This window comes from Adiantum capillus-veneris, chromosome 30 (genome assembly GCF_014529385.1).
Source record: "Adiantum capillus-veneris isolate H3 chromosome 30, ASM1452938v2, whole genome shotgun sequence".
In the NCBI taxonomy this organism is placed as follows: domain Eukaryota; kingdom Viridiplantae; phylum Streptophyta; class Polypodiopsida; order Polypodiales; family Pteridaceae; genus Adiantum; species Adiantum capillus-veneris.
In genome coordinates this window covers 44,793,496-44,865,584 of record NC_140960.1, presented here as the reverse complement: position 1 = coordinate 44,865,584, position 72,089 = coordinate 44,793,496, and positions in this window count along the sequence as shown.

Sequence of the window (72,089 nt, the reverse complement as noted above, 5' to 3'; positions counted from 1 at the left end):
GACCACATTAATGAATGTACATTATAATCCTCCAAGCCGTTAATCATTTGTGTATCATGCTCCTAAGTTTCAACAAGAAGTACAACATCGGCTTTGCTTGTTAGTTCATCAATGCCAACCCCCACATTCCATGGGTATACATTACAATTCCAAAATCATATTTTCAATTGTAACTCCGTCTCATAGGTCACGTATCCCTATTTGCTCAAGGAACTTGCCTCCTCCTTGGGCACATTTTCTTCATGAGAGATCTCCTATTCTTTTCCTTATATGCCTTGCCACGCATATTTTGTTGCTTAATAGTGTGATCTTCACATACAAAACATTTTGTATCCCTCAAATAGATCCATCTATTATCAAGGATAATCTTTCACTTGGTCTCATCCGGCATGGTGCATACAATTGGCCGTTCTCTCGAGCGAGGAGCTCCTTGCTTCCCCACTCTATGTGCTCCATAGACCATAATTCCGGACATGCCAAAGTGGGTTTTGAAAAAATCTTTGATAAAAATGGCAAGAGAAGGAGGTGTCTCTAATTTCTCTTTGGGAATTCCATGAATAACAATGTTCTTGGAATGTCCTTCCCGTTCCTTCAACTCCTCCACATCCACATTCTCAGCATTTATTTTTTGAACCATAGCTTGCATGAGTGAGGAATTAGAAACCACATTGCTACCACATCCATCAGCCTAAGACTTTTTTGTGCATACATTTTTCATGGCCCATAAATCCCGGCTCATGGTGTCAAAATTATCCTCTTTTTATAAATGGTCATGCTCTACTTTGCTCATCTACTCCTTCAAAGCATTCAAGTCCACAAGAGAGCGTTTACATTCCTTGACTTCTTCTTCAAGTTGCATCAAATGTTTTGTTTGCATCTCAAGTGTCCTCTTGAGATTCTCATTCTCAACCACAAGTACTCTTAGTGTGACATTCTACATTGCAAGTGCTCATAAGTCTTCACCTTGTTTGTTTACGATCTCTTGCAATGATACCAAGTATGCCATGATCATGGTTTCTGATGTCGTTGGTTGGGTGGTTGTGTTGCTATCTCCACACTAAGGAGAATCTTGATTATTTTACACAATGGTTCTGGACCTTCTTGAAGAAGAAGAACCCTTGCGAGTGCCAGAAGACATTGTATGTAAAATAAGTGATGACAGTCAAATTTTTTTACCTGTTCACTTCAAAAATTCTGCTACAGAAACACCATCCATAAATTTGAAAATTTCTACCTTTACATCAATGTGTAGAAGGCTTTGTGCTCTTGAAATGAGGCTATAGATCACCCAAATCGGAGTTCAAATGAAGAAGTTATGATCAAAAGAGTGAACTGTTGTCTACTAGATCAAAAAATGGCTGCGTTTTTTGTTGGGGAGAGAGAGAGAGAGAGAGAGAGAGAGAGAGAGAGAGAGAGGATGCAATCTTTGATCAACTACTAAAGAAGGGTAGTAGGAGCGATTCCTATCCATGGATACTCTTTTGTATCTGTTTCTCCTCTCATAGAATCTTCTTGACATACTCCAATGAGATGCTCTCTAACTATTAGAGTTTAATTAATGGAGGCAACCAAAGAAACTAGCTCCATTCTATTGATGGGAAAAAAGCGAACCCCAAACCCCGACGGCCTCTAAAACAACGGGGGCCGAATGGCGCGCCTCGATCCTGTCACGGTAAAGCGAACAGGGGGCACCACCTAGCTTTGAGCGGCTAGGACGCAGACCACGATGATATGAACACCGCGAACTTACACACACACACACACACACACACACACACACACACACACACACACACACACATAGAGATATTGACAAATGATGAAAACCCTCGGGGGTGTGAGGGAGAATTATTTTTGTAGTATTTACAAATGACCTTCTTTCCAGCGAGGCGGCACACCGTGGTGATAGAGAGGTAGGGAGAAAAGATGGTGCAAACTACTTGGTGCATTCTCTAAGATGACTCAATGGTTGTGAAGCTTGCTACCAAGGCGTGTATACGTGTGTGCATCGATCATTGGAGTCGAGAGGTGGACGTGGCTCCCTTCACATGGTGCAATTCCCAAGGCAAACCAACACACAAGCCCCCTCCACGTGATGCCAATAGTGTCAACTCTTCCCACTACACTCTACCAAGTGCTGATCTCTCATGAACTGTCCCCCCCCCCCCGATAGTGACCTCTCAGTGCCAATGTATAGGTGTTGGCTACTTGGATTATGGTAATCCCGGTGTGATTAGGGTAAGATAATCGCGAAGACAAAGCAAGCGGTGGGCCCGGTGTGGTTGACCCTTGCTTTGTTTTGGGAGGTTATTAAAAATGAGAATCTCTAGGTGGGCCTTAATGACCATCACCTAGAGAGAGGGAATTTACAAATTGGGAATTTTACAAGGCTTGGGTGAAAATTGAAGAAATGATGAACATAACCTACAAATTATTGAAAATGGCATCGTGGTTGCGTGATGTTGGCGAATGGTGTGTTGCCGGTGTGCCGGTGTAGCACGTACTTCTTTTCGGGGACGGCCGGGGCATGCCTTCGACGCATTTCTCCTTTTTGTTATTGACGGGACGTGCTTTGGGTGTTCTCCTTCTTTTGTCAGGTTCGTCAGTGTCATAGGATCCTCTTTTTTTGTATTTTTTTTAGTGCGTGCATATACACGTGTCGTGTGTATGTATGGGTCAGTGCATGAGTGAGTATGTGTGTATATATATAGATGTGGGTGCGCATGCGTGAGTGTGTGTGTATTTGTATATGTGTGTGTACGCGAGCGTGCATGTGTGTGTGTGTGTTGTGTGTGTCAAGCGATGTAGCATGGCTGTGTGTGCAGAGAGCGTGCGTGGGAATGAGGGGTAATATTATTATGTATATAATATATATATTATATATTTTTTATTATTTTTTCTATTGGTTGGCGGCCTGCTCCCTGCTACAGCTACGCGATGCCGATGGGGGGGGGAGAGATGGGGTCAGAGAGAGGGTGTGAGTGTGTGTGGTGTGTGTGTAGAAAGAGAGAGAGAGAGAGAGAGAGAGAGAGAGAGAGAGAGAGAGAGAGAGAGAGAGAGAGAGAGAGAGAGAGAGAGAGAGAGAGAGAGAGAGACAAGTCTCTGCCTTCACAGGCCGAGAGAAGGAGAGAGAGAGAGAGGGACCTGCGGGCGGGCTCGTGCACAGCGCCAGAGAGTGAAGGAGATGAGTGGGGGGAGAGAGAGAGAGAGAGAGAGAGAGAGAGAGAGAGAGAGAGAGAGAGAGAGAGAGAGAGAGAGAGAGAGTGAGGGAGGGAGAGGATGAGGCGGGTGTGTGTGTGTGTGTGTCATTAGGAGAAAGTTGGACTCACTTTTGGGCCCTGTAAGAAGTGCCACGTCGGTTTAGAGAGAGAAAATGAAAATGTTAACTTGTGCATTTTATCTGATACTTTTCTGCGCAACAAAAAGCCAAAATGACATTCTTTGGTAGGTAGCCGCCATCTTTATCATTCTTATCCTCCGTTCTCTTGTCAGGAATCGAACTAACTGTATGAATAATGATTTGAAATGCCAACTTACAAGCGTTCCCTCCAGAAACATAAGCCACACAAACTCTATCAACTCTAAACTTGAGAATATGGCTTTCCCTCCCAAAACCTAAGACATTTCTCCGTCTTCTTCTCTATCAACTCTAGGAATGGAGAACACATCTTTTCCTGATGAAAACACTAATTTGAACTTACAATCCTCGGCCCCTTCATCTTTAACACTTACCCAAAGAAAGAACACACATCATCTTCATGTTGATGTATTGCAAGAGTACGCACCGTTGCAGAAACGTAGGAGGGAGTCTTTCTTATCTCAACGGGAGAAAGAACTTAGAAGGACAAACAAGGAACATCATTTGGATTTGTGGACTGATGGGTCTATTTATCCAAAGGATCCTACGACAAATGTGCCACCTCCCTTTGCTAATATCACTAACCTCTTACATTTCACAGGCGATGGTAAGGATGGGCTATTGGGATACACCGAACATTTGGAAATGAGAGGATTGAATGCGGAAAGGCAAAGAAACTTCTGGTAGTCGGAAAAGAAAACGAGATCTGTGCAACCTTGAGAACATGAAGGTTGGTAGTGGTGGCCTGAAAAAACGAATACGAGCTTTAAGGTAACTCGAAGTTTGTTTCTTCAATATGCTTCATTAAGAAGTGGATACACTTACTTTCCTATACATGATCATAACGCATTGTGCTTTTTTGGCAGGTCTTTACTGCATCCAAACTCGAACGGTGTAGGCTTCAATGCCGGAGTGCATTACAGCCGTTGTCAGGATTTTTTTGGAGCAAGGGATTGCGCATATGTACATACACATGCATGGTGCATCAAATAAAGAATTGCCCATTCTCCAGAGCCAGGTGGTTACGTGGGGCCCACATGTGTACAGGTAGGACAAGGTGTACATAGTGCATCGATTTTCACTATTACCAGTACCACTATGTTTTTTCTACAATAAGGAGGAGTTGGTAGCGCGTAAAAATTCTCGAGGAAGCTATCCGCGGGCCGACGACATGAGGTAAGCGAGTGCGTCAGATGGCATCTAGTGGCGTCAGGAGGGCGAACGAGGTCAATATTTGCACGCGGATGAGGACGGACACAACGTGGGTGTTTGCTTGTGAGAATTATGCAGAAAGGTCATCATGAGGACCTTTTTTTGGGGCCACTTCACGTGGTGGCGAGATGCATTATTGAAAATAAATAAGTGCCAGGTGTGCGGATGATGCAAAAAGGTGACAACTATGCACTGCGAGGTCAGTTTTTGGCCTGTTCGGGGTCCGTTTGAGGTCATCTAAAAGACCAAGGGTGCCCAGCTAAAAAATCTAAGTGTGGGAACTGAAAAAATAGAGAGAAGACCAGAAAAAACGTGGAGAAGAGAGGATCAGCAGCCGCAACTGTGTTTTTGCTCATTTTGGAGCCTATTTTGGCCATAAACTGCTCATCCGAGGTCGGATTTGAGCACTTTGACATTGTAGACTGGGGTTTTGGGCCGTTTCGAACGCGATGGCGCTGTCCATTTTGCCAAATTCCTCATTGTTTTTCTGTTGTTTTGGCTGTGTAAGTTTCTCCTATGAATGAAGCTTCTTCTCCAATTTGTGATTGTATCTGGCATATTTTACCCATATTGTGTGAGCTGTTTGCCCCATTGGTGTTGGCCCAAGCTCATTTGTATCTAAACATCAGAATTTCTCCTCTTTTGAGCTGAGTTTTTTGGGTGTGTGTGTGTGTGTGTGTCTCTGTGTGGAGTGGGCAAGTGGATAGTTTCTCTCCTCTCACTCCATAGGTGTGTTTCCTGTCTCGGCCAGGTGTGTTGTGTAAGCCGAGTGGTGCCCCCTAGTGTATGTGTGTATCTTCCCAAGAGTGTGTGTCGGGTCGTTATAGAGGCGCTGTGTGTGTTTTCATCCCGCTCACATTCTTTTGGCGCCCCCACGGAGGATCTTCTTCGAGTACCTTCTGCTTCGAGCTTCGAGATTCGAGATTCGGGATTACAGGTTGCAGGTTGCAGATTACATGTTACAGGTTATAGGTTACAGGAATAGGTACAGGTACAGGTGATTCACACAGGTACAGGTAGCTGGAGTATAGTGATATACTAGCAGTGATGTCACTTGCAGTTGTTGTGGGTATGCATCACTTGGCGCCTATTTGAGCGCATTTTCTGTTGAATTGTACGTTACTTGTGGAAACTGCCATTGTACGCATTTGTGGAGCCATACTTGGTTTTATTTGGCAGTCCCAGACATTTCTGAGACTTGGTCTGGAAGATAGTCATTTCTGAGACTTGACTATACGCGATTTGCATTAGCCTTCGTGTGAGGGTCGATAGCGTGAGGTTTTTATTGAGCTGGGGGATTCTCAAATGTAGAGATCCTTTCGGTGATACAGGTAGATGGAGCACCCTTTTTGTGACCTCGCCATAGGCTATGTACTAGTGAGTCCTACTTGATGCTCAGGTTCTATTGTTGACAGTTTATGCATACATATACAGTCTATATTTTGGGTTCCTATTGCTCTATTTCTTGGGAAACTCTGCCAAAATTTTTCCAAGTTATGATGGCTGGTTTTTTGGTCTTTTGAGCCATTTATACTGTTATGCTGCTAAAATTTTGGCAAAATCAGAGGTTAAGTCAGGTGTGCCTTCTTGGGAGCTTCATGGTTGGCTTTAATGGATGATCAAAATGGCCCTCAATTCACTCCATTTCATTTAACTCAAAGAATCTAGATAAATGTTCATGTGTCCAGGAATATTTTTTTCCAGCAGCGCATAGTCTTTATGTTTGGGCCAAGAAGATTACGAGAGATCTTGGAATGTCCTTTGCCTATTGTAATTCCGATGATCAACTATGAAAACTCATTTGATGTGCATGTGTTTGTCCTTATCTAAAGTTGAGCTCCATTGAAGTTTCTGGGGATTGGGTAGTCAAAAGTTTTGGGTTCTTGCACGTGTGTTCAAAGGGGTTCTCAAAGCATTGAAACTTGGGTAGCCATGGCTTTCTCTTATCCGGAGTTTCATGGAAGAAGTGATGAAGATGTGGAAGAATTTTTGGAAAAGATGGAGGTTGCCTGCATTAGCAACCAGATTCATGACCCTACGCAAATGTTACGCCTTCTCCAAATTTGTTTCAAGAGTCATGCATGAGTTTGGTCCAAGGCATTTGAAGAGGAGTTGCGTGCAGCGGATCCACCTGTAAGATTGAGTTGGGAAAATCTAAGGCATGGATTGGAAGTGGAGTTTGTGAAGATAGAAGATCTTGATGACGGGAGCAAAGCGAACCCCGAACCCCCGACAGCCTCTAAAACACCGGGGACCGAATGGCGCGCCTCAAGCCTGTCATGGTAAAGCAAACAGGGGGCACCACCTAGCTTCAGCGGCTAGGATGCAAACAACACACCACCATAACAACGTTTTCACCCAAGAGAGATGGATGCTTGGGAGTAATGATGAAGAGGAAAGGGAATGAGATCAAGTGAGAGAGAGAGAGAGAGAGGGTGAGGGAGGGGGTATAGCGGCTTAGTACTTAGGCACCACAAAAGGATTGCGAATCCGCACACCCTTCACACATACACAAGCTCACTCCAAACACAAGACTAGGTGGCGATTCCGCACACCTCACATGGGCAAAACATTGCAAGAAAACATACTCACAAAACCTCAAGCTTTATTTAGAGAATAAGGCGATGAAATGGGGAGCATAGGGTAGGGAAATGAGAAGGGAGAGCGTGGTAGAGCACATGGCGGATAGGTGGGAGTTGGTGGCGAAGACTCGCACGAGGGTTATGGCCATCATACTTCATTTAGTTTCCCTTCATCTTCCATAGCCCAAGGGTGTAGAGGTCATGCTCAAGACGAGCATGGTGATTGCGGTGATGGTGATGGTGTGGGTGTGTGTGTGTACACTAGGCACACATAGTGCATAGTGTACTCTTTGGTGATGGTGTGTGTGTGTTTAGTGTGATAGTGACCCCTCTTTATATAGGGGAGGAGGGGGGAGAAATTCTAGAATTTAGAAATGAAGAAATCATTATCTACATAGGCCATGTGACTGTGGGACTCACTTGTCTGGCTGTGTGTATATGTGCCAAAACAGCAGTCTCATGAGAGAGAGACTAAGAGAGAGAGATGGGTTGATGAAAAAAAGTGAGAGGTGAAATGGAGAATAAAGTAATTACAAGAGGGGAGAGAGGGGAGTGTGTTCAGAGGTAAATCTGTGTGCAGATGTGTGTGAACACAAGAAAAATCAGGTAACCACCGGGTGGGGATGGGTCTGTGTGCACCTTTTTCGGTGAAACTGAGTGTGTGTGAGTGTGGGGGAGGTTATTTAGCTACAAGACAAGAGACATGGCGTCCTTTAGAGAGAGAGGGGGGTATTTGGGTCATGGGATATGATAGGAGAGAGAAAAGGGGGGTGGGGTATACTGTTTTGGAAGATAGGATAAGCTGCATGTGAGTTAGGGTGCATTATTGGTGAGTTAGAATGTATTATTGGTGAGGGGTGGGGTAGCTTGAGGGGAGAGAGAAAGGAGAAAGGACAAGGGGAAGAGAGAGGGGGTTGACCTTTTGAGTGGAGGAGAGGAAAAGGGACACACGGCGGGGCAACAGTGAAGAAAAAGGAGGCAAGGTGGGGATGGGCTGCCCCGCAGGCATGAGGTGGCCTATTTTACCTTTCTTATATATTTACATAATCATACTTTATTTTTTTCTTACTTTTTCCAATGCCTTTTATCACTCCTTCCCTAAGAGGAGGTTTTCATGGGGTGGGGACGAGATAAGAGGGGTATGGGAGCTTGGCTTGTGAAAAGCCCCCATCATTAGCCCCCCCCTTTTGGCTAGAGGCATTCATGCTTCTAGCTCTGACTCTGATTCTTCTTCCGCTTAGCTGTAGGAGCCGATATCGAGTTGCCTTCTGAACTAGCCATTCCATTTGGCCATTGTTGAGATGTCTGGGATATTCATGAATCTGTAACAGGTCGGGGTGATAGCATGTTCCTTGGAATAGTGTGAGTTGATTAAACGGGAAGCCCATGGCTTCCAAAACTCTGCGGCAGTGTCCTCCTGGATCCCAAGTGAAAAATAGGATCATTGTCTGTAGTGTCCGGACAATAAAATTTTCATGCCAAATTGGACCAAATTTGTAATCACCAGTAGCGAGAGGGGAAATGAGCATCTTGGCTCCTACAAAGACAGAACTGAAAATTATGATTCCCAAGAGTGTACCAAGAATCCACCATATATGGCCGCCTTGTTGGTGTGGTGAGCTCAAGTTGTCTTCAGAATCCTGCTTACTCCCATGACTAGAAAAAATTGCAAGCATATCATGCTTCTTTTGGGTGTGCTCAAACATGTCAGCTTCCTTTATTGATGCTAATAGCAAGCCACCTACCTTGCGGCTTAAATACAAGCGTAATCCACTTACCTTTCTCCAAAGAGAGGATGCACTATTTGTAAAAAATTGTACCAAATTGCGAATGAGGTCTTCATTCTTGCATTCTATCAGGCTTTTGTCTATCCATGGCTCCTTTGCTCTTATCTCCATGTTAATCTTCTCTCTATATGTTATAGCGGCTAGCCATAGCCATAGGTCTGATGCATCCCATGCAAACACAATGCTGTGTTGTGGAGGAGTTTGGAACATCCCTAAAAGGTTGGCAACATATTGATCATCACACTTACTTTGAACACCCTCACATAAACTGGAGGCATTACCCATCTCCAAGGATATAACATCTTTCAGTAGACTAGAGGCATTACCCATCTCCAAGTCTATAACACTACACAATAAAGTCTTGCTCGACTGCCAAGCCTCTGGAGCAATATCCAACTCCAAACCTTCAGTCATACTTACCTCTTCATTATGGTCCTCTAGTGAAACTGCCTTGATGCAAGATTCCTTTAGCTTGCTACACTGCCCTGGGTCCATGCTGGTGCACAGGCTTCCGTTTTCAAAGCCCTCCCCTTTGCTTGATATGTTGTCCATCTTCTGCAAAGCCTTGCTAACAGGCTGGTTTTCCTCTTCTCTTGTATCTTTCATGACCTTTGCATTCCTCTTACTCTGACAAGGCCTAATCAACACTTTACACCTTCTTATCCTTACTGCCCAATGTTGTCGATTCATTGCTTTGGTGCCTATTTCATTCAAGGTTAAAGATGTACTCACATTTGTAACACAATTTTCTTGACTTACCTCCCCCACCTGGGTAGCATCTTTTGATTCTTTAACCTCTTGTTCCACTGCTTTAGTTCTTTGAATAGTCTTCTTACTTGATCCTTCTTCTGTTACACTCATCTTGACCTCTTCTGCAAGACCAATGATACTTGGTGTGCGGGTACCAATTGGTGGTGGGCGTAGGATTATTGTAAGTGGTGATTGTGGTGGACGTAGAATTTGTGTTGGTGGGCCTGGTGCTCGGGGTGGGGGTGTTCTTTCTCTAGGGGGTGACAATTGGTTCCTCCTACCTCCTCTATTATAGTTTTGTCATGGTTTGGGACAGTAGTACATACCGTGACCGTCTTCTCCGCAATTGTAGCAATGATACTCCCTGTTTTGTCGTCGTGCTCTTCCAGGGTCTTGATCTCTTTCTTGACTCCTCCCTTGCTGTATTAAGTGGACAGACAAATTCTGCAGTTGGTCAGTAATATGGGCCAACATATCTTGTTGGTCATCTCTTACCCCAAGAGCCGGGGGTGGTGGTAGAATGGTGGTTGTCGTAGTTGCTGGTCGACCCGATGTTCCTGCTTCTGTTGACTCGGTTTCTTTGGCTTTCATTCGCAGCTTCTTGTCCTTAAGGCGAGCAATCTCAACGGCTAACTTGTACGTAGCCGGGAATCTACCTTTCACCTTCTCCTTGAGAAGCGGCCATAAGCCATGCATGAACCAATCTTTTTTTAGGAAATCGGGTGCAGCTTCCCCCCTTGCCAGTGACTCAACCCACCGTTCCCACAAATCCACAAATTTGGACTCATAGGTGGCATATTCTAAAAGACCCTCCTGCTTCAAGTCTCTCAACTTGTCCCACAACTTTTCTGAAGTGGTACCTCCCCCAAAGCGCCTCTTAAAAGCCATTTTTAAGGGTTCCTAGTCATCCTTGGTTGCTTGTGGAAGTGCATTGTACCATGATCTAGCTTCTAGCTTCATGAGATGCTTAAAGATTCTAACCCGGGATTCATCCGTATCTTTGTTGCTCACTACACATGCTACTTCAAAGTCATCTAGGAAGTCAGTTACCAAATCCTCCCCCTTCTTTCCTTTAAATGTTGGAAATGCTACACTTGCCATGATTACTGAGAGAGAGCTAGAAAAACACACTGCTTAGCTTGCAAAAGTTTTTTTCTATTTTACAAGGAGGCTTGTATACCCTCTTATACTAGGACATAGATTAAAACTTCAAAGGGTACATTGCCTTGTACCAAAGGTAAGACAAATGGTTGATCTGATGCCAGAACCTCAAAAAACTACTCCCCACCCAGCATGGTGTCAATGACGTGCTGGTAGTGAGCCTTCAAGTCCAGTATTACCTTGATTGAGCGTACACGTGTTGGTATGTGTGATCTGTCTTGAGGTAGGTTGTACTGATTCATGTGAAGCTTAGAGGTGCTTAGTCACTGTCCAAGCTTGTGGGAGAGGGTGGTGTTCTTTCCTGAAACAAACTCAGTAGATCCCTAGTTTCTCTAGTGAGAGTGTGAGCCAATGCTTCTGTTATCTGTGCTGCAGCATCAGGTGCGACTTGAAAACTGATTGTGATAATTACCTCGGTGACTTGAGTTACCCGATTCTCAAAGTAGAATAGTGTTGATTCTCTATTGTGCAGAGCTCCTTCCATTTTGTTGTTGTTGTGGGTTGGTTGTAGAATGCGGACATGGTTTCGACCTTCTCCTTCTTCTTCTTGGCACTCGGCCTATGTATATCCACTGGGTTTGGCGTGTTGGTTGACTCTCCTACTGCAAATCGATTACCGTTATGCCTGGCACTCGAGCTTCGATGGAGATGCGGAGTTCGTCTATTTGTGCTTGGAGCTCTTCTTCTTCTGTCCTCCAATTAGCAAATCCTGCTAGCCATTCATCCATTCACAATAGTTTAGGGGTTTCAGTCTTGTAAACTGAAGGGTTTCATGAAAAGATCCTCAGTGGGGGCACCAAATGACGGGAGCAAAGCGAACCCCGAACCCCCGACGGCCTCTAAAACACCAGGGACCGAATGGCGCGCCTCGAGCCTGTCACGATAAAGCGAACAGGGGGCACCACCTAGCTTTAGCGGCTAGGACGCAAACAACACACCACCATAACAAAGTTTTCATCCAAGAGAGATGGATGCTTGGGAGTAATGATAAAGAGGAAAGGGAATGAGATCAAGTGAGAGAGAGAGAGAGAGACAGAGAGAGTGAGGGAGGGGGTATAGCGTCTTAGTACTTAGGCACCACAAAAGGATTGCGAATCCGCACACCCTTCACACATACACAAGCTCACTCCAAACACAAGACTAGGTGGCGATTCCGCACACCTCACATGGGCAAAACATTGCAAGAAAACATACTCACAAAACCTCAAGCTTTATTTAGAGAATAAGGCGATGAAATGGGGAGCATAGGGTAGGGGAATGAGAAGGGAAAGCGTGGTAGAGCACATGGCGGATAGGTGGGAGTTGATGGCGAAGACTCGCACGAGGGTTATGGCCATTATCCTTCATTTAGTTGCCCTTCATCTTCCATAGCCCAAGGGTGTAGAGGTCATTCTCAAGACGAGCATGGTGATTGCGGTGATGGTGATGGTGATGGTGTGGGTGTGTGTGTGTGCACTAGGCACACACAGTGCATAGTGTACTCTTTGGTGATGGTGTGTGTGTGTTTAGTGTGATGGTGACCCCTCTTTATATAGGGGAGGAGGGGGGAGAAATTCTAGAATTTAGAAATGAAGAAATCATTATCTACATAGGCCATGTGACTCTGGGCCCCACTTGTCTGGCTGTGTGTATATGTGCCAGAACAGTAGTCTCATGTGAGAGAGACTAAGAGAGAGAGATGGGTTGATGAAAAAAAGTGAGAGGTGAAATGGAGAATAAAGTAATTACAAGAGGGGAGAGAGGGGAGTGTGTTCAGAGGTGAATCTGTGTGCAGATGTGTGTGAACACAAGAAAAATCAGGTAACCACCGGGTGGGGATGGGTCTGTGTGCACCTTTTTCGGTGAAACTGAGTGTGTGTGAGTGTGGGGGAGGTTATTTAGCTACAAGACAAGAGACATGGCGCCCTTTAGAGAGAGAGGGGGGTATTTGGGTCATGGGATATGATAGGAGAGAGAAAAGGGGGGTGGGGTATACTATTTTGGAAGATAGGATAAGTTGCATGTGAGTTAGGGTGCATTATTGGTAAGTTAGAATGTATTATTGGTGAGGGGTGGGGTAGCTTGAGGGGAGAGAGAAAGGAGAAAGGACAAGGGGAAGAGAGAGGGGGTTGACCTTTTGAGTGGAGGAGAGGAAAAGGGACACACGGCGGGGCAACAATGAAGAAAAAAGGAGGCAAGGTGGGGATGGGCTGCCCCGCAAGCATGAGGTGGCCTATTTTACCTTTCTTATATATTTACATAATCATACTTTATTTTTTTCTTACTTTTTCCAATGCCTTTTATGACTCCCTCCCTAAGAGGAGGTTTTCATGGGGTGGGGACGAGATAAGAGGGGTATGGGAGCTTGGCTTGTGAAAAGCCCCCATCACTGACAAAGTGTGGCAAGAAGTACAAGGTTTGGTGTAGAAGGAAGGTGATCCAGTAGATGCGTACATACGTAAGTTTTCATTGGCATGGGAGCGAATGTGCAAGGCCTTAGCACCACAGGTACCCCCGCCTGACATGATGAAGAAGGACAGGTTCTTGGCTGGTCTTTGGGAGAATATACGTTGGAGAGTGGAGCTAAAGAAGCCTAGGACATATGAAGATGCACTAGAGGTAGCAAGGAACAAAGAGTGGAAGTTGAGGAAAATGAGCCAGTTAGGGGTGGAGTCTTTGCCAATGAGGTCTGAATTTCAGCCTATAGAATCTTTACAAGGTCGCATGTCAGGGGTTCATCACGAACCAGTGGTTCCTGTTACTACTCAGGTTATGCCAGCAGTGGTCACTACAGCAGTGCAAGATGATGGGCTAAGGCAAGACATGAGGCAAATGGTAGATTTGATGAAGAATCTCAGCCTAAACATGCTAGGTCAAGTGGGAAATAATCGAGGTCGAGGGAGGTATGCAAATCAGCCAGGAGGTGAAGAAAGACCTATGAATGGTGTTGGACAAAGCAATGGTAGGTTTTGGAGGCAGACGCCCACCTGTTACAATTGTGGAGAGTTGGGTCACATCAGCCCGCAATGTGATAAGCCACCAAGGATGGGGGGAGACATGTATCCATTGCCAAGACAGGTGTTAACTAGGTCAAATGATTATGGCATCAAAATTAAGGAAGACGAAGGAACCAGTGGACTGACCCAGGAGGAAAAGGGAAAGACAAAAGTGCTAAGTGTAGTCACCTTGGAGAAGGCATCAAAGCTAGAGGATACATTAGTGATGCCTATTGGGAAGAGGACCACAGAGGATAAGGAAGGAAGAAGTGCCCCAAGTCCTAGTAAGAATAAAGGAAAGAGCCATGAAGGTGAGGATGTCAAGGCCAAGAGGAAAAGGAGAGCTCGTCGAAAGTTTCATGTTTCAGATTTTCCACTAGGGGATGGGCAATTAAGCTATGACTTGAAGGAGGAACTGACGAGCAGGAAGGCAGATGTTACTTTTGGGCAGCTTATAGAGATGGTGCCTAAGCTAAAGCGACAGTGGAAGAGGATGGTTAACCCAATGGAGAAAGAGCCAGAGAGAGGTTCAGTAAAGGTGTTGGCAATGGATGAGCTACCAGACATTTGTCCAATAGTAGATGTGTGGCATAAAAGGAAAAATTTGGGACAAGGTTATGTGGATGGCGGAGCCCAAATATGTGTCATAACACACTCATGCGTTGAGAAGATGGGTCTCACAATGGCTGGGGTGTCAGGTTTTCGGATCAGATTGGAAAACCATCAAAAAGTAAAATGCTTGGGTGTTGTAAAGAGCTTAGAAGTGGAGGCATATGATGCAAAGGCAGTGGTTGATTTTCATGTGATGCCAGCAGGGTTGGGAGCATATCCTATTATACTGGGCAGACCATGGTTACGTGCAGTGGGAGCTGTTCAAGATTGGCGACATGGTACGATTAGCCTCTATGGAAAGACAGGTACCAAGAAGCTTTATAATATGGACACAAGGAAACAATTAGAGGAGCTTTATGAAGATGAGGATGATTCTAGTGATGAAGACTCTTCCACAGTGACAGATGAGGACAGTGATAGCACTACCAGCAGTGATGAGGATGTTGATGTTGCATTTCTTTTGATGGACAAAGAAATACAGGAGTTTGGTTTAGTTGCATTTGCGAATGAGGTTGAAGATGAAAGTGAAGGGCCTTATGAAGTGATTGAAGGGCTGATGCAAAACAAGGTTGAGTTGTCAAAGAAGCAGGAATTGATGACACAAATGATCAGTGGAGACCTCTCAGCTATGGAGAAGGATATATATTTGCATATGCTGGCTAGTTTTCCTGATTTGTTCATTACTTCATATGAAGAGATCAGAGGGTTCAAGGGTGAAGAGATGCATATAGAGATGAAAGAAGGTGCTAAGCCAGTGCGGCAAAGGCTAAGAAGGATGGGTCAAGAGCAAATGGAAGCCTTGCGAGAAGAGGTGGACAAGTTGTTGAAGGCAGGGTTCATAGTCCCTGTGGAGACCACAGAATGGGTGAGTCCAGTAGTAGTCAGTCCAAAGAAGGATGGGAAGTGGAGGATTTGTGTAGATTTTAAGCCCTTAAATGCAGTCACTAAGAAGAACCCATATCCTCTTCCATTCATCGATCAGATCTTGGATTCAGTGGCAGGTTATGAGAGGTACAGTGTGTGTGATGGTTTTTCAGGCTATTTTCAATTGAAGATTGCTCTTAAAGACCGCACAAAGACAACTTTCATTACGCCATGGGGCTGCTATTGCTACACAGTGCTGCCGTTTGGGTTGTCAAATGGACCATCTTTCTATCAAGAAAGAGAAAATTGGGTGCTGGAACCATTCATTGGTAGTTGTGTTAAGGCTTTTATGGACGACTTCTGTGTTTATAGCAGTAGGGCTGAACACCATGAGAAGCTGCAGATGGTATTGGCTCGATATGATGAATGTGGAGGACAACTAAATCCAAAGAAATGTCATCTAGCACAACCAAGGGTGAAGTTATTGGGCCACATGGTGTCAGAAAATGGCATTGAGGCTGATCCAGACAAGGTTAAGTCTATTATTCTTCTTCCATCACCTACGAGTACGAAGCAATTGGCAACCTTTATACACAAAGTGAAGTACATGGCAAGGTTTATTCCATTGTCTTCTCAAATTCTTTATCCATTACAACAAGTGGCAAAGCATGATCCATTGCAATGGGATGACAAGTGTGAAGAAGCGTTTCAAGAGGTGAAAGAGGTGTTAGGGGGTTTGTCAGCCATGCAGGCTCCAGATTGGGAGAAAGTGTTTTATGTAAATCCATCAGTAGGGGATGATGCCATTGGATCCATGCTATTGCAAAAGGGGGTGGGCAGCCATTATATGAGGCCAGTTTATTGTGCAAGTCGAGTGAAGTTGGTAGCAGAGAGAAAGTTCTCGGAAGTAGAGCTAGTGATGGCCAGTGTAATATTTGCTTGTCGACGATTTCGTCATTACTTGCTACCACGGCCTTTTGTTTTCTTGACGAGTTATGCCTTTTTGCCACAGTTAATTAATGGTACTAACATGTCAAATGTGATGAAGAAATGGGTAATTGAGCTGCAAGAGTTTGAGTTCTCTTTTCTAGTGGAAGATAGTACAAGGGCTACCCTAGCTGATTTGTTGACCTACAAGGAGAATCCCCTTATTGTTAAGGAAGAGGTGGTGAGAAAGGTAGTTGAAGAAGTGCCATAGATCAGCAATGCACATGTGTTGTTCTTTGATGGTTCATACAGAAAGAGCCATGATGCAGCTTCAGGGGATATAGCACTTTATGATCTAGAGGGGAAGCTAGTATGCAAGAGAGGGTTCAAATTGGATGCTCATAGTAACAATGAGGCTGAATATGCTACTCTGGAAGCCGGATTACACATTTGTTTGAAGCATGGGGTTCGAAGGTTGAGCATAAAAGGTGATGCCTTGTTAGTGGTGAAGCAAGTGCTGTGTGTGTGGAAGAGCAAGAACACCTCATTGAAGGAAATGTGCTTCAGAATTAAAGGCCTGTTAAAAAAGTTCGAAGCATGGATCATCAGACACATTGAACGTGCTCTAAATGCAGAGGCACATGAAGCAGCTCAAGGCATGATTGGGGAGCTATTTGTGTTGAGGACCACTTTACCTCTTTATCATGGCCGGGAAAGTTTGGATCAAGAAGAGGAGTTTTTGCTAACAGGAATCATTCCAAAGGAGATTCAGAAGTCTAAGAAGTATGGCTTTGTGCGTAGAGCATACAGGTACAAATTGATTGGTGATGTCTTATACATGAAAGGGGTTGATCTCGTGTTGAGACATGTACCTTGGCGGGAGGAGCTTTACAGAGTGTTGGAAGAGAATCATGAAGGCGCATGTGGTGGCCATTTTGCTCTAAAGATCACCTTGCATAAGATTTTGCAAGAGGGGTATGTATGGCCTAGTTTGCACAAGGATGTTCACCATTGGTGTAGGTCTTGCAATAGGTGTCAAGCATTTGGGAAGAGAGTGCTGAAGCCAGAGCTACGAAAAACCATTATGGTGTTTGATGTGTTTGAAAAGTGGGGGATTGATGCAATAGGCCCGTTACCTATCACAAGCAGGGGCAAAAGCTATATCTTGACGGCAGTGGACTATCTCTCTAGATGGGCAGAGGCTATAGCAGTAAAATAGATCAGTGCAAAGGATGTGGCAAAATTTGTGTATGGTGAAATATGTTGCAAGTTTGGGGTGCCACTGGAGCTACTTTCAGATAAGGGGCCTGGCTTTAGAGCTAAACTTCTAGATTTTTTATGTGCAAAGATGAAGATTAGGCACCAGCATACCACTCCTTATTACCCACAGTGTAATGGCTTAAATGAAAGATTCAATGGTGAGTTGGTACAGATTCTTTCGAAAGTGACAGAGCACCAAGGAAAGAATTGGGATTTGGAATTGCCTAGTGCATTATGGGCTTACCATACTTCGGTGAAGACAGGTACAGGGTTTACTCCATGTCATTTGGTGTATGGAAAGGAAGCACTATTGCCTGTGGAGGTAGAGTTGCCTGCGGTCAAGATGTTAGAGAAGTTTCTTGGGCCGCCTAGTGATGCATTCAAAGAGAGGCTCTTGCAGTTACAAGAGGTCCAGTTGGATAGGATGAGCGCATTGGAGCATTATGGGCAGATGAAGGATAAGGCTTTGGCAAAGATAAATGAAAAGATCAAAAGTAAGGGTATCAAGAAACATAACTTGGTTTTGCGCTACAACAGTAAGCTGGACAACACCTTCCAAAAGAAGTTTCAAATTAAGTGAGAAGGCCCTTTCAAGGTAGTGGAGTGTTTTCCAAATGGCACATATCAGCTGGCTAACCTGGATGGTGTTCTACATAAGTCAAGGGTAAATGGATTGCGTCTTAAATTGTATCATGCTAGATTGATGATGGTGGAGCAAGATGAGATGTCTGTGGATCAAGCAATGTTGGTGAGGGATGAGGAGACCTGTGATGCGGCGAGTCTCATATCTCTCTTTGCTGCTGCTGATCATGAATGATCTAGCACGCTAGGGGGTGGGCAAATTATGTCAGGAGTTTTTTGGAGCAAGGGATTGCGCATATGTACATACACATGCATGGTACATCAAATAAAGAATTGCCCATTCTCCAGAGCCAGGTGGTTACGTGGGGCCCACATGTGTACAGGTAGGACAGGGTGTACATAGTGCATCGATTTTCACTATTACCAGTACCACTGTGTTTTTTCTACAATAAGGAGGAGTTGGTAGCGTGTAAAAATTCTTGAGGAAGCTATCCGCGGGCCGACGACATGAGGTAAGCGAGTGCGTCAGATGGCATCTAGTGGCGTCAGGAGGGCGAACGAGGTCAATATTTGCACGCAGATGAGGACGGACACAACGTGGGTGTTTGCTTATGAGAATTATGCAGAAAGGTCATCATGAGGACCTTTTTTTGGGGCCACTTCACGTGGTGACGAGATGCATTATTGAAAATAAATAAGTGCCAGGTGTGCGGATGATGCAAAAAGGTGACAACTATGTACTGCGAGGTCAGTTTTTGGCCTGTTCGGGGTCCGTTTGAGGTCATCTAAAAGGCCAAGGGTGCCCAACTAAAAAATCTAAGTGTGGGAACTGAAAAAATAGAGAGAAGACCAGAAAAAACGTGGAGAGGAGAGGATGAGCAGCCGCAACTGTGTTTTTGCTCATTTTGGAGCCTATTTTGGCCGTAAACTACTCATCCGAGGTCGGATTTGAGCACTTTGACATTGTAGACTGGGGTTTTGGGCCGTTCCGCACGCAATGGCGCTGTCTATTTTGCCAAATTACTCATTGTTTTTCTGTTGTTTTGGCTGTGTAAGTTTCTCCTATGAATGAAGCTTCTTCTCCAATTTGTGATTGTATCTGGCATATTTTACCCATATTGTGTGAGCTGTTTGCCCCATTGGTGTTGGCCCAAGCTCATTTGTATCTAAACATCAGAATTTCTCCTCTTTTGAGCTGAGTTTTTTGGGTGTGTGTGTGTGTGTGTGTGTCTCTGTGTGGAGTGGGCAAGTGGATAGTTTCTCTCCTCTCACTCCATAGGTGTGTTTCCTGTCTTGGCCAGGTGTGTTGTGTAAGCCGAGTGGTGCCCCCTAGTGTATGTGTGTATCTTCCCAAGAGTGTGTGTCGGGTCGTTATAGAGGCGCTGTGTGTGTTTTCATCCCGCTCACACCGTCTAGTTCCAAAAGAAGTAGTTGAAGAGATGATAACTCAGAAAAAAAATCGTAAGTTGAAAGGGAGGCTACTTACCTCCTTCATGAACGAGAATCAGCTGGAACCAATGGAAGTGCAAGAAATATTTGATGAGAGTGGCATCTCGCGGATGGGATACAGGGCACTCTTCAAAGCATTAGCTAAAAAATCTTACAATAAACTACAGAGAGGATCATTGCTGCCAAATCCATCACATGTAAAGGCTGCTCGCCGGCACGTAAACGATGAGGTGTTTGAGAAACTTGGGTCACCATTCCATATTGAAGCAACATTCTCAGGCAAGGGTGGCAGAGAGGTACAGTTTAACGAGCACAACAACCTCTTCATTGATCTTGAAGCATTGCAAAGGTATACAGTTCACTTCTTTGACATCAGTCGAGACGAGTGCGGTGGGGTTCGCAAGTTTTTTTTGAAGCTCGATGAGTGCAAGGTCTTGAAGAACAAGAAGTTGGAGAGAGTCACCATTACCCTCATGAACAGAGCTCTGGATCCATCAATAACAAAAGAGGATCCACGATACTTCAGCATGCAATCAAAAAACAACATTCTATCTCTAGGATCATTTCAGGTTTACTTCGTTCAATCTCTGATAACAAAAATATTGATTATTTGGTTGTTGATTTTGTGTTTTCATTTTTCACTGCAGGTTGATAAGGAAAATTTTGAAATCCTCGATTGGGTTTTTAGTCAAACCCAAATTCCTTCTATCATCAGTGAACAAAGAAACGGAGCCGTTCTTTCAGTGGAAGGATTTGGCGAGTACACAGTGGAATGGCACATGGCAGGTGACTTAAAGACTCTTAAGTGTATGTACAACATAACACACGGAGAAGCTGTGGCAAATCTATGCTTATATTGCATGGCTGATGCACAATCACTTGAGAGTGTGCAATGGATTAGAGCTCCCAACAGACATCTTCAAGATAAAAATTTTAAACCAGTGCTTGATATTCCTCTAAGTAGAGTTCACGTCTGTACACTTCATGCACTCTGTCGAATAATTGAAAAGGTGGTTCATTTGTACATATGTTTTTCATGGACATTAAAGCTAGAGAGTGAGTCGAAAAGAGTGATCAAATCATTAGAGGGAGTGCTCTCAGACATTGGTTTGCATGGAGGCAATGTCAAAATTGAAGAGGACCCTAAGATGTCTCAAAGTCGGTACAAGGTACCGAGGAAAGCATCGATAGGCGGAGTGAAGGCAAGAAGGTTTCTTGGGTTTAGCCTCAAAGATTCAGATAGAGAAGAAAGGAGAATCCTGTTCAACAAATGGAAACAGTTACATAAAGTGGTTAAAGACAATGTTGGTGGTGGGGCAATCCAGAATCACAAGGCGAACGTGTGGAGATCACTAGATAAAATTTTCCACTACCTTGAGCAACATTCTTGGGACCAAAGTAAGCTCACATCATTTCAAGCAGCGTTGCTGGATTGGAAAAAGGCTTACCTTACAAGGTGGGGTTGGCAACATATCACACATTACATGGTAGGTTGGCATTCTACGTATACAAAACAAAATTTTAAATTGTACTCAACTGACCATTTTGTTTTATTTCAATGCAGCACATACTGTTCAACCATGGTCCATATTGTGCCAAGACATACGGCTCACTATCAATATGGTCCACACAAGGCATGGAAAAAACCCACTACATGGCAAGAACAGGTTATTTTAAGCACACTCGACATGGGGGAGGAAAAGAAAAGGCCAATAGCCTATTAGAGTTACACCAATGGACTTATAGACGACTAATTCATAGAGCAAGGCAGAAGGAACTTCTTAAGAGTTCAGAAATGACACGGTCTTTACAACACATCCGCAAAGAGAAGAAACAGATGGCTTGGGGAGCTTCAAATGCGGCGGAGCGCCATGCGAGGTGGCGCCAGTCACGAGTCAGGAGCGGGAGAAGATGGACCTGAGCCCGTTGTTTTTATCCTCTTCGATGCACCTCCTTCCTCCTCACTTTGTACCTCTTCAATGTGCAAGCTCTGTAGACGAGCTCGTTCCTCTATTGATGGCAGCATCCCCACGGGCATCATGCGTCTTCTTTCCCTCAGAAACAGCCGCTTATTGTACGGATCTAAGCTTTCCGGGTCTTCAACCCCTGCAGCCAGAGCCTGAGCTGTGTAGGACATGAAATAGGGGGCTTTGAGTGCCTGGCACCCATACCCAATGCCAAATACACATAGAGAAAACTGTTTTTCAATCAGAATTACTCTTTTTGCATTTAGTGGGAGGGGGAACCCACCACACAATCTTGTAATAGCTTTCATTGCAAACAGTGGGAACTTTGCATTGTCATCGGAGTATTCCTTGTGGTATATTATGATCTACATAATAATTGCAATGAATTTATGGGCCGTAAGTGAGATGAGTACAATTGTCAAGTACTTGAATTGTTTCTACAAACCTTTTTGTGGTTGAAACGCCCGATGTAGTGAGACAACACTGCATCCTTGCCTTGGACTCCAGTGACAAGCCCTTGCCGTGAGCCTCCCGCTCTTCTAAGGAAACTATCGTCATACACTAGCACCTGGCAGCCAAAAAAAAAATGTTCATGATATTTTATCACTCGGCCATCTCTAATACCATCTGAATGCACGACAAAAGTTACCATCTAATTCTCGTCCATTTCCAGCATCGACCTCCCCCACAAGTGAATAGACTGACTATTCATTACATGATCTTCGGGTGCCACATGTCTACCCATGTTTTCCAAGCCGAGTTGTTTTGTTGTCAATTCAAACTGCTCATTTGTTGGCAAATTGGCCTCTTCGGACTTCGCCTCATTGAACGTATCTTTAATCAGTTGCGGCCTTGAAGTGAACTGTGAGTCGCGAATAGCTGTGTCAGCAATAAATATTGGTCCACTCCATCATCGTCCACAAACCCCATGTCTGCCTCACAAAAATTTGCAATTTCCGCTAGGCAGTAGTCCTCCCGTATATTGAGCTCATGCATGATATCTGTGAGCAGAACATAGTGGGTGTCGCATGCCATAGCAAAGCTGGGAGCACAATTCAGAGACAAAGTCGCTTCCATACTTGGGCTTTCTTGCTTGCACCCTATTACTACATCCGCAAGAGAAACAAGAGTTAAGCCCGCATCAAATGTTTCCTTTAGGACCTCTTCCCGCTCTTCTTCTAGGTTGAATTGCACCTCCACATCCTCTACCTCTTCCTCCGGCGCCAATGGACAACTACCGAAAGTTGTTGACTGCGAAGTCTCTGACTCGCCATCCGTCTGCAAGTATAAGTAACAGAAAAACCCATGGTATAATTCCAATAAGCGATATTTTTTTAAGTGCTTCATACACCTATCTTGTACAAGCAGTGCATTGGAGGGACACTTTTCAAGACAGCGATTCAGTCTCCTTGAAGCACTCTTGTTAGGGTCAAGGTTGGCAAGGTGCACATGTCTCATGCCATCAACTGTCATGGAATTTTCACAAGTGACTGCCTCATACTGCTACAAATGGTTTTGTAGGTACTCAAAGAAGCAATCTATAATCCTCTGTATAGAAAACTTTGCATTGAACATTCCTGATAAATCTGGTGCACGGTGATGAGCACCGGCGTTATATAAGAATGTGAATAGTTTTTCTTCACATGTATCCTCGCTCACGTCTGTCTCCAGGACTATGATCCCCATGACTAAAAGAAAAAGCAAGCCAAAACTATTTGGTGTCATAACAAAGCGAATGTTGGGCCTTGAGTACCCCTCAATGTCCCATTTTCCTTGGTTCGGCCCCATGCGCTAATGTCATAAGAGGTGACATTAGTTGAGCCAAAACCAATCGAGTAGGTTCCCCAAGAATATCTGAAGGACCCTGTTTGCTTGGTTCTGTCCCGTGTGCTAATGTCATAAGAGTTGACGTTAGTTGAGTCAGAACCAAGCGAGTAGGGCCCCAAAGAATTTCCAAAGGACTCTATTCGCTTGGTTCTGTCCCGTGTGCTAATGTCATAAGAGTTGACGTTAGTTGAGTCAGAACCAAGCGAATAGGCCCCCCAAGAATTTCCGAATGACTCTATTCGCTTGGTTCTGTACCGTGTGCTAACGTCATAAGAGTTGACGTTAGTTGAGTCAGAACCAATGGAGTTGGGGCCCCAAGAATCACCGAATGTCCCTATCGACGAGTTATGTCCCGTGCGCTAATGTCATAAGTGGTGACGTTAGTTGAGTCGGTACCAAGCGAGTAGAGCCCCCAAGAATCTCCGAAGGGCCCTATTCGCTTGGTTCTGTCTTGTGGCATTCGGAACAGGTGGATAAGAACAGAGCATATTATGTTATCAGTGAGAGATTTATAGGCCTACTCACTCACTATGCCCAAACTCAGGCACGGTCACATAAGGAGTAATTATTCCAACCATGAATGCGATACGGTCACCACATAAGGAGTAATTATTCCAACCATGAATGCGATACGATCACATAATGAGTAATTATTTCAACCATGCATGCGTTTTTACCCTAACGCAGTGGCTTCGGTGCGCACACAGTTAACAACACACAGGAAGGGGAGAGGCAGGGAGAAAGAACCTGTCTCTGCAATATCCAATGGCGTCGAGTTGGATGGTGATGTCGCAGGCCACCGACAACAAGAACCAGAGGGGGGCAATGGCGATGGTGACGTGGCAGCAAAGGACTCGACCCAATGGAGGTCACTCAATGCAGGATCACGAGAGCTGGCCAAGGGGAAGAGCGCAGAAAATGCAAAGGCGATGGCAATGGCGATGGCGAATGCAAGAGCGATCGGCGTCTGACTCTAAATGCAGGATCACGAGAGCTGGCCAAGGGGAGGGGCGTAGAAAAGGCAAAGGCACGAGAGCTGGCCAAGCAGAAGGTGCGAGATGGAGATGGAGATGGCGACTGCAAGGGCGATTGGCGTCTGTCTGACCCATAACAGTTACTCAAAAAGGCACGTGGGCTGCCCTCTCAAGGACAACCAGTATTAAATGGTCTCAGATTCCAATGCAGTACGATTTACCAACCGCAATCTCGCACATAAGTGAAGTTGTCACCCTCCCCGAGGTAAGCATTCTAAGTTAAGGCATTACCCCTGCCAAACATCTCAAGTTTCAACTATTGTGCCTCTTTTCGCGTCCTCTATTGCGCATCATTCTAATTAACTCTACCCCCATCGACGCTACGCGATAAGCAAACTCCATCACCTCTTACTCTCGCGCATCCTCCTTCTCTTACTCTTGTTCTGCAGTGCTTCAACGACGCGGAACTCTACACACAGTGAAGAGGTATGCTACTTACTACCCTTCTATGCACTTGTATTTTGTGTAGTTGGTCAGTACCAAGCGAATAAGGTAAGGTCACTTAGTCCGAAGGGCCCTATTCGCTTGGTACTGACCAAAAGAAAAGTTAAGTGATGTCTGCTAGTACAGAGGTCAATACTAAGCAAATAAGGGAAAGGTAACCCCTGCTTGTTACGGATTTAGGGTTTTCTTTTGCCAAATACGCCTTTTGATTTCGGTCCCGTGCGCTTGTATTTTGTGTAGTTGGTCAGTACCAAGCGAATAAGGTAAGGCCACTTAGTCCAAAGGGTCTTATTCGCTTGGTACTGACCAAAAGAAAAGTTAAGTGATGTCTACTAGTACAGAGGTCAATACTAAGCAAATAAGGGGAAGGTAACCCCTGCTTGTTGCGGATTTAGGGCGTTCTTTTGTCAAATACGCGTTTTGATTTCGGTCCAGTGCGCTTGTATTTTGTGTAGTTGGTCAGTACCAAGCGAATAAGGTAAGGTCACTTAGTCCGAAGGGCCCTATTCGCTTGGTACTGACCAAAAGAAAAGTTAAGTGATGTCTGCTAGTACAGACGTCAATACTAAGAAAATAAGGGGAAGGTAACCCCTGCTTGTTGAGGATTTAGGGTTTTCTTTTGCCAAATACGCCTTTTGATTTTATAAGAAAGAAACAAAATTACAATTGAACACCGGGTTTGAGTTAGAAAACACTTCAGACTTTACAAAGAGTGGCCTATTAATTTCCGGGGGTTTCTTCATAGCCAGGCTATCTCTTCGCAAAGCCTGTTTGCAAAGTTAATGGATTCCTCATATTTACTGGCTAGCTCAAGCACTCCATCCTTCATTTCCTGAAGCCAATTTAATGATTTCCTTCATAGAGCCATTCTCGGCAAGCAATCGCTACATGTCTTCACGCCTTCTTGCTTCCAGAGAGTTTTTAAGGATTGAGACCCTCTGCCTGACAATCAGCATTTGCTGCAGCTTCAGACTAGCATCTTGCATAGAGCATTTAGCAAGTAAGCTCTTCAAACTAGGAGCTTGGAAATTGGGAGTAGAAAGCAAAGAATTACCAGCGGCTTACCTCGAGAATTGACTCCCGTGTTGACAGCAGCCACTCTCGAGCTGTGTCGGTCGAGAACATTAAAGGTAACATTGGGGGAGGGCCAAGGGGGGACCTCATGAGGAGGGCCCGGATGTGGTGTTGCTGGCGCTGTGGGAGTATACCTTGGAAAGGCATCGCCACTATCCTAACATTCTTTTAGTTGTTCTACGAAACCCTGAGGGAGGTTCTGAAACAACTGCTTCTTAAATAGACTTTCAGACATGCCTAAAAAGAAGAGCCTGGGCTCTGGCTTATGAGTGAGTGGTCTGTGAGGGGTGGTACTGCCATGAGGTTTCATGAGAGGTGGACGTGGGAGAGAGAATCAATGGTACCATCCCCCCGATATTAGGGGAGGTGATGGGAGGGAACGACATGACAGTTAGAACCGCATCGATTTAAGATCTCCTTCACATTGGTATTTTGTATCAGCGGATGCAAACCTATTCGCTTGCTTGTACACTTTTCTGAGGTCACCACCCAGCGAATAAGGTATTTTGTTGTAGGGGTTGCAAATCTGTTCGCTTGGTAGTGATCTCGGAAAATGTAAGTGATCTGCTATTACTATTTTTGAAGTCACTAACGAGCAAATAAGGCAAGGCAAACTCTTTCCTATGTACCTATTCGCTCGGTAGTGACCTCAGAAAATATAAGTCATGTCTACCATTACTATTTTCTGAGGTCACTACCGAGCGAATAAGGCAAGGCAAACTCTTTCCTATGCACCTATTCACTCGGTAGTGACCTCAGAAAATATAAGTCATGTCTACCATTACTATTTTCTGAGGTCACTACCGAGCGAATAAGGCAAGGCAACTCTTTCCTATCCATCTTTTCGCTTGGTACTGACCTTCTCTTAAATCTGAAGTCCCTTGTGCTGACAAATGAATTGTCTTTTGGTGTTATTGTATTTGTAGAGATGCCTCGTGTAAAGGCCTGCGCTATGAGGGCAACAGGTGAATCTTTGAATGCTCAAGCAAGAAGACGTTGATATGAGACGCACAGAGGTGTACTACAAGAGCTGTGCAGGATAGAACGACACGTTCAACCTGCTATTCCACGTCTCCCTTTCCAACGAGTAGTGCGGGAGATTTGCGAGCAGCGGAGAGTCGGCATGCGATGGGCCAGCAATGCACTCCTCTGCCTTCAAGAAATTGCTGAAGACTACCTCGTGGAATTCTTCAACGATGGATATATCCTAGCTGCCCATGCACACTACGTCACTATCATGCCGCGGGATTTTGATACTCTTCGTAGGCTTCATTTCCGCTACGATGGGCTGCTTCAGCCAGTGCCTATCCGGGATAGTAGAACCATGGATATTCTCAACATCCCCCCTCTCCATCCTCGTGCACGACAGACAGAGCCGTCTAGGGCTGAAACAAACAGCAGAAGGACCCGATCACGGGTCGAGAGAAACGACATAGATGGGTAGGCTAAGATAGCCGCAGAGGGCCAAGAGCAAGCCAGAGTGGACCCCGAGGCAGTCATGGAAGAAACAGAGACAGTTATCGAGGAGACATCTAGACACCAAAATGAGCAAGTCATGGAGGATCCGCAGCCCATCGTGGATGATGAGGGACAATAGCAGGTTAGGGTGGAGCCTGAGGCATCTATGGAGCAACCAATATTGAAGGAAAATGATCCGGAGCCTGAGGAGCCTGAGGCTGTTAGGGAGGCTGTTAGGGAGGATCTTGAGGCAGCTAGGGAGCCAGCTTAAGAAATGGAAGGGCAAGGCTCTGCATCAGAAGGGCCATCCAACGTATCGCATGAGTCAATTATTTTAGAGCAAAGCAACGAGGAGAATGAAGAGGAGGTGAGAATTTTGTTGAGCTCAGCGCCTCTGCATGCGCACATACAGCTGCCTGCAATGTCAGAGGAGGCCTGCATTACCAACCTCGATAATGTAGACTTCATGTGCATGTGCAATTTCACCGACTCGCTCACAACAAATGAGGTCGTCAATGTTGCTTTGTGGTAATTCTCATGCTCTTTAATTCTTATGCTCATTAAATGGGTCTCTACCGAGACATGGGTCAATACCAAGCGAGACAGTGGCTAATAAAATTGGATTTTGGTACTACTCGCTCGGTATTGACCCATGTCTCTCTGGCAGTTGCCAAGTTTTTCTTTATAATGGTTCACTACCTTAAAGACATGGGTCAATACCAAGCGGGTCAGTTGCTCATCGAATTGGAATCTGCCGCCGCTGACTCGCTTGGTATTGACCCATGTCTTTGCGGTAGTCGTCAAGTTCTTCTTCATTTCAGCCAAGACATGGGTCAATACCAAGTGAATCAGTGGCGTATGGAATTTGATAGCTACCCCACTCGCTCGGTATTGACTCACTTGGTGTTCAAGTCTAATCTTTTCCGTTTGTTCATGTTAGCCACGCTGTCTCGCTTCTGCCCCCTGAGGTTCAAGAGAAAGTATACGTAATAGATCCGCTGATATCGCCTTATCTGCAGAACACCTTTTTGAGTCTGATGAACTGGTTTAGCAGAGTCAACTTTGATCTAGCACGCTTTCTGGTCATTGCGTACAATCAATCGTGAGTATTTTCTTGCCTTGTAAAAAACATCTTGCATTGCGAATCTCTCCTCATCTTTGATGGTGTCTTTCTAGTGATCATTGGAGTCTGATGTTATTTGACATGGAAGCTAAGATTGTTTACTACGCAAACTCCGGGCAAAGCAGGGCGTTTCACAGTCGTGTAAAAACGTAAGGTCCATTTGGGTACATTTGGAAAGCAATGTAGTGTCTCTTTGCAATGTGTTGCTGACTCAAGTGGTTATGTATGTAGTGCCGCGAAAAAACTTGTATGTTGTGTAGAGAATCTTTTGTTAGTACATGATCTAGGAAATGTAGTCAAGCACGAACGGGTAACCGTGCCCACGCAGACTGATGACTCTAGCTGTGGCTGGCGAACCTGTTTGAATGCCGTGTTGCTCATCAGTGAAATTATGGATATACCAAACGTAAGTAATCTGTTGTTTTATTGTTTGCTGCAATGTATGTATGAAGCAACAAATGTTTGTATCATGCTTCTACGGGAACTTTGATTACATAACTACACCAACAACGATGTGCGACATTTTTCTGTAATGGCCATCCAGCATATTATAATCTCAGTAAACAGACGCACAAGAGAGGAAGCGGCGAGAGCTGACGAGTTCGAAGAGGCTCGCATTAACCAAATGACACAACGCCACAATCAAACTCAAGAAGAAGTTCTAAATATGCAAGAAGCAATACACCAATATTATGCGAACGCCGCAGAAGTAGAGGAATGGGCTGCACGTCAACGGCAAGAGCAAGAACAACGGGAAGCTTCACAGGTGCAAGAAGCATGGGAAGCCATGGAAGAGGCCCATGATTTCGAGCAACGCAAAAGGATGCCCGAGACCAGCGTCCCCAGAGGCAGAGGTAGCACCAACCGGAGCAGAGGACAGGGGAGCAACCGGAGCAGAGGGCAAGGGATGAGTTGCACAAATCGGGGGAGAGGACAGGGGACGAGTGGAACAAACCGGGGGAGAGGACAGTAGCAGGGAAAGGGAGAAAATTACTCTTGATAGAAACAACACAATATGTAAAGTTTTGAAGCATTGAAAATGTACATTTTTGAAACATTGTTTGACCGCCAAAAAATATCTTTGCATTAGTCATTTTGAAGAGTACATCATGGTTTGCATGGCATCAAAGCTCTTTGTGTGCACAAGGTATGTGACCTAGCTTCCGGTGGAAGCAATTAAGTGAAGTGTATTTGTTAGTGACTCCTTGCACAATGTTGTTTTCTCCTTGCGCCTTGGAATCTAAAAAGAAGAAAAAGTTAGATTCAGTCATAGTGTATTAAAGACAATCAAAATTTATCGATTTAGTAAGCACCTTTCTATTGTTGAGACTGAATGCATACAATTCCGACAAAAGTGGAATTTCTTCACATGTAAGATCTATCCTGAGCTGTGCCAGAGTTGTGCTTGACATTGTCTCCATCACAGTAAGTAGGCTGTCACGAAAGTAGAGCTCCATTGATAAAGGTTTGTTCTCGAGGCTGTTCTCTGTATCTTGGTCGAGTGGAATAAGCTGCCCACTAATAAGATGATATCTAATATAGTAAAACAATACTAAGAAATTTTGAGAGCTTATAATGAACTTGCAAATTATGGACTTCTTTTGCAAAATACAGATTTTGTTCTGTGATTTTTTCCTATCCCAGTTATCATCTAAAAAGTCCAAACAGCTCTAAGACTTGCAAATGAACATTGTTGCGGTAGTTCTTATTTGCTCATCGAAGAAAAATTTTGCAAACACTTCAAGAGGCATAAATAGTGCGAGCCGAGCTATTTTTTTGGCAATTGAATACTTGAGGGACTTTTGTATATCCTGAAACAACTTATTCCTGAAGCTTTCACTAGTTTGCGAAGTAGGCAAGGACCAATCCTTGCTGTCAAAGGATGGAAGTGACAAAGGAGCTACACGACCCCAACCAATGGAAGTTCTCGGTTCCACATATGACATATCATAAAAGAAAATTCCATTATCTGAAAGTTCCTTGTGTTGTCTTCCTCGGTACATTTGATCACCAATAAATGCATGGAAAGCATCAAAAATCCCAACTATACTTTCAACTGGTTGCCAATCTGTCCTATTCGATGGATAAATATCTGAAACATACCAAAGATGATATCCACCACTTAATATTCGAATATAATTATGCACTAAGAGAGATGCTGAAATAACTTATAGTGGGGTCGATGCCTTGGAAAACTTGGAGGAGATGTTTGCAACATTAAGTCTGCATGCTGGAAAGCATGTTGTATGAGGACCTCTTTCACCCGCTTTCTTTGTGCACACACTTTAAACTCTTTAACTTGACCCTTGAAAGCCTCCACGAAATCATTGCGTTGCCTCCTCTTCCTCCTCCTAGTTTGCAGTAGAACCCAACTTCTGATAGTTATACGAGATGGAATCCATGCTTGATCGTCTGTAGTATAACAGAGTCAATGGTAGTGCTAGGCCTTCGAGAAGTACACATGGTGTGCAGTAGAATGAATACACAAAAAGGTTAGCGCAAATATAAAAAAGGGAAGAAGTTTTGAGAGGGAAGTAGAGCTACTCAAAGTCATATTTGGGCGGGAACAAAGTACTAGATAGAGTCTTCAATGAAAGTGAAATTCCTCGGTACATAGTTAGTACGACTTACGGCATTTATGCCTTGAAATCGTGAAATTGTGCAATTTGATGAACCAAAATAAAATTTACTCCCTTTTTTTATAAAGAGCTTGACTCCAAAATGTCGATTTTCAACGTAACGTTAGCCTCTTCCTCATTGGTCGAGCGCCACTCTCTCTCTAGAACTGAAAGGCCCAAAAGTGAGTCCAGCTTTCTCCTAATGGCAAAAGACGACAATCTTAAGCTATGCGGTTCCTAAAAGAAAGTTTTGAACTGTAGGCAAACCTAGAGGAAGTTAAAGGATAACTTCACAAGACACTCATGTTTTTCCCTAGTTTAGGTCTCTTCGATCTCGGCAGCGGCCCCAAATGTGGGACGCATGTCTGACCTCATCATTCTATCTTATTGCAGTATTAGCGAGAACCACCATTAAATTGTCAATCCATGGGACGAAGCTGACTCAACTAGTGCATAGAGACTACAAGAGGTTGTTAATCTCTCGGAAAGCAACTAATAACTCGCATCTAACTCAAGCTACACTCAAGTGACCGAAATCACCAAAAGCCAATCGCTCATCGGCAAACAAATCACATCCGTTACAGCATCAAATGACGTCCAAATGTAACGAAACTTCTAGGACATGTTTATAGGACCTAAGCAGACACGCTTATGGTCTCAAACCCCACTTTAGGTCAAGTTCCAAAATCTTGATTGTTAACACCAGTGGATTTTTGACCTAGTCGTTTTTGACATAGAATGCATCTAAATGCTTAGCAATGATGCCCCAATACCCCGCCTATGCTTAGTTTTTTATTTAAAAGTGCAAATTCCTAGTTATGATGAAATTAGGTAGCGGGTCAGCGATGCCAGAAGCTACAAAATACTGTGAACAACCCATAAGGGGAGCCTAATAATGCATCCTCCATTTTCTTTTTATTCCACCTTTGACTTCATTAAACTCCCCCCCTTCCTCCATCAAACGGCCGAAAGCTAGCCTACCACCTCACCATCTCACCCCCCCTGCGTGTCCTCTCGAACCAGCCCATAGGGCACATGAAACGATCTCTCTCTCCCTCAACTCCCTCACCCTCTCCCTCACCTTCTTAGTCCCGCCATCGCTCACCCTCTCACACTTTCTCTCTCGCTCTCGGCGTCCGCGCAGATAGGCCCCCAGGCGCAGCCCATAGGGCGCTGAAAACACACGCACGCACACGCACACGCACACACTCTCTCTCCTCACACCCTCCTCAACGTCGTCGTTGCTCGTCGCTCCAATCTCCCTGCACAGTAAACCATATATATATATATATATTATGCACTTAATTTTAGAAAAAGCCCCCCCTCCTACTCCCGTTCCCACACTATATTCACACACACACTCACCCGCATACACACACACAAAACCATACATACACACATACATGCACACACGCATATACGCACTCACAACAAAAAGAAAAAAAAGAAGAAGAAAAGGAAACTACCGACACCAACATCAAAGGAAAGGAGGCCAACTCCCACGCCGCCAACACCAAAACAAGAAGTGGCGCCGAAGGCACGCCCCGCCCAGCACCAAAAGGAGGTAACACATAACATCTTGTCTTCTCACAACAAAAAACTGACTACCACAGCACTGAAACCTCACACCGACCGCCCAAACCATCGACAAAACCCGTGTAAATATCCTAAAACCCCCACTCTTCCCTAATAACCTAGCCATGGCTAGTGGATTGTAAAAAATTCTCCCCATCCCACTCTTTCCTCTCTCTCTAGAGAGGCATCTAGATCTTCTACAGCGACCAAGGGATACTGCAATGACCAGTAGTTAAGGACCACCTCTTAAGCCTATATAAAGAGGCCTCTGCTTAGCACAAAAGAGAAAGACAGAAGAAGAGAGACACACAAGAGAGAACACTCAAGTGAAGGAGGAGCATAGTAGCTCCATGCACTCTACATTGTAAGCACCACTAAGCACGTAGTGCACCCATGCTTGAGGGCTAATGGCATCATTTTTGGTCGCAAGTTTTGGCCACTTTAGCATTGGCAACATCACCGCTCTCCCTGTGATTCAGCACACCATGTTGAGTTACTAATCATGACCACTCTATGCACATAAAGTAGTCGTTGCTCTCCCACCAAGCAACATGAGCACGCTTGGATTGAAGGCATCAACTCCATGCCACCATGGCCCGCTCTCAATGTTGGTGATTGATGTCGTCGGTGGCTGCATCGTCTTGCTATTTTTCTTTGACTAACCCTTCCGCTAACTCCAAACCTCACCATGCACCATATGGCGCTCGTATTCCACATTACATCCCTAATGTCAAGAGCCAGGTTTGTAGTCGTCAAGACCATTACTTGTAAGTATCTCCATCACCAATAAGGGTGTAATGTTGTCTTGATCTTTTGATTCCATTCTCTATTATGATTTCCCATGGTTACGGGATGTTCCGTCTCTTGTATATCACCCTAATCATGCTCCATCATGTGCAATCTCTCCTGCCAGCCAGTGTGCCTAGTTTTTGAGCTTTTCACATACATATCTTGTGCACACAATGATGATTAATGATTAGGCATTTTTCTACCTGTAAACGGATATTACACCACCATTTCATGTCGACTACCTAGAGAGCATTTCACGTTTGCTACCCTAGGTCATGTATGTTTGCATCTTAGCCACATTTATGCTAGGTGGTGCCCCTTCTTATCCATAGGATCACTCCCACCTTGAGATGATGCTTGGGGATGTTCACGCTATGTGTGGTGTAGAGGCCACCCCATATGGTATGTCATTTTCGGCCATCATTTTCTTGGCGCCCCCACCGACAATCCTTTCATGAAACCCTCCAGTTTACAAGGCTGAAACCCCTAAACTTTTGTGGATGGATGAATATCTAGCAGGGTTCGCTAACTGGACAACAGAAGAAGAAGAGCTCCAAGCACAACTAGACGAACTCCGCATCTCCATCAAAGCTCGAGTTCCAGGCGCAAAGGTAATTGATCTGCAGTGGGAGAGTCAACCAACACACCAAACTCGGTGGATATACATAGCCCAAGTGCCAAGAAGAAGAAGGAGAACGTCGAAACCATGTCCGCAGCCTACAACCAACCCGCAACAACAAGATGGATGGAGCTCTGCACAATAGAGAGTCAACACTATTCTACTTCGAGAATTGGGTAACTCAAGTCACCGAGGTAATTATCACAGTCAGTTTCCAAGTCGCACCTGATGCTGTAGCACAAATAACGGAAGCATTTTCTCACGCTCTCACTAGAGAGACTAGGGATCTATTAAATTTGTTTCAAGAAAGAACACCACCCTTGCCCACAAGCTTGGACAGTGACTAAGCACCTCTAAGCTTCACATGAATCAGTACAACCTACCTCAAGACAGATCATACATAGCAACACGAGTACGCTCAATCAAGGTAATACTGGACTTGAAGGCTCACTACCAGCGCGTCATCGACACCATGCTGGGTGGGGAGCGTGTTTTTGAGGTTCTGGCATCAGATCAGTCATTTGTCTTACCTTTGGTACCAAGAAATGTACCGTTTGAAGGTTTAATCTATGTCCTAGTATAAGAGGGTATAGACACCTCCTTGTAAAGAAAAAAGAGAAAAAAAAACTTCTTTTTGCAAGCTAAGCAGTGTGTCTTTCTAGCTCTCTCTCAGTAATCATGGCAAGTGTAGCATTTCCAACATTTAAAGGAAAGAAGGGGGAGGATTTGGTAACAGACTTCCTAGATGACTTTGAAGTAGCATGTGTAGTGAGAAAAAAAGATACGGATGAATCCGCAGTTAGAATCATTAAGCATCTCGTGAAGCTAGAAGCTAGATCGTGGTACAATGCACTTCCACAAGCAACCAAGGATGACTCGGAGCCCTTCAAAACCGCTTTTAAGAGGCGCTTTGGGGGAGGTACTACTTCAGAGAAGTTGTGGGACAAGTTGAGAGACTTGAAGCAGGAGGGTCTTTTAGAATATGCCACCTATGAGTCCAAATTTGTGGATTTGTGGGAACGGTGGGTTGAGTCACTAGAAAGGGGGGAAGCTGCGCCCGATTTCCTAAAGAAAGACCGGTTCACACATGGCTTATGGCCGCTTCTCAAGGAGAAGGTGAAGGGTAGATTCCCGGCTACGTACGAGTTAGCCGTTGAGATTACTCTCCTTAAGGACAAGAAGCTGCGAATGAAAGCCAAAGAAACCAAGTCAATAGAAGCAGGAACATCATGCAGACAAACAACCACCATTCCACCACCACCACCGACTCTTGGGGTAAGAGTTGACCAACAAGATATGTTGGCCCATATTACTGACCAACTGCAGAATTTGTATGTCCACTTGATACAGCAAGGAAGCAATCAAGAATGAGATCAAGACCCAGGAAGAGCAAGGTGACAAAACAGGGAGTATCACTGCTACAACTGCGGAGAAGATGGTCACGGTATGTACTACTATCCCAAACCACGACAAAACTATAATAGAGGAGGAAGGAGGAACCAACTGTCACCCCCTAGAGAAAGAACACCCCCACCCCGAGCACCATCCCCACCAACACAAATTCTACGTCCACCCCAGGCACCATCACAAGCATCCATTCCACCTCTTCCACCAGCACCACCACCTGATCGCCCTGTAAACATCATCAGGCTAGAAGAGAAAGGAAAAGCTGTAGTAGTGGATCCACCCAGAGCAAAGGAGAGGGACAAGGGTAAAGAGAAGGTAACATTTTTAGAACCATTTGAAGCCATGACTATGAAAAGATCTAGGAGGGAGAAAGCCACACAATCAAATGATGAGAGAAGCATGAGAGGAGAGACTAGCAAGAGGCCATCCAAGCCACGACGAAAATTGGGCATCACCGACTTCCAGTTAGGGGAAAGTTCTAAACCCTATGATCTAACATTGGATGTGGCAGAGCAAGGAACAAAGATTACATGGCCACAGCTGCTACATCTCGTACCAAAGGTAAGACGGCAATGGTCCAAAATGGCAAGTACAAGACGCTCCAAAGCAAAGGTAGCCGGAGCAATTTTGGGTTGCAACATGGACGACATCCTTCCAACTATCCACGTCAACATAAAAGGGAAGAGAATTGGGAATACCTACATTGATGGAGGTGCACAAATCTGTGTGATGAGCGAAGCTATGATGCTTCAGTTAGGGCTTGAGGTTGACAGGCCTTCTCCATGAAAGGCAAATATGGCAAACAATGCAAAGGTAAAGTGTGTAGGTGTGGTAAGTGTTGTGAAGATCAAAGCTTTCAACACTGAGGTAGAGGTAGATATTTTTGTAATGCCTACTAAGGGGGAGGGCTATCCACTAATCTTTGGAAGGCCATGGTTGATGGCCATGAAGGCAAAAGAGGAGTGGGGCACTAGCCTTCTACGCATGACCAGTAAGAAAGGGGAGACAATCTACTACGACATGAAGATTGGCAAGCAGAAGCAAATGAATTTGGAAACATTAGCAGGTGAAACCACTAGTGAGTTTTCCACTTCTGAGGAGGAGAGCACATCCACCGATGAAAGTGATAGTTCCATCGATGTGATGGGCATCATCATAAAGGATCCACAAAGGGTAAGCACAACTGGTAATCCGTCACCAGAAGGGCAACGCAATGAAAAGGAGAGCAAATCACCTGGCCTAGGAGAAAGTAGGTTGAAGGGTATGTTTTCCATGGAATTGACACTTGAGGAGAAAGATAGTTTTTTGCAAATGTTGATGGGATTTCCTGACCTATTCATTGACAACTATGAAAGAATCACAGGCATTACAGTGGTGGAACATCATATTAAGCTGAAGGAAGGGGTAAAACCAGTTGTGCAGAAGCTATGACGACTGGGGGTCATACAAGAAAAACTACAAAGTTTAGGTCATATTTTCTGCCTTAGCAATTTATGATTCTAACCACGGATGAGATGTTCCCCTATTTGTATAACACATGGATGTGTCTGCTAGGATTGCTAAATGGCTAGTTCGTCTACAAGAATTTGACTACATGGTACAAGTGGAAAGCATGGCAAGGGCAAGGCTTGGAAGGACTCATGACCTACCAAGGCTTTGAGAGGAAGGAGAAGCAATTTAAAAGGGAAGAAGTTCGATCACCTCCAGTACCACTGATGGTAGAAGGAGCACACTCTCTCTACTTTGATGGAGCCTACAAATGAGCATCTGACAAAGCAGTTGCGAGCATAGTGGTCTTTGATGACAAAGATATATATGTATTTTCGCTTGGCCATTTTTTAGATTCACATTCTAACAAAGAAGCTGAGTATGCAGCACTAACCAAGGGTTAACAATGGTGCGTCTCGCATGGGGTAGAACGCCTTAATGTATTTGGGGATGCTCTACTTCTGGTAAGGCAAGTAAATGGAGTATGGACATGCAAGAATCCTAGCTTGAGGACTCACTTAAGTGGTGTAAAAAACTTGTTGGGTAAGTTTGAAGAAGTTCAAATACACCATATCCCAAGGGCTCAAAACCATGAAGCAGATGCTCTAGCAAGTGAAAGACTGCAGGAAGTGTTGGTTGGGGCCATCAAGCTAAAGCTCCCTCTATTTCAAGGTAGTGACACCTTACCTGACATCATGCATTTTTTGGAAACAGGGGAATTCCCATTGGATTTAGCAAAGGGACAGAAGCAATGGCTGACGCGGAAGGCCACAAGGTATCGGCTCATCAATGAAGGTTTGTACTGTAAGGGTAAGGACCAAATACTCAAGAAGGTCCCTCTCTCTCATGAAATCACGGGAGTAATTGCTAGCTGTCATGACAGGGTCTGTGGTGGTCACTTTGACCTAGACATAACAAGTAAGAAAATCTTGCAGGCTGGCTTCATATGGCCTAGCCTCAACCGAGATGTACACCACTGGTGCAAGATGTGTAAGCTGTGTCAAAAGGCCAGCACTAGGTCACTTATGCCTGAACCACAGACACCTATTCTTTCATATGGACCGTTTGAAAAATGGGATATCGATGCCATAGGACCATTGCCTAGGGCCAACTCGGGAAAATTTTACATCATCATGGGGGTCAACTACATGACTAGATGGGCGGAAGCTACATCCACTACTAGAATCACAGTTGTAGAGGTAGCTAAGTTTATCTACAAGCACATATGTTGTAGGTTTGGCACACGTTTAGAGATCATCTCTGACAGAGGGCCAGGTTTCAAAGCAGACTTGGTAGGAGAATTAATGCAGAAACTCGGCATTACAAGGAGGCACTCTTCACCATATTACCCTTAATGTAATGGCCTAGTTGAAAAGGTGAATGGAATGGTTTCTAAAATTATTACCAAGCAGGTAAACAATCATCCGAGAGACTGGGATAGGTACCTACTACCAGCTTTGTGGGCCTACAGAACCTCATTCCGTACATCCTTGGTATTCACACCGTATCATCTGGTATTTGGTAAGGAAGCAATCTTGCCCATTGAAGTACAACTACAAAGTCTCAAAGTAATGGCAAGCCAACTTCAACAACCTAACATGCATTTGAGAGATCACATCATCAACTTGGAAAGAATACAGCTGGACAGAGAAGAAGCAATAAATTATTATGCGGCACAAGCAGAGCACAGATGGCTTAGCTTCAACCAGCATCTTCGGCAAAAAGAATTAAAGAAAGGAATGTTGGTGCTCCGCTACGACAATCGCTTCGACACACGCAAAGATAAGAAACTCCTACTCCGATGGGAAGGCCCTTTCATCATCAGGAAAAAGTATGCCAATGGAAGCTACCAGCTTATGGAAGCTGATGGAAAACTTCATAAAACTAGGGTAAATGGTTGGGAGCTCAAACCTTATTTTCTTTGATTTGACCAAGCTCCACCTATCAACATCCCAGATGAGGATACACCATCAACCGCCACCTCAGACGACAATAAACAAAAAAATGAGTTAGAGGCATGAATTCCCTAACCTAAGGGGGAGGGCTAATGGCGCCGGGTTGTCCGCACAACTCTCTAGCCCGGCCGGAGAGCTAAGGTTCTAGGAAAAGAATGGCAGACACCGTTTTTTTTCAAAATCTCCCTCTCCTTCATCATGATCCATACTTTTCTTTGCCCCACACACCCCTCTCTCTCCTTCCCCTTGTTTTCTTCCACCGATGGGCCAAGCCCAGCCCCCCCTCCCCCCCTCCCCCCCCCCCCCCCCCCCCCCCCCCCCCCTTTCCCCACATTTCCCCTCTCTCACTACCTCCATTTTCCCGCCCCTTCTTTCTCTCTTTCCTTCCTCCCCCTTGTTGTCTCTTACGGTGTGTGAACAACCCATAAGGGGAGCCTAATAATGCATCCTCCCTTTTCTTTTATATTCCACCTTTGACTTCATTAAGCTCCCCCCCTTCCTCGCTCAAACGGCCGAAAGATAGCCTACCACCTCACCATCTCACCCCCCCCCCCTTGCGCATCCTCTCGGACCAGCCCATAGGGCGCATGAAAATATCTCTCTCTCCCTCAACTCCCTCACCTTCTCAGTCTCGCCATCGCTCACTCTCTCACACTCTCTCTCTCGCTCTCGGTGTCGGTGCAGATAGGCCTGCAGGCGCAGCCCATAGGGCGCTGAAAACACACACACACACACACACACTCCCCTCACACCCTCCTCAGCACTGTCACCGCTCGTCGCTCCAATCTCCCTGCACAGTAAACCATATATATATATATATATATATATATTATGCACTTAGTTTTAAAAAAGTCCCCCCCCTCCTACTCCCGTTCCCACGCACTCATACAAACACACTATATTCACACACACACTCATCCACATACACACACACAAAACCATACATACACACATACATGCACACACGCATATATGCACTCACAACAAAAAGAAAAAAAAGAAGAAGGAAAGGAGACTATCGACACGAACATCAAAGGAAAGAAGGAGGCCAACTCGCGTGTCGCCAACACCAAAACAAGGAGTGGTGCCGAAGGCACGCCTCGGCCAGCACCGAAAGGAGGTAACACATAACATCTTAGCTTCTCATGACAAAAAACTGACTACCACAGCACTAAAACCTCACACCGACCGCCCGAACCATCGACAAAACCCGTGTAAATATCCTAAACCCCCCACTCTTCCCTAATAACCTAGCCATGGCTAGTGGATTGTAAAAAAATCTCCCCATCCCACTCTTTCCTCTCTCTCTATCTCTACCTTCTCTCTCTCTAGATAGGCATCTAGATCTTCTACAGCGACCAAGGGATAATTGCAATGATGTTGGACGCATGTCTAACCTCACCATCCTATCTTATTACAGTATTAGCGAGAACCACGATTAATTTGTCAAACCATGGGACGAAGCTGACTTGATTAGTGCATAGAGGCTACAAGAGGTTATCAATCTCTTGGAAAACAACTAACAACTCGCATCTAACTCAAGCTACACTCAAGTGACTGAAATCACCAAAAGCCAATCGCTCATCGGCAAGCAAATCACATCCGTTACAACATCAAATGACATCCAAACGTAACGAAACTTCTAGTACAAGTTTATAAGACCTAAGCACACATGCCTAGCGCCTCAAACCCCACTTTAGGTCAAGTTCCAAAATTGTGATTATTAACAGCAGTGGATTTTTTATGTAGTCGTTTTCGACCCAAAATGCATCTAAATGCTTAGCAATGATGCTCCAATACCCCGCCTATGCTTAGTTTTTGTTTTATTAGTGTAAATTCCTAGTTATGATGAAATTAGGCCGCGGGTCAGTGACACCAAAAGCTATGAAATACTGTGAATTCCTTATGTCAATGCATAGAGCTCTTACCTGCGGTTGCAATGCAACAAACGCATTTTCAATGTGACAACCGGAGAGAGAGTAGGAGCGCAAGAAGGAGAGAAGTGAGCGTCGTTAGCTCACGCTATGTATTTCTTATTCAAAAACTTATAAAAAACTGACAAAATTTGTCTTTTATAGCTTAGCCAAGGTTTTTGGGTGGTCAAAAGTAATGATCTGGAGTTCTACCAAAGCTAGGAATTGAAAGGCTGATACAATCTGGAAGCTTGTAGCCCCGGCTCATTAATTACAAGGTTTATCAAGAAAACAGGAGTTACAATATTCCCGATTTATCAAAATAATAATTGCTTGCTGCTAACATTCCCCCCCTCCTCGCCTGTGTCATCCCTTGACACAGCTTTATGGGCTGAAGTAATCTTCGGGATGACGGCGGGTGAGGCGGTCCTTCAGTGCTTCCAGTGCTTTTTCATATCTGATTTTGCGTTCTTTGTCTGGCACTTGCAAAAACTGGATGGTGAATTTGTTTTTGACTTCTACTACCGAGTAGCCTACAAATCTCATTGTGAGGTTTCTTATCACCAACGTAAATATCTTCGTTCGCCAGGTGAAAAAGCCAGTGTAGAAGGCCTCCTCAAAAGCTAGCATATTGTGTGAGGACAGAAACATGCATCGGGCGTAAAATCCATAAAGAACTTCCTCTGAGGGCTGCCCACTTACATCATAGCAAAGTCCTTTGTTTCCTTCCAAAAATGAGAGCCATGGGGATCTTGTCTGCTCAGGATCATTGAAGATTTGTATGCAAGTAAGTAGCATCCTGCAGATTTTGTAAAGCATTGCACAAGAGAGATTTGGCAGACTTTTAAAGAATGTCATGGTGCCCGTTAGGGTTTTCACCATGTATTCTTCTGTTGCTTGACTTCTCTCGGGAGCTGACAGCCTGGGAAATTTTAGCCATGTTGGCCTCTTCTTCTGCAGTGCTTCGTGTGCTTGCCATGTCCTTACTCGAGGTACAAGATAGAATGTTGGATCTTTCTGTATGGCCGCAGGTGCTCTTCTGAAGAGAATCAAGTATCTTGGATTCTTGTTCAACTAGCTTAGCCGCCACCTTAGGTGGTCTCGATCTGCACCATCTTCTTGTTACCATATACATGTGGTAGTGATGTGTGTGAACACACTAGGACCGCCGGGGCATTTTTTCCCTCTTTAGGAGGTTTTTTCCCCCGTGCATTGTATATACACCCATCACTCTAGGGCTATCTATCTTTCCATTGCACACTAAATAACACACTCTCTATTGTGTGCCTTGAGCTTACTTCGTCTTCTCCAAGTTGTGTGTGTTTCTCTGCAACCCTAATTCCAACAATTGGTATGAGAGCAGGTCACGCCCTCCCGGGCTTAGTCGCCAGCTGCTCCAGCACACGCCTTCTCACTTTCTCCAATTTCAGTGAGCTTTGGCAAGCGTTTGCAGGTCGACAAATATTTTGGGTAAGCTCGAAGAGCTTGGTCTGCTCAGAATTTTGATTTGGGCTCATTTTGGCCTCCGTTTCCACTACAGGCAGTACTGCACAGGCTATTTTGTGATTTTGTGCAGAATTTTTGTCAGTGCCGTTTTCTGCATAACATGTGCCTTATAGTCTTCTACGGTTTATGCTATATAGCATAGGTTTTTCCCTCTCCGTTTCTCCTATTTTCGGGCAGTTTTCACATCAGGTGCAGCATTTACCATGGCTGACAACAACAACACAGATGTGTTCAAGATGTTTGCTGATGAGGACAGGTTGGATGGGGACAACTACCCTATGTGGGCTTATATGATGCAACATGTTCTTGTGTCAAAGGGTGTCTGGAACATTGTGCAGGACATTGATGTACGTCCTGGTTCTGAGGATGTAGGCGATGTTGAGGATGTTGCAGGTCTTGCTGCAAGGATTGCAACTGTTAGAGTTGTTTTTCCTATGGCAAAACAAGCTCGTTGGGATGTTAAGGATGCGCTTCTCATGCATTGATTGCGGTGTCTGTGAAGCGTACCATTGTTCCTCACATCCGTTCAGCAAAATCTGCAAAACAGGCTTGGGATATTCTACCAAGTCTCTATGCAAGCCGCAATGAGGCTAAAATTGCTTTGCTGCGTAAAGAGCTGGAGTCGAAGATTACGCATGAGGAAGATGATATGGACACTTTCCTTGCTAGTGTCAAGGATATCAATGAGCAACTTATTTCTGCAGGTGAAGTCATTTCAGACAGTTCCCTTGTGCAGACTGTTCTTAATGCCTTACCAAATTCCTACCAACTTTTGCTAGTACTTGGAGATTCATGACCCAAGGAAATCCTGAAGTTGTCAAGTTTGATGCATTATGCACATTGTTGTTGCAAGAGTAACTTTCTAGAAAAAGCAGGACTAGGCAGCGTGCAGTTGAACAGGCTTTTATTGCTTCTCAAATAAAGGGCGGTAACAGTAATGCAGCCACTTCTTATGGTTCTGCTGCGATTGGCAAAAATTATGTCCCTAATGCTTCTGCTGGCAGCACTTCGTCTGGCAATTCTGTTGATAAGGGCAAAAAGAAGATGCTTTGCCATTATTGTAAATCCAATGATCACTTGATCAAGTCGTGTCCTAAGTTGAAGGCCAAAGAGGCTAAGAAGAAAGAGGGTGGTTCCATTGCAAATGTTGGTTCCACTACAAATGTAGCCATTGTTGAGTCTTCTGTGAAAGGAGACTCTGTTTCTGATGTTGATGCAGAATGGGCTTTTAGCACAGAGTGCACTTACAATCCTGTTGTCCATGATGCATGCTTTTCAGTTGCTGCAGATTCACATGTGTGGTATTTCGACAGTGGTGCTACAAAGCACATTACCTCACATCATGCATTGTTTACCTCTCTCGAGTCTGTCCCTCATGGGAATGCAGTCACTTGTGCCAACAACGCCTCTTATCCCATTCAGGGAGCTGGAAAGATTGTGCTCACTATTGCTAATGGTAGTTCCTTCACACTTGTTGATGCACTTTATGTAAATGGGATCAAGAAGAATCTCTTGTTTGTATCCGCACTTGCTAGACTTGGACTTATAGTCAAATTTGTGAATGACAGATGTACAGTTCATGATCTCAATTTTGGTAATGAAATTGTTGCATCTGGGCTTTTGTGCCGTTGGCTGTATAATCTCACTTTTTATGACAAGTGTGGACAAAATTTTGCAAATGATGTTGCAGATTCAAGGGCTATATCAGATGCAAAACTTTGGCATGCACGTTTTGGTCATATGAATTTTGCCAGTTTGCTGCGTTTATAGAAATCTGATCTAGTTGCTTCTTTGCCGCCTCTTGAAGCACCTGTCAAACATGTTTTTGAAGGCTATATTTTGGGTAAGATGCAGCGTTCTAAATTTCCAAAGGATGGTTCAGTTCAGGTCACATGCAGGTTGCAGCTTGTGCATAGTGATGTTTGTGGGCCCATGCAAACTCCATCCTTGGGCAATTACCTATACTTCGTGACTTTCATTGATGATTACTCCAGGCATGCATGGGTATTTCCGCTTAAAGCGAAGTCCGAAGTTTTTATGTGCTTCAAACAATTTCTGGCTATGGCTGAAAATGTCTCGAAATGTACTATGGGCACCCTCCGTTCAGATCGAGGGGGGGAGTATATGTCTCATGAATTTAATGCATTTCTGGCTAGTCGTGGGATAAAACACCAATGTACAGTGCCTTATACACCTCAACAAAATGGTGTTGCTGAGACAAAAAACAGGTCACTTACGGAAATGGCATGATGTATGGTCAAAAGTCAAGCTTTGCCAAATTCTTTTTGGCTTGAGGCCATCATGTGTGCCACTTATGTACTTAATAGGTGTCCTACGAAAGCTTTGTAGTCTATTACTCCATATGAAGCATGGCATGATAGAAAGCCTTCTATTGAGCACATGCGTGTTTTTGGTTGTTTGGCATATGCTTTGGTGCCACAAGTGCAGCGCAGAAAATTGGATGATAAAGCTGTCAAATGTATTTTTGTTGGTTATAGTGCTGAAAGCAAAGGTTACAGGTTGTATCATCCGCAAACAAAACGTATTCTGGTTTCATGGGATGTAGTGTTTGTGGAAGATTCTGTTCAGCCCTTGCTGTCATGTACTAGAGACAGTAATGTAAACTCATAGGACATTTATGACACTTTGTTGCCTCTTTTCAGTGGTGGAAATACAAATGTAAGTTCCAATGAGGCAAATGTACAGCCTATGGGGGTTTTTGAAAATGTTTTAGATCAGCCTATTACTGATGCAGATGTACATGATGTACTTGATGAGGAAAGGGCTGAAAATGAGCAGGCTAGAGGTATGCCAAAATGGCTGGTGCACACTTTTCATGACAGTAAATTGGATGCACCTTTGTCTAGTCGTACTCGTTCAGGCTCTCGCCATGCATCTTATGCATCAGATAGTTATGCTTTGGCTGTGTCTAGTTTACATGATGTTGAGGAGCCTCTGTCTTTTGATGAAGCACAGAATTCAAAAAATTGGATGGCTGCCATGCAATCAAAATATGATGCACTTATAGAGAATGACACATGGACTTTATGTGATTTTCCTCCTGGCAAAAAGGCCATTGGTACAAAGTGGGTTTACAAGTTAAAACGCAAGCCGGATGGTGATATCGATCGCCATAAGGCTCAACTTGTTGCAAAGGGTTATGCACAGCAAAAAGGCATAGATTATGAAGAGACTTTTGCTCCCACTTTTCGTTTGACTACTGTGCGTTTTCTATGTGCATTGGCGGCTCATTTTGGTTGGGATGTACATCAATCAGACATTGTTACTGCTTTCTTGAATGGTGACATATTTGAGTAAGTTTATGTAACGCAGCCTCGCAGTTTTGTCATAAAAGGACAAGAGGACAAAGTGTACCGATGTAAGAAGGCTTTGTATGGGTTGAAGAAATCTCCTCGTGCTTGGTATGAGAAATCTAACACTCATTTGGTTAAACGAGGCTTTCGTAACGGTCCAGCAGAAAGCACATTGTATGTAAAGCGTGAGAGTGATGTACTTCTCATTGTGGTTCTTTATGTTGATGATTTTTTGATCACTGGACCAAATGAGAGACATATTGCTGAATTTAAGGGTGATTTGAATGCTACTTTCAAGATGAAAGATTTGGGGCTGTTGCATCATTACTTGGGCATACAGTTTAAGCAGTGTGATGGTGGTATTGCCTTGTGTCAGAAAACTTACATAGAGACATTGTTATGTAATTTTGGACTTGAGGATTGCAAAACCTATTGCCACTCCCATGGAAACAGGTTTGAAGTTGAGTCTACATGATGCTGGCGATCCTGCTGATGTCACTCTTTACCAAACTGTTGTTGGCTGCCTCATTTATGTATGCAACACAAGGCCGGATATTCAGTTTGCAGTCTCACAGGTCAGCAAATTTATGCATAGCCCAGGGTCTAAGCATTGGCAGGCTGTCAAGAGGATTTTCCACTACCTTAGTGGCACTTTACATCTTGTCTTGTTTTATCCCAAGGGGGGATCATTGCCGCCAGACTTACATGATTTTTCGGACTCAGATTGGGCTGGTTGTTTTGACACACGAGTGTCCACAAGTGGTTTTTGTTTCATGCTTGGCAGTTCATGTATATCATGGTTGAGCAAGAAGCAACCTATTGTGGCCACTTCGAGTTGTGAGGCTGAGTACAGGACAGTCTTCACAGCTACAGTTGAGTGTGTATTGCTCAGACGCCTTATGGCTGATTTGGGTGTTAAACAAGACACTGCCAACACTATCTACACTGACAGTCAGAGCGCATTGGCAGTTGCGAGGAACCCAGTTTTTCATGCTCACACAAAGCACATTGAGGTGCATTACCACTATGTCAGGGAGAGGCTCTCAGCAGGAGAGATCAACTTGGCTTATGTGACAACACAGGACAACCTTGCAGATCTTTTCACAAAGTCATTGTCTTGTGAGAAGCTTGAAGCTTTCCGCAAAGCTTTGGGCTTACTCCCCTTTGTGGACTGATCCTGTCCTCAAGGCATGGCACTTCCCTTTACTCATGTGCTAGCTCTCATTCACCGCATCACTCCAGGGGGGATTTGTTACCATATACATGTGGTAGTGATGTGTGTGAACACACATCACTACCACATGTATATGGTAGTGATGTGTGTGAACACATCACTACCACATGTATATGGTAGTGATGTGTGTGAACACACTAGGACTGCCGGGGCTTTTTTTCCCTCTTTAGGAGGTTTTTTCCCCCATGCATTGTATATACACCCATCACTCTAGGGCTATCTATCTTTCCATTGCACACTAAGTAACACACTCTCTATTGTGTGCCTTGAGCTTCCTTCGTCTTCTCCAAGCTGTGTGTGTTTCTCTGCAACCCTAATTCCTGTCCCCTCTTTAGGAGGTTTTTTCCCTCGTGCATTGTATATACACCCATCACTCTAGGGCTATCTATCTTTCCATTGCACACTAAGTAACACACTCTCTATTGTGTGCCTTGAGCTTCCTTCGTCTTCTCCAAGATGTGTGTGTTTCTCTGCAACCCGAATTCCAACACTTCTTGCATATCTCGGTATAATCTTTCCTTTACCTGTAAGAGTTCAACCTTGATGAGAGGGTATGGCAGAGATTGTTGGTGCCAATGAGCATTGATTTGATTGGGAGTGAGCTGTGTGACGTTGATAGAGTGTAAAACTCTCAACTCCCAATCCATAGCTGCCTTCCACTGCTCATCTACCTCCAAGGTGATCTTCTCCTTTAGTGCATCTTCTTTAGCCTTTGACAGTTGGACCATCAGCGCTGTGTCTTCCTCGGTGACTTGGATTTCAAAATCTTCTCCCCCACTCGGCTCTGCCGTCGACTGCGTCTCAAAGTCAGCAAATGAGACAGAGGGGATTTCTACTTGGGGCGGATCTGAAGTGCCTGCCTCCTCCTATATATCTGGCTTTCCATCTCTGAGGAGTTGGTTTACTCTTTTCAATTCTGCAATCTCTTTAAGGAGCTCCTCCTCTCTTTGGACCCGCATGAGCGCCAGGTCTCTGCGTTGTGACTGCTCCAGCTTCAACTCCAGCTCTAAATCTCTGTTTTTCTTTTCAAGTGCTTTATACACCTCATTTGTTTCCTTGATCGAGGCCACGGCTGGATTTTCTCTTAATTGCCGCAAGAAAGTGTCCTGATCATTAATCCTTTGTTCCGAATACTGCAATGATGCATTTTCTACATCTAATTGTATTTGAATCTTTTGAGCGGACAGAGAGGTGGTGAGAAGTTCATTTGTCACTTCTGTCAACTGCTCATCTTTCACTTTGCATGTATCAAATAGCTTAGTCAGGAGGTCACCCAACTCCTCCATTTCCTTCTGTTGGCTGTCTCTTGCTATTTGATGTTGTTCTGCTTCAGTCTTGAGCTCTTGTACTTGCCTTAGGAGATCTGTAATAGTAGCCCTTCAGTCGTCCAGCTTGACTTGAAGAGCATCGATGACCATTTCTAATTCTTTGGCTTTAGTACTGCGGTTAAAGCCTGCTGAGTGGAGTTTCTCCGTCATGATTTGCATCTGCCTTGCATACTCGTTCACTTGTAGAATGACTTCACCATTGGACTGCCACTCCTCTTGTCTTGCTAGTTCGGATGTGCCGGCAGCCTCTTGTGTTACTTCTTGCTGTGTTGTTATTGCTGGTGTTTCTATAGAGGTGGTTACTTCCTGGCCATCCTAAGGATTTGAAACCTCGGCAGTTTCTGGTTGAGTGGAAACAACTTGTGTGGTCTCAACCCTTTCCATTTCCACGGTTGCAGGCCTTTCCACCTTCTCAGTTTCAGTTACTTCCTCATGTGTAGTGGTTTGCTCCTTTTCTTTATCTTCCTCTTTATTAGTTTCATCTGTCGGCTTGTGAGTTTCCTCGGCTGTCTGTTCTGGCGCTGGTTCAGCTTCCTTTTCTTCATGTTGCTCGGTGTGGTCAGTTTGTTGTGTAGCTTCCATTTGGTGGGTGAAATCAGACTCTTTTTCCTTGTCAGTATCGGCCTCTTCAGTGGTCTCTTGGCCTGGCGGTGATGATGGTGGAGTGGGCATGGGCTGGTCCTGTTGTTTCGGCGGCAGTGAGGTGGGTCGGGGAGATGCCTGGCCTTGCTCTTGAGTTGCTGCTTCCTCATCTTTCTTGGCTGCTTCTTCCACCTCTTTCACCTTCAAGGCCTCTGCCTTTTGGTACATTCTTTCTAAATGATCCTTGGGATCCTTGGCCTCTTTCCTCGAATAATGTTTCGTTCGAGGTCCCTTCAAGCCGGTAGGTACCCACTTTTCTGGGTCTTTTCCCTGCGCTTGCCTAGTGCACTAATACGCCTTTTTTTCTCTTTCAAATCTCGCTTGCTTTTGAGTTGGCTCCTCTTGGTGGGTAGCCACTGATTTCCTCTTCATCTCTTCCCTTTTGGCTCTTTTTTCTTCGTTGTCAGAGCTTTCACTGCTATGCTGCTCAGATGAACTGTCATCGGATTCATCACCTAATTTAAATGATCACTTGACAGATCTTGTAGATCTTGGAGAGGGTGGAGCTGCCAAGATCCATGTGTTCCGATCCGGGACAGGTGGTAGGTTGTCAGCCATGCCAATGGCATGATAGGCTATTCTGGTCAAGACTTCAGGTGCGCCCAAGTAGGTTATCTTTCCCTCCTTCTTGGTGGCCTTTAATGTTATTAACACATATTGCGCGTGGTCCACAGGTTGTCTGGTGGTTGACTTCAGAACTTGTGTAAAAGTTGTGGCCACAGCATGATTTGGTGTCGTGTACCTTGGTGGCCATTTTGCCAGGAAATGGAAATGTTGGTGGTACAGACGGGCTGGCTCTTCCACCTGCTTGTGGATGAGATAGGCAAATGTAGCCGCGGATGTTTCCTTTGTAAACATGCCCGCTGTTTTCCTATCTCTTGCCCGCATGGTCATCCCTTCAGTGGGCAATCTGAGTGCCTCTGCCAATATTTCCTTTGTAATCACAACCTCTACCTTGTTTCCTTGGTTGTCTGAGATTTGGGCAGTTCCGTCTTCCTTGATGGTGGTCAGAAGCTCGGAAGCCTTCTAAAAGTCTACTCCGCCATGATGACAAATTTTCAAAATTGCCCCATTTTGGCCAAAAAGTAAATAATTGCGATTATTAACTTTTCTTCCCAAAATGACATTTTTTGGCATAGACTGGTTCTACGCATGGTATTTGACCTTGGGTATGGATTATGAGATGATTTGGATTAAGAAAAGTTGTTCATAACCCAAATTTCGACTTTCACAAACTTCTTTGCGTTTTTTGGCAATTTTGCAAGTAAAGGGTGGTCATTTTAGCTCATACTCGATTTTTGGCATGTAATAGGTGTGTACACATGATAGGTGAGGTGAATTGACAATTTCCATGCAAAAATGTTGCAAAAGTAAATAATCACGATTATTTACAACAGTGACAAAAACTTTGCATTTCACATAAATTTTGACCTAAACATGTTTCATACACCTAATACAAGTCCTAAATTGAATTTGGTCAAGTTTGGTCATGCCAGCGTCACTTTGTGCTCTGTTGACTCTGAAATCACCGTCTTTTGTGACTACTCTGTCTGTTGGGTTGGTCTGTCAACTTTGAGCCTTTGGACTTGTCCGTAACATCATCGTGAAGCTACATGTCCAATTCTACCTCATTTGGAGTCAGTTTGGCCTCGTGTGTCGAATTTGACGCTTTGTAACCTTTGAGCCGTTTTCCACTTTTTGAGGGCTTTACTTGATGGATTTCTCCAAACCAATCATATACATTGTATATGCGCCTCATTAGCAAGACATCTGTGGAGTCAGGTCGGAATTCTTGCCTTTCCCAAAAACCCTAATTCTCTACTGAGGACCCCCTTGACCCCAGTCGAATGATCATCTGATGGTATGGAATGTTTCTATCATGTTAGGGCATGCTATGGTTCAAATCCCATCCGATTTGGTCAAGTTGCCGGGGTGCTATGGTCACTTTTAGGTCGTAGGTCTTCATGCACTGCTCGGCTTCTAGGGTTTTTTCTAGGGCTTTAAACTAGCTACCGGCCGTACAAAATGGATCATTAATTAATAAGGAACTTACCCCTCATGTCTCGTGTGAGACAGCGCTGAAAAAGGACAACTCTAGGCTCCGAAAATGACGCGCGAAAGAAGCCGAAATGCTCTCTCTGCAAAGCTCCAAGTGGAAATGAGGTGGTTTTTTCCCTACTCTGGCTATCTATACCCGGACTTCCCGAACCAAATTTCCCATGATTCCCCCGTTAGTTCTATTAGGCCATGAAATCTATGTTAGACTCAAAAATTTCCTTGATCGGATTCCTATAGCTCATTCTGCAAAAATTTTGCAGAAGTAGGTCCGACTGCCTAATTTAGGCTTCCCGCTTCCATCTTTTGATTTTGTTGAAAATTTTTGTGCTTGTCCACCTTGTCTTTCTAATCACCATCGTGTATTCCGTTTTTCCATCTGAGCTTTCCTGCTAATTATTATTAATTTTTGACCTTTTTATTGAAAAAATCAAAGAAAATAGAAAAATGCTCTAAAAAAGCAAAGTGAAAATCTAGTAATTAAGAAAATCTCTTTAAAAACATAGCTTTATTGTTTTTTCTTGGATTCCTCCATTTTTAAGCCTTCCTATCAGCAAAAATGATGAAAAATACCCAAAAAAGGACTATTTTTATGATTTTCTGATAGTATATACACTATTTACACTCATCGGGAAGATATTATCTGTGACTTTTCCCCAGTTGATGAATTATAAGGGCATTATTAGGTAATTTTGCAAAAATCACACGTTAACATGAAACTCTTTCCTCCCTCTTCAAACATTGCCCTTAATTACTTAGTATTTAGTAGTATCCTTCACCCCTCCTAGATGGCGTTCTCTAGGACGACTGCATGCATGGGTCGAAAAATTGTGTCTATGCATAGCCGTGATTGGCTCTACCATGATATGAAGATCAATGAAATTCAACTCAATATGTTGTGCAAGAGTTGGGTCTTGAGTAATTAACTCAAGGGTTTCCGTTGTCGAGGTTTGCTGTCGATGTCTTCCAAAGAGCAAATCCTGTAGCCTTTGTGCTCTCTGTTTGATAGTACCATCAGGGTGTTTAAGAACACTGATTGCTTGAGCTGTGGGAAGCATTTTAGACAGTTGTCAAGCTTTTTCTCGCCACTGGTAGCTCGGTCTGCTTGGTGCATGGTTCTTGAGAGTTTGTTTAGACTTAACTGGCCAATGTTTGATTCGTTTCACATTGTGTGGAGAAGATAAGTGCTCCTTTTTCTTCCAAAACTTTTTCATGGTAGGTTCCTTGTTAATAGATGCTCGATTTTGTGCTTGAATCCTTGGAACCGTCTTCGGTTTATTTGGTGAAATTTTAGGCACCTAGATCTGATTTGGTTCATCTACAAGTTGTGCCTTTGGTACGCAAACTTGCCTGATTCCTTGCATGCTACTTGTAGCATTTGTTTGTCGAGGGGATGGAGAAGATTTACTTCTTGGATTAGTACTCTGATTGCATCTTTTCCATTCCTCTTTGCTAGGTGCAATAGGAACAATGAGTTGCCCTCCCTTAAGTGATACTTTTAGCTGATTTGTATCCCAATCTAGTAATGCTTTGTATGTACGCATCCAAGGAATGCCAAGAATCATCATCTCATTCATGTGTTCATCTGGCAAGCATACAAACTAATGCGGACATGAGCATCCATGTACTACCACGTTCAAGTTGACTACTCCCAATGTTGGAGTTGGGTTCTTGTTGCATCCTTTGATTGTCGTTATTCCTGCGGTCAATGCTTGACTTGTTGCTTTTTTGCATGTGGAGTAACTGACTGCATTCACTCTAGCTCATGTGTCTACCAACGCATTGGTGCTATGATTCTTGAGTTGTACTTTGATGCGGAGATCCATTCCATCTAACCAGTTGTCATCTGTTGAAACTGCATCTTTAGGTAATTCCCATTGTCAATCATCTAGTCTTAAAGTGTTGATGGGAATCGGTATCTGTTGATTCTTGAGAGCAGCTTTACGCTTGAGCACCCAAAGTCTAACTTCCTCTTGGGCTTCGTCAATAACCTGATGTTGCTTCATCTTCCTTTGTTTGGTTGCATCCATTCTCTCTAGCAATTCATTGGTTAGTGGCAAATTGTATTTCTTTAAACGACATCCACTAATCCAATTAGCCATTGGTTCACCATCTATTGTTGACAATTTTACTGATCCACTTGGAGATACATCTTCAATGATAAATGGTCCATTTCCCTTTTTCCTAAACTTGGGAATGTGTTGCTTAAGGGAATAGATTAGAACTAAGTCCCCTTTCTTGAAAATTTTGGTGATTAAGTGGGAATCAAAAAACTGTTTTTGTTTCCTCGTTTGTGCATAGATATGAGCTACAGCAGTTAGCCTTTGCTCGTCTAGCTTTTCCAAATCTTCAAGTCTTTCCAACAATTCATGTCCAATCCACTCAAGAGTCTGTGCTACCCTTAAGGTCGGCAATAGAAATTCTATTGGCAGTATGGCATCAAGACCATAAACAAGGTTAAAGGGTGTAGCATTTAAAGCTATTTTGAATGAAGCTCGATAAGCCCATAGAGCTGCATGGAGATTCATTTCCCAGTTGGTCCTTCCTAAACTAACCACTTTGGTCAGTACCGAGCTAAGAATTTTATTTGTATGCTCAGCTTGTCCGTTTGCTTGTGGGTGATAGGGAGCTGATTTATTATGGATAACCATAAGCAAATACTCTTACATCGTTGAGGAAATGAGTTCCCCGATCACTGACAATCTCTATTGGTAGTCCATACCTTACCAATACATACTCATATATGAATGCAGCAGTGGTTCTGGCATCATTCTTTTGAGTCGCTTTAGCCTCGACCCATTTGGTCAAATAGTCCGTAGCTACAATGATATATTGAGCTTGGGTTCTATAAGCAGGTGGCTGTATCGGTCCAACAAAATCTATACCTCATTTTGCGAAGGCTCTAGCCCCCATCATTGGTCTTAAGGGCATATTGTCTACCCGTGTTGGCATTTTTTCTCGTTGACAAGCATCACACCTTCGAACATATTCTTTGGCATCTGCAAAAAGTGTTGGCCACCATATGCCTGCCATCAAGATTGCTCTTGCGGTGGTCTCACTAGAAAAGTGACCTCTAGTTAATCCAGCATGTGCTTGTTCTATAATAGGAATATACTCGTTTTCATTTACACAAAGACGCAAATGTTGATCCTTACCTCTCCGATACAATTGGTTCCCAATAAGATCATAGTCTCTTGCTTCCATTTCAATTGCTCTTTGACGGCATTTACTCATATCCTCAGGAAATGTTTGGCTCGATAAGTAAGTAGCCAGATAGTTACTCCACTTAGGAACATGTGACATTTGAAACAATGTTACATGAGGAATGGGTTGTTGTTTCTGACATTGAGGTCAATCTCTTACAAGAGATCGAACATCTCTCCTCATAGTCAGCCAAACATCTCTCTTACAAGAGATCGAACATCTCTCCTCATAGTCGGCCAAAATACTCCAAGTCTTAAGATTCGTTGCATAGTTTGGTCTTCCGCAAAGTGAAGTCCTACTATGGTAACATGTGCTTGACTTAGGTATTGATCTCTTTCTTCATGATTAATGCATAAAAGAAATATTCCGCTCGATTTCTTTTATATAGCCTCCCAGCTAGTAATTAATACGTAGCCGATTTCTTGATTAAATCAACTATGAGAGGAAATGGTGAATCCACTTGAGCTATTTGTCATTAATGACACAATTTTTCCGCCCATCTAGGTGTCATTTCCACGGAGAACAAATAGGCATCTGGTAGATCATCATCTACCCCTTTAGGTGATTCCCCTGAAACAATCCTGGACAAATGATTTGCTCGTTGATGTGTAGTGCCTTTTCTAACAACCACAGTGAAATCAAACTCGAGAAGAATGATGAACCATCTCACTATTCTTCATGTGTTGCATGGCTTGTTGACCAAATATAACAAGGCTTGGTGGTCCACAAAGAACACAAACTTGTTGGCCAATAGGTAATATCTATACTTTTTAATGGCGTAGATCATTCCTAGTCCTTCTCTTTCAGTGGTGGTGTAATTCTTTTCTGCCATAAGAAATAGGAAAGTCAATTTTTCCATCTCCTGATTGGGCTAGTATACAACAATAGCAAAGTTTGAAGCATCTACGTGTACGTGGAATACCTTATCCCAATCGGGTGCTTTCAATATTGGAACTAAGGTGAGAGCTTTCTTAAGCTTCATGAAGGATTCTTCACATGCCTCAGTCCATTCAAAGTGTGTAATCAAGCTATACATGGGTTTTGCAATTATAGCATACATGTAGATGAACCGTCGGTAATATCCACAATGTCCTTTGACTGTTGTTGGTCTAGGCAAATCAGCAATGACATGAATCTTTTTAATATCAATAGCTATGCCATTTTTAGACACTATATGTCCAAGAATTTTTCCTTGTCTTCCCATGAATGTGCACTTTTTCGGGTTTAAGAAAATCCTACAAAGTCCACATTTCTCGAATACCTTTTTGAGGTGTTCAAAATGATCAGCTCAGATTGACGAATGTATGCATAAATCATCCATGTATACTTCCAAGAATTTCCAAAGATACTCTTTGAAAGCATGGCTCATCAATCTCTGAAATGTGGCTGGAGCATTAGTTAACCCAAACGGCATAACCCGATAGGCAAATATACCCCATTCTATTGCAAAAGCAGTTTTGTGATGATCTTTTGGGTCAACCAAAAGCTGATTGTATCCTGAAAATCCATCTAAGAAGCTGTAATCTTCTTTTCCTGCCACTCGTTTTAAAACATGCTCAGTTATCGAAAGAGGAAAGTTGTCTCTAATGGTAGTTGCATTCACTTTTTTGAGATTAACGCACACTCGTAATTTCCCATTCTTCTTAGGTACTACCACAATAGGGGACACCCAATCAGTGTGTTCAATTTCGTAAATGAATTCAGCTTCCTTTAGTTTTTCAATCTCTTCTTTGATCTTTCTGGAAAATGTTTCGTTATAAGTATATGGTCTCTGCCTACTTGGTTTTGCATCATCTCTCATGGGTATGGTATGTTGGTAGATTTTTGGATCAACACCCTTGAGATCTTTGTAAGACCAAGCAAAGATATCCCGATATTCGTTTAGCAACTTAACAAAAGCTTTTCTTCTTCTTCTGTTAGGTCATTTGCAATGTAAGCTAGTCTAGGCTCTCCTCCTAGTTCAGCCAAGTCTACCCTTTTAGCGTTTTTAGGTCCTTTGTAAGACTCGTCTTGTTTCCGTAGTTCCCTAACAGGTTGTTCGATTATGATTTTCCAATCTTGGAGAGTATACTTTTTGTAATGGGATGGAACATGCATTACATCCTTCCCATCCTCTTCCGTGGTTTCTATTTCGGTGGTGTATATCTCCTTTAGAGATTTTTTCAACTCTTGATATTTCTTATTCGGCTCGACTCTGGTCATGAGTGGTTTTTTATCTTGATGTGCTTCTTGAGTACCCTTCCTTGTTTTTCTTGATGTCTAAGACATTTTTGAGTTTCCATTCGAAGGATATCTGCCAGTTATTTTGTCCTTGACACAATCTTTAGCATCTATCTGCATCAGGAATTGTGTTTTATTGGAGACTGATGGCATAGGTCATGCTTTCACAATTTTAGTGTCCCTCTTTCTTCTATACCATTTTTATCTTCTTGATTTTTGCTTTGGAAAGTCAAAAAACTTTTCCTCCCTTCCCCTTAAGAGTAGTTGAGGTCTAGTATGTTCTTTTTCGGATCCCGAATCTTTGGAGGTAGCTGAGTGTTCATCCAACTCATCAGTTGCATCGTATTAGAGGTCAAAAAAGACTTGTTGAGATTTCATCAAGTCCTTTGTTTCCTCATCCTTGTTTTTCTCGATGTTAAGGACTGACATCATTTGGATGGGAATTATGTCGTAGCCATCCTCATTGCAAAATTGAGTAGGCATAGACGTATTCACACATACATCCATTGTCGCTAAGATTTGAGTCCACTCGAAGGGTTCGAAAAAATGCTCTGGAAAGGGTTCAGGTATGTAGGATTCATCTGTACAGTCTCTTTCTAGGATACATTCCTCTCGTCTTAAGCTTCCATTCTCTGAAGCTCCGCACATCCAAATAGGAGTGTCTTTGTTTAGCCAAGATGGAAGTTTATTTTCAGCCGAAGAGACTGAATCAAACTCCTGGATGGGTGTTTTCAAGACGTCTCTATAGGTGTGGTCCTTTATATTGACCCTTGTTATAGATCCTACCTGCTTTAAGTATAGATAGTCGTTTCCCCAATCTTGGATAAGTTGTACCTGTCGCATGAAAGGTCTTCCCAATATGATTTCATAGTTGAGTTTTTTTCCAAAGTCTACTATGGCAAAAGTGTGTTGATATTCAATTCCACAGGAGTTGACTATCACTTTTTCTAGTAGCCCTAGCGGTCTTTCAATGTGTCCGTCAACCAACTGCAATTTCATTCACATTTGTCTAATGGTTGGTTGTCCCCAAGATTCCCTTATTTCTTTAGTGGCTATGGCTATGCCAGCTCCAATATCCAGTATTGCCATGGTTTCAATGTCATTAAATTTCACTGGGAGGGTAGTGTTTCCTTCTTCCCCTTCATAATATTCTCCGACCTTGTTCATAGGAACTGATCGTATCTCTTTGGATTCTGTTTCATTTTTTGAGTTCCCAGATTCTTAGAGGTTAACCCCGTTATCCCCACCTTTTCTAGGGTTTTCTGTAAATCATTCCATAAGTATGGCCTGAGTTTCAACAGTTCTCCCAAGGTAAGAGTGCATTGAATAGGTGTAGACATGATTGAATGAATGTTGTCTACTTCGAGGGTTTGTTTGGCTCTTTTGACTTGAGTGGTTTTGGCTCATCTTCGTTATCTCCCAAGTAAGAAGGTAATGTTTTTAATGCCAAAGGTTTAGATATTCCTGAAGCCTCTGATCTGCAATCCCCATACAAGGACTGTAAATCCATGTTCATATCAGATGGTAGGTTATCCAACCAGACTTCCTCTATAGGAGCTGACTTTAAATTTAGGCTCCCATCATTGATCTCCCTTACCTTTTCCCATAAGTACCCTGGCCAGTCTTTCTCCACGCATCGAATTCTGTCTAAGGCATCTTCACTGTCCGGCACCATGAGCTCTGGTTCATTTGTTTCAAGGTGGGGTTTGGCCACCACATCGATTTTGCTTTTGTTTCTTCTACCGCCAGCTCTTCCCGTTTTGCAATACTTTCAAGCTTGGGTTTCTATTTATCCAGCATTTCTTGCGTGATTCTTACCAAATTTTGATAAGCTTCCAGCTTAGCTGCTTCCATGTCTGGAAATGGATAGTTTTTCCATTTGTTTTTCATTTTTTGGCCCAGTGCCGGCTTGGTAGGCTTCCAAGGCAGCATTGATAGGCTCAAAAATTTTATCAACCAGAATGGATCCTCCATATTTCACGGTTGTTTCCTTAAATTCACTGTCAGTTTCTTTCAACTTGTCTTCGGCTAGAATTTTTGCTTTCTCTTCGTTTTCAACCCGTTGTTTTGGTTTCCTCATCTCATATCTTTTGCTTCTTCTCCTTTTGATTTCTTGAGAACAAACTTTCGTGTTCTCCAAATCATCAGAGGAATTGTGTGTCTTTTTCTTTTCCTGGGCTCTAGTGATTACCTTGATTGGAACAAACGGTTCTCTCTCTGATGAGCTACTAGGCATCACTTGGACTACGTTGACTATAGTTTTTCCCTTGTTCAAAGGATTCTTAGGACAATCTTCCGGAAAGTGTCCTCCTTTTTTGCAACATTGTATGCAATAGACTTCAATTGGTTTGAGGTTTTTGTCAGGCTCTGGACATTCGTTCTTCCAATGGTCATCAGCACCACAGTTATGACAGTTTCTTGTTCTGGCTTCATCATGGGTCTTCCCATAGGAGGTCTGACACCTTGATTAGCTACATAATATATTGGTGCGATCTCTGGTGGAGCATAAGTCATGGTTTCCTCCATTGGTGGTGGGTGTGGACTATACCAATCTCCCTCTACCATTACTATAGATGGACTAGGCTCTGCATAGGGTGTAACAGGCACTAATGCTTATTCATCTATGACTGCTTCTGAGTGCATGTACTTTACAGGCACCACATTATGTCCTGGATAAGGAGGTTGTTGTCCCAACACAGGTTGAGGTCTCTCCATACCTATTGGTGGTCTTTGAACTTGAGCCATATTAGCCTGATATTTGTACATGGGTTGTCCTTGTGGCCTCATGGGCACGTACTGAAAATTCCCATCATAATTTGGTCTGAAGTAGCACTTGTGCGTCTTGGGGTTGTTCCATTTACCCTCGATTGCACACCATTTTTGTGGCGCAATTGGTTGTCCCTGTGGGGATATCCCCTATCCTGGTCCTCTCATAGGTGCTTTTTGCATATTGTTCATCATGTCATTCATCCTTTTTAGCATATCTTCTATGGCTGAGAGTGGTGCCGCGGCAGCCGTTCCCACTTGTGTTGGTTTTGTAGATGAAGTCTTCTCACTTTGGTTATCCTTAGGGACATCCTCTTCATTAAAAATCTCACAATTGTCTCCTAGGTCGGTAGCATCAGACACGCACGCCTCTAAGGTTGTATGCTTTTTACTATAGAGTATAGCATGAAGTTCTTTGTTTAGAATTCCCTCTAGAAACAATGAAACAAGTCGCTCCTCTGCAGGTATCTCCATCTCTAGGCATCTGGAAATGTATTGTTTCATTCGAGTTGCACAATCCCTAACAAGCTCACCATGTTTCTTTTTAAAGTTGTAGATTTGAGCTACCGTATTATGTTTAATCCCCGTTTTAGAACAAGCAGCTACAAATCCTTGAGCTAATGTATAAAAATCAATGATTGACCTCGGTTGAATTTTTTGGAACCATGTCAAAGCTTTTCCTTCTAATGTCATTCCAAACCCTTCAAATTGAGTAAAGAAGTCGAATATACGCTCTGCTCTTAGCACTTGCTTGAATCTTGATAAGTGGTCATATGGATCCCCTGATCCACTGTATTTTCTGATCCATTTTTGGAAATCAGCTGGTCTGACACGTTTATTTGGTTCAACTCCAGGTCTTCTAGGAGTTGGTCCTATTCCGAGTTCTTCAAACCCGTCTGTCGGAAATAGTGACTCATGTAGCCCTGGACTGGCCTTAGTGTCACCTGTTTTTCTACGTGATGAGGTGGTTTCTGGTTTCTTCACATTACTCTCAGATGATCTCTCACGATGTTCGTCTCTTGGAGTGGTTTCTGGTCCTTGACCCAATATCCAATCCCGTATGGAATACCCCTGGTATTTGGTTTGTTCTACCTCCTCAGGAGTCATCATAACAAAGTTGTTGTTATAACAATCCCTAAACAAGTAAGTTGGTAGATCCGCAGATCCCTTATCTTGATTTTGAAGATATAGATGATCTTCATGGCCGTTAATTGTCCTGGTCTAGCATGAGAAGTCCACAAAAGATCTTTTATGTTTCTAGCTTCCCAACAATAGACTCCGATCCTAGGATTATCCGTACTAAGCCGTTTCAAGGGCTTCAAGTCTACTTGATCGTATCCCTCGAATTCCAAAGTTGGTGGTCCTTCTTTTGCTGACATATCTGGGATTATAGTGTTTACTTATAATCCCCAGTTGTCTATCACATGAGGATTTTCAACCTGTACATGTTGAGTTCCGTTTCGATCCATGTAAATTTTTTCTTGTTTGTTGGTCCTAACTTCTTTTTCGAACTCAATACCATGATCATCAATGAGAATAGCATACTCTTCATTAGGATCCAAGTAAACTCGGGCTCCATGACGATTAGTCTTGTAAAAAGAGAGTATATGCTTGTAGCGCATTGTCGTTCCGGTTTCCGAGTGAGTCGAGTAAGAAGACATTTTGGATGTTGAATCTGAAAAAGTATCCGAGACTTCTTCAGGAATTGTGTGCAAGGAATTTCCCTAATTTACGCTTTCTTCAGTGGATACTCTACTAGTGTTTTCTCCAAATAGGTCTTGATTTCCTATTACACGACCGGATCTAAGGTTCATATAGACTTATGAAGCCCTGGATAGAGTACTCACCTTAGATTGACTTGTAGTCAATTGCAACTTTCTGTCAAGCCACCGATTCCTCATCTGCAACCTGATTCCTGTACAAAATTTATCAAATTAGCTATTTTTCTATAAGGACAATAGAGCTCTTGAGAACTCCAGTGATTGGTCTCTGTATTACACTTCAATTCGTGCTATGGAAGTCAAAATTTTGACTTTCAGATTCAACTTAGCAAAATCAAAGGTTTAATCTGAAATCTGTAAACTGAGTGTATCTGTACCACTTTTGATCCAATTGAACCCAAAATTTCCCAGTGGCCTTATTTTATGTTGGTCTAACACTGTATAAGCCCAAAGGTCAAATTTGAAGTCTCTGGATAGCATAAGTAAATAATCGTGATTATTTACTTTTGATAAAATTTTTGCAAATTTTTATTCCAACTTTGACATAGATCTATTAAGCACCTTATGTTAAGGTCACTAGCTAATTTTCATCAAGTTTGGACAATTTGTGGTCAAATGGTCATCAATTATCTGTCCGCAGACTAACTTTGCAATTTTTGTCACAGTTTTCACTCTAGTGATCCAAATCTTACCAAATTTGGTTTGTGGGCTTATTACAACATGGTAAAGCCAACTTGGTCAAAAAAGTTCAAAAACAGGGCAGATGTAAATAATCGCGATTATTTACTTTTGTCAAATTTTTGCAAGTTTTTGGTCAACTGAGCATATACACATGTTTATCACCTCCATATAAGCTATGAATCAATTTTCAACAAGTTTGGATCAATTGTTTCTCTATTCACACTCAAGATTCAAAAAGTCAGTACAAGCTTTAGTTTTCACCCAGTTTTTTACCAATTTAGTGATCCAAATCTCTTGGGCCTTTACAAAAGTTGTTTGTACACATGCAATGAGTCAATGGTATGAGCCTTGGCCAAATTAGAGCAAAAAGTTAATTATCGCGATTAATGACTTGAGGCTTGAAATGAGCACTTTTTTGAAATTTTCTTAAGGACAGTCCTTTTATGATGTGTTTTAAGCCTATGAATCAAGTCAAAACTTAGTTTGGCCTAAAAAGTCAAGAAAAAGTAAATAATCTGAGTTTTGGTCAAATTCTTGAAATTTTTACCTCGAAGTGTCCTTGAGCTTACCCACTGGTTCTGACAACTCTTAGGCTTACTCCCCAGTTGGATTGAGTGAATTCGAGTCTTTTCGTGCTATTTCTAGCCGTAGACCTGAAATTCTGCAACCTTACATAACAACTCACACTTGATTCTTTTAGAGAGAGCAATGCTATGAAATCCACCTCGGATCCTACTTACCCTACTCCTAGTTTCTCATGCAATGGGGTTGTGGAAAGTGTCCACAAACACTCGTTTTCTTCTATTTTTTACGTTTTTCAAAGTCTTGATCTTAAGACTTGTTTCATCTACCAATCATTCTCCAAATCCTAATCTAAATCTACAATCCTACAATCCTAAAGGTACTCACCAAGTACGATTACTTCCAAGCTACCTCTACATAGCAAAAGACGACAATCTTAAGCTATGCGGTTTCTAAAATAGAGTTTTGAACTCTAAGTGAACTTAGAGGAAGTTAAAGGACAATTACACAAGACGCTCATGTTTTTCCCTAGTTTAGGTCTCTTCGATCCCTGGCAACGGCGCCAAATGTGGATCGCATGTCTAACCTCACCATCCTATCTTATTGCAGTATTAGCGAGAACCACGATTAATTTCTCAAACCATGGGACGAAGCTGACTCGACTAGTGCATAGAGGCTACAAGAGGTTGTCAATCTCTTGGAAAACAACTAACAACTCGCATCTAACTCAAGCTACACTCAAGTGACTGAAATCACCAAAAGCCAATCGCTCATCGACAAGCAAATCACATCCTTTACAGCATCAAATGACATCCAAACGTAACGAAACTTCTAGGACAAGTTTATAAGACCTAAGCACACATGTCTATGGCCTCAAACCCCACTTTAGGTCAAGTTCCAAAATCGCGACTATTAACAGCAGTGGATTTTTGACCTAGTCATTTTCGACCTAGAATGCATCTAAACGCTTAGCAATGATGCCCCAATACCCCGCCTATGCTTAGTTTTTGTTTTAAAAGTGTGAATTCCTAGTTATGATGAAATTAGGCCGCGGGTTCGGCGACACCAAAAGTTGACATCAGTGAATGGCTGACGTCAATGCGTAGAGCTCTTACCTGCAGTTGCAATGCAACAAACACATTTGCAATGTGACAACCAGAGAGAGAGTAGGAAGCGCAAGAAGGAGAGAAGTGAGCGTCGTTAGCTCACCTGTGTATTACTTATCCAAAAACTTATAAAAAACTTACAAAAACTTACTCACCTGTGTTCTACCAAAGCTGGGAATTGAATGGCTAATACAATCTGGAAGCTTGTAGCTCTGGCTCATTAATTACAAGGTTTATCAAGAAAATAGGAGTTACAATATTCCCGATTTATCAAAATCATAATTGTTTTTACAAGGAGAACTCCAAAAAATGGTGTCCACATTAGCTTGCTGCTAACAAATGACCAGTAGTTAAGGGCCACCTCTTAAGCTTATATAAAGAGGCCTCCGCTTAGCACAAAAGAGCACACAAGAGAGAACACTCAAGTGAAGGAGGAGCATACTAGCTCCATGCACTCTATATTGTAAGCACCACTAAGCACGTAGTGCACCCATGCTTGAGGGCTAATCGCATCATGTTTGGTCGCAAGTTTTGGGCACTTTAGCATTGGAAACATCACCGTTCTCCCTGTGATTCACCACACCATGTTGAGTTACTAATCACAACCACTATATGCACATGAAGTAGTCGCTGAACTCCCACCAAGCAACATGAGCACGCTTGGATTGAAGGCATCAACGCCATGCCACCATGGCTCGCTCTCAATGTTGGTGATTGATGTCGTTGGTGGCTACATCATCTTGCTATTTTCCCTCAACTAACTCCCCCGCTAACTCCAAACATCGCCATCCACCATATGGCGCTCGTATTCCACATTACATCCCTAATGCCAAGAGCCAGGTTTGTAGTCGTCAAGACCATCACTTGTAAGTATCTCCATCACCAATAAAGGGTAATGATGTTTTGATCTTTTGAGTCCATTTTCTATTATGATTTCCCATGGTTATGGGATGTTTCGTCTCTCGTATATCACCCTAATCGTGCTCCATCATGTGTGATCTCTCCCGCCAGTCAATGTGCCCTGTTTTCGAGCTTTTCACATACCTATCTTGTGCACACAATAATGATTAATGATTAGGCATTTTTTCTACATGTAAACGGTTATTACACCACCATTTCATGTCGACTACCTAGAGAGCATTTCATGTTTGCTACCCTAGGTCATGTATGTTTGCGTCCTAGCCGCATTTATGCTAGGTGGTGTCCCTTCCTATCCATAGGATCACTCCCACCTTGAGATGATGCTTGGGGATGTTCAGGCTATGTGTGGTGTAGAGGCCACCCCATATGGTATGTCATTTCTGGCCATCACCAAAAGGTCTTGTAGCATGTCAATATGCATGGGGTTGGAGGGGAGGGTTGTGAGTACCCCACTACCATCATATTTGACACTAAGCATGTACACGGATGAATCTATTGTCATGCTTGACAATTGTACATACTAACTTTAGTCGTAGCCATTTATGACCACATTGGCCTTTCAATGGGAGATTGTTGGGGTAAAGAGCCAGTGGCCGCCCTACCATGGACTAGATCCCGACCAACTTACCATTAACATGTACTTATCCCCTCACATACACAATAAAGGAACCATAAGCACGCTTACATTGTAGTGTGGTTTCACCCCTAATCTCTCTCTCTCTCTCTCTCTCTCTCTCTCTCTCTCTCTCTCTCTCTCTCTCTCTCTCTCCCCACACACACACACATGCATCACACACAACTGCACTCTCACAGTGTCATCATAGGGTTCCTATGGAGATGACCATCGAGGAGCTGGTAGGTCAAGGGTCTCTATATATGATAGTTGAGTGATGCTTTTCTAGGCTTAGCTTGCTAGGTTTAGTGCGAGGGCTCAAGAAACCACTCCAGGCCACAACTATGGAGGTGGCATGATGAGTGGTATCAACCCCAACACTTTCCCTCCTCTAGAGGCTTGTACTCTATCCATTCACTATGTGGGATTTTCTTGACCATAGGGCACCGAGCACATAAATTAAACCCAACTTGCTAAAGGTAAATTAAAACAAGAGAATTTAGGTAGGACAAGGGCCCACCCCATCTTGACTATTTACTATCGTGGGCCCTTTAATGTTAGGGTTTGTGCCTAGCTCGGACCATTGAAATCCCCTCCACCTACAAGCTTTAAAAAAACCTACATTAAATGATGCTTAGAATCCAATGACATCACTAATGATATGACCACAAGATGGTCTCCCACTCCTATATAATAAGCCCTAGTTTACACACTTTGTGCCCCCATCTCTATGTGCCACATTTGAGCCAAGATGGTAAGAATATTATATGTCATTAGCTTATCATTAATATTATCCATGTTTTGTTGCTTCTATAAGTGCTAATCTGTCTCTTTGATCTCTTGTAATTAACTCTCTTTCAAGCCATGAATGGCTCATTGAGTAATCCCCCATGAACCCTTCAAGTGGTATCAAAGCTTAAACTAGGTTAGTATCTCCTAATCTAGATCAGACTCCAGGCATTAATCCTTGCTAGATCAATTGGGTACTCTTCTATCCATATTGATTGAATTAGTTTCCTTGCATAATTAGTTGCATTATTTAGGTTTATTATCTCTTGATCATTAACACATTTAAGTGGACCCTTGATTTCATTAAGCTAATATTGGAAGGAGAGTTAGAAGTTAGCTGGATATTGCTTTAGGGGTTCTATCCCATTCAGCCGATGCACCTTTCTTTAGGACATCAAATTGCTAAAAGTGATAAAGGTTGCAAGTTGCAACTGCACCCATTGGTTGTCCACAAAGTTGTAAAAAAAGTGTGTGGTCTAGTTAGGAAGTTGTAGTAGTTGCTTTAGCTTATATCACAATAATTACACTATTGCTTTGGTTCCCATTGCATCAAGAAGTGTCAAAAGTGAGGTGAATGTTTTATTCCACATTTTGTACGTGCCATGGCACGACATCCAATCCATCTAAACTTGTATATCCTCTTGTATGTGCCACAATAGTATTTAATAAGCATCAAACTCATGGTTAGACACCATATCTTCACTGCATAAGGTGGATCCATCTCTATTACATCCCGATTTACACAAGGTGTAAGTTGCATTTCCATGCACATGCTTAACAACATAAGGACCAAACCATCTCTTTGCAAGCGTCCTTATTGTAGAGTGTTGGTTTTCAAGGCTACTATCAAACACAAACACCCAATCACCTTCTTCAATAGATTTTGGTATGAGCCTATGCCTCTTGTCAAATATGTCTATTGTTTTCAACCTTGCATCCTTTAGTAGAGCTTTTGCAAGCTCAATGTCTTTAGGCCTTCTTTCCAATTTTTGTATACATAATGCAAGAAGGTATTTTCTAATCTTCACATCTTTCCATGGCAATGCAATCCATGCAAGAACTACATCTTCAATCGGCATCACAGGTTTTTGACCATACATCAATTTAGCAAGCACATAACCAGTGAGTGAACTATATGTTTTATGATCATCCTGTAATGCAAACAATAGTAGCCTTGGCCACTCTTCAAGCTTACCCTCACAAAGCTTACCCAAAGCTTTAATTATTGGAGGATTCCCTCGTTCACTCTTGCCATTTCCCTCTGGGCTATAAGCAAAAGTTAAGGCTAGTTTGATGCATGTCCTAAAGAATAATTCCCTTGCTTTGTCAGCATCTAACTCTCTACTACAGTTATCTTTTACACACATCCATAGCAACATATCACATCTTCAAGAAGGAATTTACTTACAGCTTCTGTATTCTTTGTCCTCAATGTATGCCCTTCAACTTGATTAGACAAATCTTATGTTCCAAGTACCAAACATCTCATTTTCCAAAGTCCCAAAGGCATTGTGACCAAGTCTACTACCCATTTGTAATGTATGGCCAATGGATAAGTAAGATTTATTCCATCATGAGGCCGTACATTTGAACACATTTGGCATGTCACACAAGACTCCACAAATTGAGCCACATCCTAATACATCCCTTTCCACCAATGCCTTCTGTTTACTTTGAAAATTGTTGCCCATACACCTTGATGTCCTTCCCATGAACTTTCATGGAACTCCTTGATAATATCTTGTTGAGGAGTCTTATCACACACTACATGCAATGGTGTTCAATCTCTTCATCTAGGATGTTTTCATAAGTAGCCATCCCTCAAGAAGTATCCGTATGCTTTTGTTCTTACCCTCTTGAATTCTTGCTCAGTCCAATCATCCTATTTTGGCAAGGTACTTAGGTAGTGACCTAACAAGAGCCATTCACCCTCATATAGCCCCTATAAAAAGGACTCATGTGAAGACATAAAACATGCATGATTACTCTTTGCATGAGCAATAGTGTAAAACTTTGTGCCTACATCATCTCCCTCGACAATCATGTCTTGTTCATCTTCATACATTGCCCTAGATAGCATATATGCCATTGGATTGTCCTTCCCTGCAATGTGCTTGAACTCAAGATTCAAAAACTTTATATAGTCTATCCAGTGTAGCATAGCAATGTTCGGAGTTGAATAATATGTTATTATTCCAAGAAGAGATAAAAAATCAGTTTTTGCAACCACTGATGCCCTATCCATTACTCCTTGTCACACCTCGATGTTGGGATCACTGCCCATAAGTCTCCTTTTACTTGCACACAATCTCTCTAGTGAGAACTCTGGACCTTGGCCCCAAACGTCACCACATACCTTTTTCCTTCATCTTCATCTTTCCCTAGTTATCACCTATCCAAGTAAGATAGAAGATGCAAGCACCAAGAAATCTTTGAGCTTCCATGACAGCTGTACATGTTTCTTTCATGTTTTTTATTGCATCCATATTTTTTGGACAAGACCTTCTACCATAAGGACCACACATATGCCCAACAATCAACACCTCATTATCTCCAATACAAATTTTTGTCATAATAGGGTAAGATTAACTTCTTCCAACCTTGTCAAAGTCTTCTCACAGTCTTTGATATGGTATGCAATAAACTTACGACATCCCCTTGTATCCATATCTTCATCTTTGTATTTGTCTTTGTCTTCACATCCTTTGATAAGTACATCATCAAGAAATGGCATTGTGGTTTGAGGTATGAAGTCAAGTAGAACCTTGTTCATCCCATTCATCATATGTTCAACTAAATTTATTGCTTCTTGAAGGTATGCATCCTTACCATTCCCAAAGGTGTTTTCATGGTTGTTAAATATTTACTTTCAACATCTAGCTGAAATTCATTGTACCCTGAATAGAAATCTCCCATTGAGTAAGTTGATATTCCTACAAACACCTTTCTAAATTCATTCACAATTGGACCGTATCGACATCCTTGATAGCAACCTTGTTTATAGGTTGCATGCCTTATATGAAACACAAATCTCCATTCTTCTTAGGAACAATGAACCGCCTGTTCGAATATGGTGCACAAGAAGGCTCCAAAATACCCATGCTAGTCTTCTCATGATTGAGAAGTTGTATTAGTTTTGGCAAATGTATTCTTGGAACTAGGATTGGATGCAAATTTCAAGATACATGAGGGATAGTGAAGATCACCATAGATGCACTAGGATACCCTATCTCATGTGGCTGGAAAGAAAAATCCTTACCATGTCTTGGAAGCATTCCTTTAAAACACTTCTCCTCTTCTTCTGTTAAAAAATCCTCAAAGCCAACCTTTAATTCTTTTAGAGACTCCATTGTGAACTTATGTCCGTTCCTTTTTGGATCCCCAAGATTTGGCTACAAAGAAGCTTGTTCTAGTTTTCTTCTACAATCTGATGGTAAAGGTAAGGCTACTAGTTAACTTTCTTTGCCATAGTTTTGTACCTGGTCTATACCTACACTTCGGTCCTTCATTGATATTGAATTCTTTTGATCTTCAAAAGCTTCAATCACTTTATACATTCCATGGAGCACACTTCCACAACTTGGATTCCATCTTGCATGCTAGAATCTATTATATCCTCAAGTTCAAGCATAGTATCTACACGAGAAACATGTTCAAAGAAACCTGAAATGCATCACCTGCTACAAACGGAGTTGCAAAAAGCCCTGCAAGACACTCAAAATAATACAATACAAACCATAAAAAGATTATATGCATTCCTGACGAATCCCATAGCACATAATCAAGACTACACGTGATCATAGAGAGGCAGAGAGTGGGAGAGAGTGAGAGAACACATACAAGTGCAGCTCCTAGAGTGGAGTGCTACACCAACACCTTGAGAGAGAAGAGAGGAGAGGAGAGAAGAAAAGAAACAAGCACTGGGTGCAATCTCCCCCCGTGCAAGAGTGAGCATTTCCCTCTTGCACATTTTTTTTTATAAATTCTTCAATGCTCAAAAATGAATACACATTGGCCGGTTGGGCATAAATGGACATAGCTCGTATGAGCACTTGAATAATAAATGTAGATAAAATATGATATCTTCACCTAGCTTTAGCTTTTGCCATCTGTCAGCTGCAATAAATAACAATAATCAATCTCCATTACATACCTCTCTGTTAGAAAGCAATTGTCCTCAGTTGCAAAGATGGGAATTAGCAAATTGAACTTCTGAAAAACAACAGTTAGTATTCTGTGTCAAAAATATAACATATTGAAAGAAAAATTCATAAAGTTAAATAACATTGCTTATGCATGCCATCATCCACATACTACCTATTTTAGTGTCCCATACCACTAGAATAAGCAGTATATGTCATACCCTGATAAATCAAGATATCATTGGTCACACTCATTATCAATCTCATAAATCTTAAGTCCAATTCCATAAACATTGTTGCAACAAAAAATCATCATATACTAAAGTCAAATCTAATTTCAAATCCAAATATAATCCAAATCCAAATCACTGTCATTATATACCCAGGTAACAAAATCATACTAGGAACAGTGGTGGCTAGCCACTGTAACATGATTTTGTGATTGGTGTTGCATAAATCTGTGAATCTATACCAATAAGACATGCTACCTAAATCGACAAATCTGCACTAATGCTACCTAAACTAGTGTATCTGCATTTGGTATTGTTTAAAATCGTGAATATGTAGTTTGTTGGTGTGCTGCCTAAATCTGTGAATCTACATTCATACTGCCAAATCGATGATCTACACCAAGTGAGCATTTACACCCTGCCTAAATTGGCGAATCTATGTGCACGTGACCAATGGACTAGGCAAGGCATAGAAACAAGACATTTATCATTTTTGTAACAGCAATTCGAAGCATGTTTGAGTAGGATTGTACTTACAAATTGTTGTTCACTATCCCAGAGCACCTTAACTCAAGTAGCTGCATAGCTGAAGGACAAATCATTTCAATGAAAATTCCTTTCAATAAATTCAGAGCCATGACCTTAGTAGTGTTTGAGTATTCAACTTAGAAGACAATGTAGAGAAATGAAATATGAAAAGAGGAGTGACTATTTGATGTACATACTTGGAGGATATTTTGCATTTGAAAATGTATGTACCAGCATTGGAAAATATATATACCAATGAAGGAGAAAGGTACAAGTAGGAGAGCTGCAACTATCAAAGTCATGCCAATGTATAGTTAGCAAATCCAAAATGTTTGTATGAAAGACTAGACATTGAGTTTGATTGCACAAGGAGGACTTTTATGACTGTGTATACTAGAATTAGAAAAGCAAAGAATGACAAAAACTTTGTAAACATATCCTTTGAAGGAAGGACTAACTAGTAAAATTACTAGAATGAAAATAGTAATGCTCAGTGCAAAGTGTAGATGATAGTGAAAGTTGGTAACTTTAGTCGTCACACAAATTAGCTAGCCCATATTTCGATTAAATTTTTAATAGTAAGTAATTGTATTGTTATGAAAGGTCGTGCTTATTAGTGCATTTCTAAAGAATTGCCTAGGATATCTATGAGAATGGTAAATTACAAATGCTTTATTAACAATTGTTTTCAATTGCAAGGAAAAATGGTACTAAATTTAAAGTACTGCAAGAGAAGTTCAAGATAGATAGTGACATCCCACTTTAAACAATATGTGATTTATTTATTTATCATCTACCACAATACTGTAATAGATTTTCACTCACCTACTTAGTAAAAAGAATCAATCTCAACATGGTATCATTTGTTGTGCAATCTTGATAACTAGAAAAAATTAAGAAAAAGAAAATTATGTTTAAGCACAAAAGCAAAATATTCCTCTCTTACAAAAACTTCAACTTCCCAAGCCAAGCAGGAAGAAAATGCTCAAAAATGTAATATTGCATTGCCTGAGGTAATGGGGAATGTTTATGCGGTTGCTTGTAGCCAAGTGTACCCGGCGGCGTGTGAACAGGAGGAGAGTAGCCATGGGAGGAAGGAGAGAGAGAGAGAGAGAGAGAGAGAGAGAGAGAGAGAGAGAGAGAGATGAAATGAAATGTTATATGAAAATTTTTCAAAAGGCCAAAATTACATATGAGACCAAACTGATACAATCCTTGTGGATCTAATCCAATGCGTGGTTAAAAAATAAAATGAAGTAAAGTGAAAGACAAGAACTAAAACTTAAAGCCTAAAATCGTGAGATTAAAATTAGCATCATCATTGCGTCAATGCCTAATGCTGTTCAAGAAAGTATTGCACAGGTCACTTAAGAGCTTCGTCAATGTTCACCATTGTAAGTAGTCATAGTGGGAGGGGGAAGAGAGAGAGAGAGAGAGAGAGAGAGAGAGAGAGAGAGAGAGAGAGAGAGAGAGAGAGAGAGAGAGAGAGAGAGAGAGAGAGAGAGAGTTAAGGAGAAGGGTCGATTACATTGAATGAGAGGGAGGGTAAGTAGTCATAGTGGGAGGGGGAAGAGAGAGAGAGAGAGAGAGAGAGTTAAGGAGAAGGGTGAGAGGGAGGGTATGCTATTCTCACCTAGACAATGCGTCGAAAGCAAGAACCTTCAATCCTCTCAAGCAAATAAAACCATTTACTTCCTTCACTCTATTCTTAATAACATCTACTTACCATAAGCCACAGTACTCTTACTTGAACCTTC